The sequence below is a fragment of the Paroedura picta genome, chromosome 5 (genome assembly GCF_049243985.1).
Source record: "Paroedura picta isolate Pp20150507F chromosome 5, Ppicta_v3.0, whole genome shotgun sequence".
Lineage (NCBI taxonomy): Eukaryota > Metazoa > Chordata > Lepidosauria > Squamata > Gekkonidae > Paroedura > Paroedura picta.
Genome location: NC_135373.1, coordinates 18,082,409 through 18,144,188, shown reverse-complemented (window position 1 = coordinate 18,144,188; position 61,780 = coordinate 18,082,409). Strand labels below are relative to the sequence as shown.

Here is a 61,780-nt window from a genome sequence, read left to right as displayed (position 1 = left end):
GCGAAATTGGTCCTTGTGCGGAATTCCCCTAAGAATCAACAGCATTCCAGAGGTCACTGGCCAAGATCCACCAGGCCCCAGCCATGGCATCCAGTACCACCACCAGCCAGGACAATTACTCAGAGGAGGACCCAAAGTTACCGCAGTCTTCGGGAAATGGGAGATCTGCTATGAAGTGCATCTGGTGGCAGGTCTCCAGACAGGGTACAGAAACAATTCTGGTGAGTGATCCTATCCCCCCCCCATCCTAGTTCCAGTGATTGTGGGGAGCCCCCACCAAACACAGTGGTTTCCCCCATGCTCTATACATGCAGAGTTGATGACTTGCTATTAATTGACCTAGTGTGTATATCGTCAGAATGGAAAGAAATTGATTTATATGACATTTATGTCATACTAGCAAGAAAGCCCATTGCAACTAAGAATGCAAAGGGCACTAGGACCCAGGGGACACCGGCAGGCGCAGCTCTCTCCCTTTCTATGCCTGTCCTGCAGGAGAGGCCTCCTTAGCAGTTTGGGGCAGCTCTTTCAGTGTCTGTCTCGCAGCAGGGCTATGGAGGTAATAATGGCTTGTCTACGGTTTGGCAAGGCTGTCTCTGTGTGTGTCTCTCTCTCACACACGCTTGCTGAGGCGTCTGAGAGCAAAGTGGCTAGCATGCAGGGAAGGAGGGTGGGATCTTTAGGGGCAGGGCCAATCAGATTGGCCCTATTTCAACTTGGACAGCCGGACACTCTCCACCCACAAGGCTGTTTCACAAATATTAAGAGAAACAAAAATGGATGAGGATATGTAAACAATGAAAGCATGGAAGCTGGTGGAGGAAATATCATAGGTACTCTGCAGTAGTATTGATGAGGTGAAAGGGGAACAAATTAGATAGATTGTGAAATGTCAGCCTAATGTTTATAGATCTGTAAATGTAATATGTAGTCTTTTCTGATTAGGTAACCTTTACTTAAGAGCTAAACATGTATGCCCTCTGCCCTGCTGTGTTGAAGCCTTTGCAAATTTTAAAAAACTATCTCTCTTCAGTTGTTATTTCTGAAGGGTGACTCAATTTAGCCTAAAGGGGTGACCCTCAAGACACTTCCTAAACTTCTCCTCTTGCTTCTGCATTGAATTAACACTCATCCAATGGTACAGCTTAACAGAAGGCAGAATAGGAACTCTGTCATTTCCCCAGCATGGATTAACTTTACACACAATCAGATTTAGTCCACGCTTACTTGGAAGTCCACGTTTATTACTTGCTTACTTATTATCACAGCACTACAGCTTTAACATTTAAAAAACACCCTCTTTCTCACATCAAATCCATTTTCAACATATCTCAACTGAAAGGCTCATCAGGAGGCAGGCCTTGTTTAGTTTATTGCTGAGGGAAGATCCCAATTCGTGCTGCCTTTTCTCTTTTTTGAGGGGGAGTCCTCAGTGGCAGGCTGTGGACTGGCACCTGGATGGGGGATCACCTGAGAACACTGCAGGGGAAGGAAATGGCCATCTACCTGTTTCTGGCTTGCTTTAAAAGCGTCTTGTTGGGTTCACCATTGCAATTCAGTGGCACATTTCCACTGGCCCAAGATCTCGGCTTTATTTTGGTTTCCACAACACTTCCCGTTAATTTGTTACACATTTTTGTCATACCTTTCCTGTACCTGCAATCTGCATGCTACATGTGGTTTGACCATTCCTTGAAATTGCTTATGGACTTTGCCACTCTTTCCTCTTAAGTAAATATAATGTTAGTGATACTTTCCATTGTCATTTTTACACTGCTAGTATATCAAGTTGCCATATGTGCACTTTAATAAAAACAGAATAATTTTCAAATTCTTGTCTCTTTCTTTGAACAGGCTAAGAGGTAACTGCTTGCTCTGTGTTACTCTACCAGTCTGTATTCTGGCTTTACCCAACCCTTTGGGTAAAGATGCCTGTCACTTCCCTGTTCATTTCAATGTTATGTTGTTCTAATCTAAAACAAAGCAGCAGGCACTGCACAAATGGCTCAGGAAACAGAGGATCAGCCCTCCTTCCACTTGTTTATGATTCCTTGGAAAGTCTGGCCAATGCTTTCTCAAGGACCAATCGAAGTATCACTGAAGCGGCTTCTACCCTCTCGGAGAACACATGTCGTTGCTTGAGCTTATCGATTTCCTCTCTCAGCTGATCGATCTGCTTATATAGGTGATCAATGCACTTTGGGCATCCGGCCTGCCGCAGAACCTTTTGTTCCTATGAAGGAGAACATGAGGGTTAATAAGCTCACAAGTAAAAGAATGAGATTTCTATCACTCCGGAGCAAACACTGTTGCACCCAAAGGAGTCATGAAAATGAACTGGGAGCAACACCAGCCAACCCTGCTCAGTGTGGGAATACGATGTTATTCAGCATTGAGCCCTGGCAGGGGCTCATGGGAATTGTAGTCCATGGACATCTGGACAGCCACTGTTTAGCCACCCTTGCCAGAAAGGTAATCCACCCCAATCCACAATGGGAACAAACCCAAATCTGTTTGCTGTGACGCTTACCCAGAGTTTATTCTCCAGCATCTTGTTCAGCTCTTCCAGCAGCTTCTCCCTGTCCTTCTCCATCTTCTCCTTCAAGTATTCAATGTTTGCCTCGTAACTTCGCTTCTGATCCTCCAACTTCTGCTCCCGCTCAGCCTGCTTCTGCTTCTGGATCTCATTCTCCCGCTCTGCCGCCTCCGCCCTTGCCCTGGCATCTGGGCCAGAAAGAAAAAGACGAATTCATCCTTGGAAGGTATCGCATAAGCAGCTGAGTCCCTTTAACATGCATCTGGGTCAGAAGTTTAATATGTCTTGCTCCAAAGGCCACCTTGCGGTTGGATATCCTTCATGCATTTCCTCTCCTCTACAGCAAAAGCCTTCTCTCATTCAGTTTCTGAATTCCTTAGAAGTTTGGCAAAGATCTGTGCCTCTTACAGCTGCGAAGGCCCAGAAAAATTCAGAAAATAAAATTTATCCATGGTCATTTCTTTTTTCATATGGAGAGGTCTTCCACCACCCCCACCAATGAGTAAGAGCTTCAGCCATCCCAACCTAAAAAGCAACATCTCCGATGCAGTGTCAGCAGAATCCAGCCCATCTGCACACAACTGTGCCAGGCCCCTACCTTCTGCTTCCTTCTCTTTCTCTGTGAGGGCTTCATCACTTTGAAGGATGGCTCTACCCACAGCCTCCCGGTCCTTGAAGAACTGCTCCCCTTCGGCCTCTGCCTGAGTAGTGGAAAAGCAAAGGTCAAGATGGAGATTTTGCTGCCATCTTGGGTTACATTGGACTTGTACTGTTTTATGTGGGAGAGGGGTTAATTTTTTATATAAACCACTATGAGCCAGCTGGGTCCGGGAGTGGTGGTTAATAAATGATGATGATGTTATCCGTTCAGTCGTGTCCGTCCCTCGACGATTCCATAGGAAAGCTTCAGCCACACATCTCTGTCAATGACCACTTCTTTTAGTTCCTGTACGGTCATCCCTGTACTGGCTTTGATCGTGTTCAGCCAATGGATCCTTTGGCGACCACGTTTCCTTTTGCTGCTGATCATGCTGAGCATTAATTTTTCCAACGAGTTTGATCGCATGACATGTCAAAATTAAGGCCTATTATGCACGGCCGCTGAAACGGTGGCATGGAGAACGCATAGGAGGAAGAAGCGAAGCAAACTGCTTACACACGGGACGGAAAGCAACGGCGGCAAAACCCAGAGTATCCGATTATGCACGCGGCTAGTCCGGAGCCGCTTCTGGTTGCGCCCTGGTCCTGGGAAGCTCCACTTTCTTCTGCATTTCGCTAACGCGGCATTTTCGGTGGCATACGGTGACTCTGCGCCCAGTTGCCGCCTGCAGCGTGCATAATTGGTGATTTTAGCCGACGCCATTCCACCCCGAATGGGGACCTTCCACTCCATGCATAATGGGCCTAAGTGAGCTTTTGCCATAATATCCTCCCTTCAAATGACATAGTTGGTTTGCTCCTGTCTAAAACTATATTTTTGGAAACTTTGGCTGTCCATGGTTATTGCAGCATTCGTCTCCGACATTTGTCTTCAAAAGCATCTATTCTCCTCCTGTCTTCCCTCTTCAGGGTCCAGCTTTCGCATTCATAGGGGGTTATGGGGAAGACAATGGCGTTGACTAGCTGGTGCTTTGTATTAAGGCTGATATCCTTACTTTTCCATATTCTGTTCATGCTTAACATTCCAAAAATATGCAACCACTATACATTTTGTTGCACCTACAGTGCTCAGATGCGGTTCTTGATACATTACGTAGATACAAACGGTAAAACTGATATTTCAAGGCTGAAATTTGAGCTGCAAAACTTTAAAACTCAAGTTCAATTTTGAAGTATTCAGTGTTTTTAATTCAGCTGTGTTCCAACTTCAGTACACAACCCACCACATGTTCATGGGATTCTGGGCATATCCCATCCCTTATGAATCTTTCATATTTAAGCAATTTGATCCCATAGATTTATTTATTGGCTTGATATATAGCCCTCGTTTCACAAAGGGACTCAAGGTGGACTACACAGATCTGAGTTATAACAATTAACCTTTGCATTTGTTTGAACAGACAGTGGGTCAGGCCATGCTCCAATCCTGAAACCAAGCCTTCAGTCAAAGGCTCAGGACAAAAAATAAAATCACAGGTGTGACCCTTTCATGTCTGGGCCTACCAAAGTTTAATAGAAACCCAAAGCAAATATAAATCCTCACCATGACCCCTTTCCCTGATTCCTGGTGGTATCTCTCTATAACAGTCTTCAGATCATTGCAATAATCCTGATAGCCACCAGGGCGGGTGTAGAAGGCCTTGTTGATCCTGTCCTCCAGGTCCTGAGAGAGCCGCTTCAACAGAGCCTTGCAGCGTTTGGAGGATTCCAGTTTGTTCTGCTTGCAGTACGCCTTCTTCTTCTCATCTAGGACTTGCTGGCAGAGGGGGGAAAACAATTTATAAATGACTATGTGTATTTTGAGGTCAGGAGAACAAACCGTATGCCTGTAGTGTTTGTCGGGCACAGTAGAAACTGCAATAGGTCAGCTTTCTCAGAAAGCTTTCTTAGCTGGAGGGGAAAGCTCAAGAGACATCTTACCATCAGCTCAGCCTGGAACTGCTGCTGGTCATCCTTGAAGGCACGGGCCATGAAGACTTGAAGGGCCTCGTCCTCACATTTTGCATGGATCCCCAAGAGCTCCTGCAGAGTCTCCATGGGCAGCTTCAACTTCTGATCCATCAGCTCCATGTAGCGGCCAGTAGCTTCGAGCACAGCAGCTGAATTCTCCATTTGAGCCAGAGCTAGCACTGCATTCTCCATGCAAGGTACGCCCCCACTGCGGATCGTGTCTACATAGGTCGCCACCAAGGTTGCTAACACTGCCAAGAAGACAGCAAAAGAGATGGTTCTGGCATCACCCATATAGAGGTTAATTTAGCTGCTTTATGTTTGTGTTAATTTTATTTTTAGGCCGCCCTAACAGCAAGTTGGCTCACAGCAGTGTACACAAATATAAAATGTACAAAACAATAATAAAATTAATTTACATTTAAATAAATTATTACAAATTCAAACAGGCTAAAAGCAGCAATAATTATGTATTATGATCTTCCCAGAAATTCAAGAAGATCTGGGAGTGGTCAGTGTGAAATAGATGGGTGGAGCCGTAAATAGGTAGGCAGAGAAATGCTAACTTTGGCCCCAACCAAAAGCCTGGCAGAAGACCTCCGCCTTACAGGCCTTGTAGATAGTTGTTCACAGGATGAGGCAGGTAGTATAAAACCTCCCTAGGAAAAGAAAGCAGAGTAGGCCTCGATATTTGGGGGACAAGCAGGTGACCTCCGGGTCATTCATGAAGAACTGGGTTCTGGTGGGATCTAGGAAACATATAATGCGTATTTGGAGAAGGAGTGGGACAGAATAGGAGACAGAAAGATGTAGAGATAGAAATACACATTCCCGGTTCCTGTAAGTTTTACAAAAAGTGCCCTGAGCCTCAGGGGTGGGCAGTATATAAATACAATAAATAACTCTTGCAAGTGCCATGCTGTAGGAGGATTCGTCTTGTGGGTGGATCTTGTGACCAAAAGGACTGGAAGCTTTTTCTATTGTCCCTGAGCCACCATCAGTGCTGGTCAGAGAACTACTGAGCTACAAGGACTTACATCGCCCATTGACAATGTGCCCTCCTGGGATGGTCTTTGGATTCGATGTCTCATAGACGTGGTGGCAGAACTGCCTCACTTGCTGCACAAATTTGGCTTCCAGCTCGCTCTCCTCCATCTCCTCCAGCCGGTGGAGGTTCTTTTGATTGGTGGGGCGGTCAAAGAGGAAGCATTTTCGGGTGGGGAAGAAGAATTGGACGCATTTGCGGGGCAGGTTGAATGCCTGATTCTCACAGGAATTACCTAGGAGTAAGACAGAGATTGACACCTGGAGATGGGAGAATCTGGAAAGGCATCTAGCAGTGCAAAGACATTGGGACTGGTTTTTGGCAAATTGGTTATGGCATTTCCAATTTCATTAGAGAACGATTACACAAAATTGTTATATACTCACAGTGTACAAAACCAACACACAACCCGATAAGTAGCACTGATGCAGGAGAATTAATCCAACAGAGTGAAAAGGTTACCCCTTCTAACCCATGCTTATGTTTTAACTGACAACAAGCTTGGCAACTGAAAGTTGGCAGGTTAAGCAGAAGCCAGTCAGGTGACTAATCCTATCCTTTGGGCCCCAGTGTGGTACCATGATACCTAACAAAACCTTTTCCTTGTGCTCCCCCAATATTTCTGAGTGTGGCCAGTGGAGGCTTTTGTCCAGGAAGGTTTCTTATTCACCATGTGAGTTGCCTGGATATGCAGATTAAAAATAAATATTTGGCAGCTACTTCTCTCATAGCACAAAGACTGAAAGTAAATTGTGTGTGGATAAGAAAATATTTTGAAGGGAGATGTTCACTTTTAAATGCATCCTGTTAAACAGCTTCTGCCTGAAATATTGAACTGTTAGACCAGACCTCACTCTCTCATATTCTGTGGTTGGCTCCACCTCCTGTGGCAACCATTTTATTTACGGGATTTATAGTCTGCCTATCTTGGGGAACTTTTGTGCCTGGCTCACCCCTTATGGCAGCCATTTTATGACTGTACCCATCCCCCTAAGCCAAAACAAGCCCCCTTCCCAAGGCCGAAGTCAGAACATTTCTTGTGTAATCTCAAGGGGGGCAATAAATCTACATACTTACAGAAGCTACAGAACATAACTTCTTTATTGTAACTCAACCGCAACTAACATAGGAACTGAAAGCTAAGGAAAAAGCACATTCAGGGGGTGGAGTTTTCCTCCTAATCAGGTTTCAATTAACTCTTTGCTAGCCATCTTTCTACAATAGCTACGGACTTAAAAGCCACAGAGGCTGCAGTTGAGGAAAAAAAGGAATATTTGCAGCTGTACAGAGGCCCATGTTTCAGAAAGTGAATGTGTTGGGGTTACAATCTGGACAGAGCTGTTGAAAGACACTCTGCTAGGTCTCTAGAAACAAGAGAAAAGAGATGTTATTTGTGATTAAACAAGAAAAGGGTTCTAGGATGATCTCTTTGAATTAATGTCTGGGAAACTTACACAAAGTTATAATGAAACAGCAACTGCAGTTCCAAGCAGCATGTAAAGGGAAATGAAAGAGGAGTGATTACAAACCACCAAAACCTTTTCTTCACACATAAAAGTCAACCTGAGCTCTTCTCAGACAGGATGCAGTCAGAACATATAGAGAAAAGGCAGGAGCAAGAGGATGCTGTAGCTCAACTTTTGCCCTCTCCGTTGAGAGCAGCAGAAATATTTCAAAGCAGACCCTCCCACCAAAGGAAGTTTAGAACAATGCAGGAAGAAAGCCGGAAAGCAGGACAATTACCCCAGGAAACAAGCCTGTTTTTGAGACTCTCAGACTGCAGCAGATGCAGAACAAAGCGCAAAGATATTGGGACTGGTTTTTGGCAAACTGGTAATGGCATTTCCACTTTTAAATGCATCCTGTTAAACAGCTTCTGCCTGAAATTCTGAAATGTTAGGCCAGACCTCACTCCCTGATATTTTGTGGTTGGCTCCACCTCCTGTGGCAGCCATTTTATTTACAGGATTTATAGTCTGCCCTACCTTGGGGAACTTTTGTCCCTGGTTCACCCCTTATGGCAGCCATTTTGTGACTGTACCCATCACCCCAAGCCAGTACAAGCCCCCTTACTAAGGCTGAAGTCAAACATGGAGTGATTAGAGACCAAAAAATCCCTTTTCTTCATACAGATACATGAAACTAAGCTCGTTTCAGACAGGATGTCAGAACACACAGATAAAGGGCAGGAACAAGATGATGTCATAGCTCAACATTTGCTTTCTCCGTTGAGAGCAACAGAAATATTTCAAAGCAGACCCTCCCACCAAAGGAAGTTTAGAACAATGCAGGGAGAAAGCCGGAAAGCAGGACAAGCACCCCAGGAAACAAGCTTGTTTTTGAGACTCTCAGACTGCAGCAGATGCAGAACAAAGCGCCGGTGTACATGCGCACCTTGTTCCTCAACATCCCTGAGGAGATAGGATGCATTCTTTGCCTCTGAAGTGAACAGCTGGCCATTCAATAGCTTCAGCTGGAATCCATCATCCGTAATTTGTTGAACTGTGTAACGCAGCACACCTGGACAGTGTGTGTGTCTGGGGGGGAGGGTATAGGTGCTATCTCCTTGAATGGGACACCTCTCTGTGTCTTAACCTGGTTTCTGCCCTCTATAGCTCCTCCTCCTCTCCTCCCCCCCCCCTTGTCCTCTCACTCTCTCTCTACTTGGACTTCCCTGAAGACCCATGCCATTGCGGACTTCTTTGGTGAGCTAGCCAAAATGTATGCAAGTTCCTGTTGTGCCTATGGTCCCTGTCTGGTGTTTTTGGAGTTGCAGTTAATAAAGAGCTGAAGGTTTTCGAACTGCTGCCTCTGTGTCTACTGAACCCGCAGGCTTAATAAGTACCTTTCTTCAACTTCAAGGCATTCTCCAGGTATTCGTCCTCTGTGCAGGGCTGCCCGTTTAATACCAGCTGCAGCGAGAAATCTCTCACTGCCCAGATGAACGTTGGGAAGAAGCGGACGTACTCAGCAGAATCTTCCTCTGCCTCCAAGTTCTCAGTAGGTGATTTGGATTTGATGCGCTCTGTCAGTTCCGTCACGTAACTGTTGATCTGGCTCAGGAAGATACCAAACAACCTGGTTTTCATTAGAGGGGGGAGACCTGCCTCTTGGAAATGTGGCCCCACTTCTACTTCATATTTAGCTTTTGTTACCTGTCCTTGGCCTTTTCTCCATAGCTGCATCTAACTGCCTGTCCAGACATGAAAGGTGATACTGCTTTTGATAGATGTGTATTTTGGGAGGGCTGAGAGAAGCTGCCCATGATCAAATTCTCTCTTTTACCCCGTTAACTGGATCAGAGTCTGACCTTCCACAGAGTCATGGTTTTCTAATCATCAGTTAACCAACCTTGGCCAGGGGAAGCTGATTCTCCTGGAAGCCACCCATAAGGCATCTTGAATATTTAGATCTTGAAATGTATATAAATGTATGCAAATATGCACTCCGCCACCTAATATGGCTTGCCTGTATATCGGTTGTTTATCCACAAGACACAGCTGTTCTGCCACACTTATGGTTGAGACACAGCAACCAACATTTGACCTAACAGGCATTTTCCAGACAATGCCACCTAGGGAGGCTTACACCAGGCTCCTTCCCCCAAAATCCTAAGATAGGAATTTTATGAGCAATATTGGAGTTTAAATCAGAACTTTTAATTAAATTGGACTGTATATTGTATTTTAAAATGATGTGATTTTATTTCGGTTGTGACCCAACTTGGGTCTGCTGAGAAGTGTCAGAGTAAAAGATTAAATAATAAATAAACACATCCCATAAGAATAAAGGAGGAAGTACAACACTGTGGATTACAAAAGCTTGTAAGAGACTGTAAGATAAACTGTGCATACTTTCCAAAGCAAAGCAAAACACAAACCAGCCCTCCTTTCTTCTTCAGCAAAAACAATGTCCCTTCCCTAATTTTCTAGACTGTGTCCCTAAGCCAGGCTTTCTCAGTCAGTGTCTCATGAAACCCGGGGTTTCTTGATAGCCCTGGAAGTGTATCCTGAATGGAAGAGAGTTAGGGCAATTCTGCACATTGAAAAAAATACTGTTATGCCAGCACAATGGTGTAATGCTAAAAAATAATGTGCCTCCATCCATTCTTCACCTTTTGGCTCTCTTGCTTTCCTCTGCTGCCTTCTTGCACTTCTTAGCACTTCGCATGACTCCTTGAAATATCAGAAGAGAGCCACACACTTTACCCACGACTCTCTTCCCCCTGTCAATCAAGCCAGGCAGCCAATCACCTTTCTCCATGTTTTAAAGGGCACGCAAAGCCAGCTATTTTTTTTAAAGTAAAACCTCTCCATTGAGAAGCCTAGGCATCTAATCATAGACACAAAGTGCTTTTTTTTTAACGCCACCCTTTTGCAATCATGAGCCTTGAATCTTTTAAAAATAAATCTCAAGCCCAATTCTTTTTTTTTTTTTGGGGGGGTGGACTTTAGAGAGGCATGGTTCATGTGTTATCTGGTGAGGAAATTTTATTATTTTTATTTAATGCCTATTCATTGCTCCAGGCAGTTTGCTTTTAAAAAATATAAAAAAATATAAAAAACTCTGTCATCATGAGAAGGGACAGGGAGGCAGGTACGAGGGCGAGCACTGGAGGTAGAGATAGCGCTACTTCAGCTCCACACATTTCCTTGGTGTGTGGCTTGCTAGTCACTCTCCTCTCGCTCGTGCTACAGAGTTTGGGAAATCCACGTTATGCTATTCCCCAACTAGCTTTAAAATGGAGGACGTACCTACCCGTTTACTGCTGGGACTCTGGATGTTTATGACGTCATGAGAAACGTCAAAAATATGAGGTCTGCAAAAGGTAATCATTTCAGTATATTTTTCGGGTGTGGAATGGTATATATACACACACACACATACATATACACACATACACATATATATATACATACATACACACACATGTATACACACAAAGAGCCTCTTGTGGCGCAGAGTGGTAAGACAGCAGACATGCTGTCTTACAGCTCTGCCCATGAGGCTGGGAGTTCAATCCCAGCAGCCGGCTCAGGGTTGACTCCTTCCGAAGTCAGTAAAATGAGGACCCAGCTTGCTGGGGGGTACACGATATTGACTGGGGAAGGCACTGGTAAACCACCGCGTATTGAATCTGCCAAGAAAACACTAGAGGGCATCATCCCAAGGGTCAAACATGACCCGGTGCTTGCACAGGGGATACCTTTACACACACATATATATACATATATATATAATAAAAATTTACTGAATATATATATAACATTTGCTAAATTTTTTAAATATATATGTAAAAAAATTATATATATATATGAACCTGGCGTGGGTGGCAAGGGTGGGTGGGAAGGCTCTGGGTGGGCATATCCACCATCGCACCACTTCAGAGGACTCTCGAAGCCTGAAGGACATTTCAGGGGTTTCTCACCGGTACAAAAGTTGAGAAACGCTGCCCTACACAATCAAACAGCAGGGCCTCTGGTGGCCTACTTCTAATGCTAAACCAGGAAGCAAAACCATAAGAAGATCTGCTTGCGGCTGTGCATTCAGAAGGATACTGCAGCTGGTCCATGGCGTGCTGGTCAATGATGCCCATGCTGTTGTAGACCAGAGTACTGCTGAGGAGGACGGCCAGAGCAAAGATCCAGGAGTCATTCTGTGGATCACCCTGCGAATGGAAGAGCAGAGAACGGCGGAGTTCAGACTCAGTTCCTACCTCCCAACGTACCAGGCATTTGTTAAGCGTGGGTTCAGATGTCCAATTTAGCCAACCTTTAGGCAGCCTCTGCTCTTTCCTAACTGGATCTTTTCATTGTGTTACATCCTTCAGGAGGAAGAACTCCTTCCCCAAAGCACTGCAACTGGATAAATCCATGTGGAAGATCCCTGTGCCACTGATCGGCAGGAAAGCCGGAAGACCACCGCTGGTTATGCAGCCGTAAAGAATACAGCCTGTAACTATGAATTCTAGACTTAAAGAAATCAGCGTGGTGTAGTGGGTAAGAGCAGCGGCTTCTAACCAGGTGAGCTGGGTTTGATTTCCCGCTCCTCCACATGCAACCAGCAGGATGACCTTGGGTCATTCACAGTCCCTATAGAGCTATTCTCACAGAGCAGTTCTGACAGAGCTCTCTCAGACCCAACTACCTCCAGTGTGGCAGCCAGCACCGCCACTCCATGATACAGCAGGAGTGTCACCACTGTGTGCACATGCGTGCTGCCACATGCACATGCACATGCGCAAGCGTGCGCACATGCCGCCGCTCCTGCTGCAGGGGTTGCGGAATGGTGGTTGAGACTCATTGCTTTAGAATCACAAGGATTGTTTTTTCTAAAGCCTCCTGAAGCTCACCTGTATTCAATGGAACAGAAATACCCTTGAAGGTTACAAAAGGTTACGCAACAGCCACATTCCAGTTCCTTGCACAGCCTCTGTATTACCCTGTAGCAATGTGGGGGGTTTTATCAGTTCACTTGTATTTTGAGAATGTGCCTGGCAGTGGTGATTCCTACACATCACCCTAACTTCCTTTTCAACTGCATTCTGATTCAGTTCTCCGCAGTCCCTTCTCTACTTCAAAGTGAGCTCTGAATCACAAAATTGTATGCATTTGTTTGTGTCCTTTAAGGTGCCCACTGGCCTCCTGTTGAAACACCTCTGGGAATGTTCAACAGGTGCAGCATGCCGCATCGACAAAAGTTCAACAGGTGCAGCATCCCGCCCATCCAAAGATGTCCAAATCACCTTTTCCACATCACCAAGCCCCTCTGTATCCAGGAGCACCAGTGTCTGGTCCGGTCTGCCAGGGTAGGGAAGGCACCACATCCAGATTCCCTTGGTGTTGGCTTGTACCGTGGAGCCCAGAGGGAAACCTGTGCATGAAAATATTGACACTTTATGGGCAAAGAAACAGGTGCAAATGATTGGGCCAAGGCAGCCTCTCCTCCAGCATGCCAGAAAGTGTTCCTGTAAGGGGATGTAGTTATACATTTGCTATAGATGTACTTAAGCCTTAAGGCATAAAAAAGTGTTTTATATTTTTTCATATTGCATACTGATTAGAGCCAGTGTCCCAAATAACTATTTATTGCAGCCTTTCTCAGACTTTACCATTGAGAAATCCCTGAAACATTCTTCAGACTTCAAGAAACCCCAGAAGTTGCCCAATCATGCAGAATATGGTTGGGAAGCAGAGATGTGGACACGCTGTGGACACACCTATCAGGGGAATGCCATTGACATAGCGGATTAAATAAAAGGGTAAGGCCACTTGGGGAGGAGTTAGGGTGGGCCCTGTCTAGGATAAAAACTCAGAGGGCCCAATCATGAGCCACGAAGCGGCTCCTGCTTGGGCCCTCCGAGTGTCCATCCAGGCCCAAGCAGCCAATAGGGAGGCAAGCAGTGCGCCTTCCTATTGGCCCCTCACCAGGACAGACCAAAATTCCATTCACCCAGCCTAGTCTGGCTGCCAGTCTGCTCCTGACCACCAAAGGGAGAGGAGGTAAGCAGGGCTGCCAAGGGGGATGAGAACAGAGCCTGCGCCAGCCCTTTTTGCCCCAAGCCTGTCCTAACTATCATGTCCAACTGCAAATTGCCTCAGAACGCTGACAGAGCTGGCTGGAGGCTGCAGAGTGCTCCCCCTACCCCCTTTAGGCCTGCTGCAAAGGAACCTCTGACAGGCCCTGACTGAGTGGAAGGAGGCCTTTCCAAGAGAAACGCAGGGGAGCCTGATGGCCTTCCTTTTGAGGGGGCGGACTTTCCCCTTCTGCCAAACAGTTGCCTGACAGGGAGGCCACAGAAAAGCCCCTTCTCACTGCTCTGCCCGGAGGTTAGACACAGCCAAGCCATGTGTCTTTCTTCTTTGCAACTCTGCAGATTTGAGGCCACTGCACAGCGTTTTTCTGCAGAGGAAACTGGTTCTTTTGTCTCCTGTTTCATCTGCACAACAACCCTGTGCAGTAGGCCTGAAGTCTTTCAACAACAACCTGTGTGGGAAGCCTTAAATGTTTCTTCTCTACCACAACCCTGTCCAAACTAGCCCTTTTCTGCCTGGGGAGCTGATCTTTATACTCTGCAGGTGAGCTGTAATTCCAGGAGCTCTCCAGGCCACACCTGTAGGTTGGCTACCCCTGGGTTGGAAATATTCCTGGAGGTTTGGAGGTGGGACTTCAAAATCATACAATGCCTCAAAGTCCAGCCTTCAAATGAGCCATTTTTGCCTGCAGTTGGTAGGGAGTGGTGCAGGGGTATCCCTCCTGGCCTATGGGTTATGGCCAGCCCTTACCAGCAACTGTTTGTATTCTGGTGCGCAGACAGGCAGACCAGCATCAGTCCTGTGAGTCTGGAAAGTGCAGGAAGATCTAAATAAATATTTACACCCTGAAACTGTAAATAGATAACAAGTAAATGTCTGGAGACACATAGTAACTCAAATGACTTATTGGCCTGGCAAATAACCTTGGACTGGCAAATAAAAACAGTATAAAAAACCTTACTAAGGTCAAGACTGCTGTGCACAGAGAGTCTTCCTCTTAGGGTTGCCAGCTTCCCTGTGAGGCTCGCTACCCCACCTCCCTCATGGGGAGTCTGCTATGGGGAGAGAAGGGGAAGACGACTGGAAAATGCTTTGAGACACCTGAGGCCTGCTGGGTCACTGCGGCCCATTCTCAGTTCTCTCAGATCTCTCACAACCCCACATACCTCACAGGTTGACTATTGTGGAGAGACGAATGGAAAAGGTGTTTGTAAACCGCTTTGACACTCCTTTGGCTAGTAGGGTACAAAAATCCGTTCTTCTAAGGAGCAACCATGAAAGAAGCATGTGAGCACATAACATTTTACCAACAGTGAAAACATGGGAGACAGAAGGAACAGGGTGGACACCTGTGTACTGTGACTACCCCATGTGTATTAGGGCAGAGGGGCATTTCGGTGAATGTGGTCTAATTCACACAAGAAGGGAAATGACGCAGAACTGGGAGGAATTGGTTGCCATGTAATCTTCCCCTAAGAAGAGTCTCCAGTCTGATTTTCCCTTCGCATATCTGAGGACATGGCTCTGGAAAGCTAATCTGTAAACACTATGCCAAAATTCCCAAAGGTCAGTCCTCTTCCACACTCAACAAACATTTCACACCACAGGTTCTTGACACCCATATCTCCACACCCATGCCCTCATTTGCCACCACACCACCACAACCTCCCACACAACACACACATTCAACCCCATGCCCTTACAGACTGGACAACTCCTCCCCTTCCTCTTCCCACTGCCAAGCTCTAGCGCCCGTTGTTTTCTTGGATACAACGGGCTTTGCCCCTAGTTTATAACTGATTTGGATGAGGGATTAGAGGGGATAATTATTACATTTGCAGACGATACTAAACTGGGAGGAGTAGCAAACACAACAGAAGCCGAAGCAGAGTACAGGAAGATCTTGATAGGCTCGAGAAGTGGGCTAAACTGAATAAAATGAAGATCAATAGGTACAAATGTAAAGTTCTGCATTTAGGTAGGAAAAACCAAAATAACCAGTATAAGATGGGGGAGACTTGTCTTGGCAGTAGCATGTGCGAAAAGGATCTAGGAATCTTAGTAGACCATACATTGAACATGAGTCAGAGAAGTGACTCGGTGGCTAAAAAGGCAAATGGGATTTTGGGTATGGTGTCCAGATCATGGGAGGTGATGGTACTGCTTTACTCTGCTCTGCTTCAGCTTCATTGGAGTACTCTGTTCAGTTTCAGGCAGCCCAGTTGAAGAGGGATGTAGATGAACTGGAGCGTGTCCAGAGGAGGGCAACAAAGATGGTGAGGGGTTTGGAGACCAAGACGTATGAAGAAAGATTGGGGGAGCTTGGTGTGTTTGGCCTGGAGAGGAGACGACTGAGAGGGGATTTGATAACCATCTTCAAGTATTTAAAAGGCTGCCATGTAGAGGATGGAGCAGATTTGTTCTCGCTTGCCCAAGAGGGACAGACCAGATCCAATGGGATGAAATTAATTCAAAAGAAATTCCGTCTAAACATCTGGAAGAAGTTCCTGACAGTTAGAGCAGTTTCTCAGTGGAACAGGCTTCCTTGGGAGGTGGTGGGTTCTCCATCTTTGTAAATTTTTAAACAGAGGCTGGAGAGCCAGCTGATGGAGAGGCTGATTCTGTGAAGGGGGTGGCAGGTTACGGTGCATGAGCTATAGGGTTGTGAGTGTCCTGCTTAGTTCAAGGGCTTGGACTAGATGACCCATGAGGTCCCTTCCAACTCTTTTATTCTATAATTCTATGAGTCCCTCCCCTTCCCACACCCTCCAGCATTGGCCGTTTTGGGAGACTTGACATGAGCATATATGTTTATATTAACCAATAAATGTTTAACATATACACACACACACACACATGTATATGTGTGTGTGTGTGTGTGTATATATACATACATACACACATACACACATACACACACACAGTGGGAGGAGCGTGTCTGGGGTGTCCAAATATGGGGAGAGGAAGGGAAGGTGATATTAACTGCTTAGAGACATCTGAGGCCTGTGGGTTGATTGTGGGTCATTTCCATTTCTCTGAAACCTCTCACAGCCCCACATCCCTCACATGTTGTCTATTGTGGGGAGATGAAGGGAAAATGTGTTTGTAAACCACTCTGAGACTCCTTTTGGTAGTAAACAGCAGAGTATAAAATCCAGCTATTCTTCTTCTAAGGGGCAACAGTGAAAGAAGCAGGTGGGCATATAACATTATATCAACAGTAAAAAAATGGAGACAGAAGGAGCAGGTTGGACACCTGTTTACTGAGACGACCCCATGTACATTAGGGCAGGGGGGACATTTCGGTGTCTGGAGGCTAATTCACACAAGAAGGGAAATGAGGTTGAATGCAGAACTGGGAGAAATTGCTTGCCATGTAATCTCCCCCTAAGAAGAGTCTCCAGTCTGATTTTCCTTTCACATATCTGAAGACATGGCTCTGGAAACCTCATCTGTAACCACTATGCCACAATTCCCAAAAGTCAGTCCCACACTCAACGAACATTCCAAACCACAGGTTCTTGACACCCATCTCTCCACACCCACTCCCTCATTTGTCACCACACTCCCACAACCCCCCACACAACCCACATATTCAACCTCATGCCCATACAGGCTGGACAAGCCTTCCCTTTCTCTTCCCAATGCCAAGATCTCTCTATCTTAATCACTCTCTTCCTTTCTACCTCCCTCTCTCTTTGCTATCCCACCCCCTCCCAAAGCGCCCGTTTTATCAGCAACAACATGCTTTAATTCTAGTGTATATATATCTTCCATTCATTCAGGCAACCCTTCCAGGGCTTCATGAAACATTGGGAGAGAAAGTCTGCTTTAGTGTATTAATACTTGCAATCTTGGAATTGTATAGTATGCAAGACTACCCCCTCCGCCGGAACTCTTCCGTTACACGCTTGCTCGCTTGGTACTATTTAAGGGGAGAGAGTCCTGAACACACAGTCAAGGGCCACAGGCCTGCCTATTCTGCTGAACTGAGGGATTTTATCATTGAATTTCTCCCATCCTCCCGTGATGCAGTCCTGAGTTGAGTGAACTGACGTCCCTCTTTCTCTCACCTGAGTTCTTGCCAGCTAGCTTGTTCATGAGGTAGGACTTGCCCGTTCGGTACAGCCCCACAATGGCCACCACCACCACCGGCTGGTGGATTCCCGAGAGCAGCTTTAGGGCTTCCGGATGGACAAAAAATGTCTTGTCCCTGTTCTCGATAAGGCACACAGGATCCGGCATGTGGATTTCGGAGGCCATAGCTCACAGCCTGGATGACCTGTCATGGGGCAGGAGAAAAGAGGAACAGAAGCCCTTACCAAGCAGGTACGTTTCACATGCCTGACTTCTGAAGTAGAACCCTGGAGATGCTCCGGTTTTTCAACAGCAGAACATTTTTACAAAGAACTTATCATAGTCTTCTGAAGAAATGTGTTCAGTAAGATTATTATTATTATTGCCTGCCATTCCCTAGTAGGCTCAAGGTGGGAGAAAATCAGATCAAGGTATTCAATATAATACATTACAAAAATAAAGCAATAGATAATTAATCTAATTTAGGTTTTAATTTAGGTCACCCCAAGGGTCTGACATGACCCGGAGCTTGCACAGGGGATACCTTTACCTTTACCTTTACCTTATTGAGAAGAAAAGTACCATACGCTCCGTAGCAAAGATGCTTCTCGTCCGCAGTATTAACTCGGTGCGAGGCAAGCCAATGAGTGGCATTCTTGAAAACGGTTAAGAAATGTTTATATGAGTGCGTGAAAGGGGGAGTGAAGGGCGTGGTCTGAGGGGGTGGGCTCTCCTCCTCTGGAAATTTCTATGCAGAGGCTGGATAGCCGTCAGACAGAGGAGGACGCTCTCTAAGTAAGCCCAGCCTGAGCCATCTGCACCACCTGAAACCGCGTACGTGGTGGATGACAGGCTATTCCAGACCCAGAAGGTAAGGATTGCCATGAGTGCCACTGCAGCTTGAACAAACCAGGCGGAGGTAGATCTGGGGCAACTGAAGCCTAAACCAATAAGGGTGCTCCTGGGGATGTGTCAAACCAGGAACGGTGGAGGTTGAGCAGCCTAGAGCAGGGGTAGTCAACCTGTGGTCCTCCAGATGTTCATGGACTACAAATCAGGCTGGGGCTCATGGGAATTGTAGTCCATGAACATCTGGAGGACCACAGGTTGACTACTCCTGGGAACTTCCACTCAAAGAGAACTCCTGCTCAGCCAGCATTTTCTGGAGGTCATGGGCATGGGATGAAGCCTATGAACCAACAGAATTCCAGAGGTCCACCACAACCGCTCAGGACAATTATTCAGACGGAGAACCAAAGTTACCGCAGTCTTCGGGAAACGGGAGACCTGCAGTGAAGCACATCTGGTGGCAGGTCTCCAGACAGGGTACAGACATAATTCTATCCCTCCCCCACCCTAGTTCCAGTGATTTCGGGGAGCCCCTACCAAAAGCAAAGGTTTTCCCCATGCTCTATGCAGTATGCATGCAGAGTTGAGGACTTGCTATTAATTGACCAAGCACTGCACATCGTCAGAATGGAAAGAATCCTTAACACGCCCGCGGCGCCGCGGACTAAATAATTAGTTAAGGGCTTGGTGGGAGGGCTTTGTCCATGATGAGGAAGCAGCCTGATTGGCCCCTTCCTCCGGACAGACCATTGGCCCGGCCGATTCTCGCCCTGCTGACAAGGAAGCAACTGCGAGCCGCGCAGAGCGCGGCTCGCAATTGCTCCCTTGATGGTGGCCTGACGCGTCGCGAGGCACGAAGCGCCTCCCACGCGTCAGGCTGCCGGCAAGGGATCTCCCGGCAGCCGCGCTCCGCGCAACTGCCGGGGGATCCCTGGTCTAGCGCCCGCTGTATTTAGATTACAGCGGACTTGATTACTAGTTGATTTATAAGACATATACAAGTATTATATTGTTGTTGCTGCCTGCCGTTCCCCAGTAGGGTCGAGGAGGGTTAAATTAGATTAAAGCATGCAATAAAATACATTATAACAATAAAGCAAAAGTTAATTAATCCAATTTAGGTTTAAGAATTAATAGGATAAAAGGCATCTGTTCATGTCATTAGATAGGATTGGCACCATGGGCTGTGGGTTCAAATCCCTGCATAGCAGTTTTGAAATGGGAGCCCAGACCAGCCTCATCTTAACCCAGAGCAGCATCAAGGGGAGCCCAAAACCGGCAGCCCCTTCTTGGGATTAATTTCTCCCCACAGCACTTCCCAGGAACTGCGGAGGAGCTCATGATCCTTCCACCGTTGCCCTGGGATTTAGTCCATTCCCTTCTGGCATAACCTACCCCACAGGGCTGTTGTGAAGGTTAAAACGGTGGAAAGGAGATCCCCTGGAAGAGACGCAGGAATTGCAGAAGGCATTAATACTGAATGCATTTTAACAACAAGCGCATACTACGCACAAAGCAGGCTGGTTCTTTTTAACCACCTGTAGCCCAACTGGAGGAGGCTCGTCGGGGCTGCAAGTTCCCCGTAACTCGCCCCCGGTCCCGATCCACGTGGGAGTTCAAAGAGCTGCTTGCACGTTCGAAGCGGGCGGCTTTCCTCCGAAAAAGGGATCGGGTCCCTTTCTCTGCAGCCACGCGTGGAGGTCTTACCTTCTCCCTGCGGGGGAAACGGGAGCGGCGGCGTCTGTCGGGCCCCTCGGTCTCCGCCGCCTGCCTGGCCGCCTCCCCCCCCCGCGCCCTCCCTCGGCCTGCTTATAGCGAAAGCGCGCGCTGCGCCCTCTCCTTCCCTTCCCTTCCCGTTAGTCGCCGCCGTTTCCCAAAGGAGTTCCCCCACGAGGAGGGGCTTCTTGGAAGGGCCGGAGCTCACCTCGGCCGAGCCAAAGGCGGAGGGCGGGTCTGTGCGTTGGACGAATCAAGCCGGCCGTCAAGAGGGCTGCGAGGCGAAGGCGAAGCGAGAGCAGAAGACTCATGGGGCGGCCCTGGGTTGCCAACCCCCAGGAATCTCCCGGCATCATCTCCGCTCCCCCAAACACAAAATGTCGAGGAGAAAAGGGCAAAGCACCTCCGGACTGAAATGCTGAAGCAAGCAGTAATATACCAGCCGTGGGCTTTTAAGTACAAGTATTGAGAAGAAGAAAAAAGAAGAGCCTCTTGTGGCACAGAGTGGTAAGGCAGCAGACATGCAGTCTAAAGCTCTGCCCATGAGGCTGGGAGTTAAATCCCAGCAGCCGGCTCCAGGTTGACTCAGCCTTCCATCCTTCCTAGGTCTGTAAAATGAGTGCCCAGATTGCTGGGGGGTAAACGGTAATGACTGGGGAAGGCACTGGCAAACCACCCCGTATTGAGACTGCCAAGAAAACGCTGGAGGGATTTGACACATCCCCGTGCTCCTGGGGATGTGTCAAACCAGGAACGGTGGAAGTTGAGAAGCCTAGAGCAGGGGTAGTCAACCTGTGGTCCTCCAGATGTTCATGGACTACAAGTCCCATGAGCCCCCTGCCAGCGTTTTCTGGCAGGGGCTCATGGGAATTGTAGTCCATGAACATCTGGAGGACCACAGGTTGACTACTCCTGGGAACTTCCAGCCAAAGAGAACTGGCTGGGGAAGCTCCTGCTCAGCCAGCAGTTTCTGGAGGTCATGGCATGGGATGAAGCCTATGAACCAACAGAATTCCAGAGGTCCACCACAACGGCTCAGGACAATTCCTCAGAGGGAGAACCAAAGTTACCGCAGTCTTCGGGAAATGGGAGCCCTGCAGTGAAGCACATCTGGTGGCAGGTCTCCAGACAGGGTACAGATGTAATTCTATCCCTCCCCCATCCTAGTTCCAGTGATTTTGGGGAGCCCCTACCAAAAGCAAAGGTTTTCCCCATGCTCTATGAAGTATGCATGCAGAGTTGAGGACTCGCTATTAATTGACCTAGCATTGCACATCGTCAGAATGGAAAGAATTGATTTATAAGACATATACAAGTATTATTATAGTTGTTGCTGCCTGCCGTTCCCCAGTAGGGTCGAGGGGGGGGGGTAAATTAGATTAAAGCATGCAATAGAATACATTATAACAATAAAGCAAAAGTTAATTAATCCAATTCAAGTTTAAGAATTAATAGGATAAAGGTGTCTCTTCATGTCACTAGATAGGACTGGCATCATGGGCTGTGGGTTCAAATCCCTGCATAGCAGTTTTGAAATGGGAGCCCAGACCAGCCTCATCTTAACCCAGAGCAGCATCAAGGGGAGCCCAAAACCGGCAGCCCCTTCTTGGGATTAATTTCTCCCCACAGCACTTCCCAAGAACTGCAGAGGAGCTCATGATCCTTCCACCGTTGCCCTGGGATTTAGCCCATTCCCTTCTGGCATAACCTACCTCACAGGACTGTTGTGAAGGTTAAAACGGTGGAAAGAAGACCCCCTGGACGAGACGCAGGAATTGCAGAATGCACCAATACAGAATGCATTTTAACAACATGCACACAAAATAGGCTGCTTGTTTTTTGGATGTTTTTCATTTGAACAACCTTTACTCCAACTTGAGGAGGCTCGACGGGGCTGAAGGTTCCCCCCCAACTTGGCCCAGGTCCCGATCCACGTGGGAGCGACCGGCCTGGGAGCCCAAAGAGCTGCTCACACGTTCGAAGCGGGCGGCTTTCCTCCGGTAAAGGGATCGGGTCCCTTTCTCTGCAGCTGCACGAGGAGCCACGCGTGGAGGTCTTACCTTCTCCCTGCGGGGGAAACGGGAGCGGCGGCGTCTGTCGGGTGCCTCGGTCTCCGCCGCCTGTCTGGCCGCCTCTCTCCCCCGCGCTCTCCCTCTGCCTACTTATAGCGGGCGCAATTGCGAAAGCGTGCGCTGCGCCCTCTCCTTCCCTTCCCGTTAGTCGCCGCCGTTTCCCAAAGGAGTTCCCCCCACGAGGAGGGGTTTCTTGGAAGGGCCGGAGCCGAGCCAAAGGCGGAAGGCGGGTCTGCGTGTTGGACGAATCAAGCTGGCCGGCGAGAGGGTCGCAAGGCGAAGGCGTCCCTTAGGAGGCGAAGCGAGAGCAGAAGACTCCCGCGCGGGCCTGGGGATCTCCCGGCATCATCTCCGCTCCCCCAAACGGGAAATGTCGAGGAGAAAAGGGCAAAGGACTGAAATGCTGAAAGCAAGCAGTAGTATACCAGCCGTGGTGATATAGATTATATAGATTTGTGGAACACAATTGAGAACACAAATACAGATTTGTGGAACACACTTTAGCCACACTCTGTCTATGGTTTATTTTTAGGTCAGGCAGAATGTATCTTGCTGTTGCACTATGTGTATAGTTATTTCTTTGTCTCTCAAAGTAACCTTGAGTTTGTCAAAAGCAGATAGCTCCTGAATGTAGCATCCCTCCATATAAAAGGTAAAGGTAAAGGTATCCCCTGTGCAAGCACCGAGTCATGTCTGACCCTTGGGGTGACACCCTCTAGAGTTTTCATGGCAGACTCAATACGGGGTGGTTTGCCAATGCCTTCCCCAGTCATTACCGTTTACCCCCCAGCAAGCTGGGTACTCATTTTACCGACCTCAGAAGGATGGAAGGCTGAGTCAACCTTGAGCCGGCTGCTGGGATTGAACTCCCAGCCTCATGGGCAAAGCTTTCAAACAGCATGTCACTGCCTTACCACTCTGCGCCACAAGAGGCTCTATCCCTCCATATAAAGGAATGTATTCTTTGAAACAAAGAGCGAGAAAATTGTAATAAGATATATAGCCATCCGTGATAGGTCAGATTGTACGCCCTTCGTCGTCGACCTGATTGGTCAAAGGGACAGTGAGGGAGTGAGCGTCAGGATACCTCATGATGACATCTCAAGGTCTTAAAAATGAGCTGCACCGATGCAGACTTCAGAGAATGCACCAATTAGCTTTCTCTCCATGCTTGCAAACATGTATCCTAAATAAATCCTCTTGATGCTTAGCTGTCTTTGTTGTGGTCTTGTAAATTTTACACTGCATGATCCATAACACTGGGCTTTTAACTGGGGTTGCCAACCTCCAGGTGGAGCCTGGGTATCTCCTGGCAGCATCTTCCGTGGAGGAGAAAAGCGCAAAACCCCTCCGGACCGCAAGGCTGAAGCAGGTAGTAATCGACCAGCTGTGCCCTTTGAAGCACAAGTGTCCCCACAAGGGAAGCACCGTCTCCTCTTTAGTAAAGGGGTTACAATAAGGCAGCAGAAATGCTGTCTGAAGCTGTCTGCCCATGAGGCTGGGAGTTCAATCCCAGCAGCCGGCTCAGGGTTGACTCAGCCTTCCATCCTTCCGAGGTCGGTAAAATGAGTGCCCAGCTTGCTGGGGGGTAAACGGTAATGACTGGGGAAGGCACTGGCAAACCACTCCGTATTGAGTCTGCCATGAAAACGCTGGAGGGCGTCACCCCAAGGGTCAGACATGACTCGGTGCTTGCACAGAGGATACCGTTATCGACTTTCAGCGTTCCAACAGAAGCACCATCCCCTCTGTAGCAAAGGGGTTAAAATAAGCTCAGCCGCAGTATTATCTCCTTGCACATATTTACACTTGGTAATTCTGCTCGAGACAAACAGATTAGTGGCGCCCTTGAAAAGGGTGAAGAAATGCTTGTATGAGTGTCGTAAAAGGGTGTTGTCTGAGGCAGTGGGTTCTCCTCCTTTGGAAGTTTCTAAGCAGAGGCTGGATAGCTGTCAGATAGAGGAGGACCCTCCCCAAGTAAGCCCAGCCGGAGCCATCTGCACCACCCGAAAGAGGGTACGTGGTGGGTGACAGGCTATTCCAGACCCAGAAGGTAGGGATTGCCAAGCAGTGCCACTGCAGCTTGAACAAATCAGGGGGAGGCTGGTCAGGGGCAACTCAACCCTAAACCCCATAAGGGTGCTCCTGGGGATGCATCAGAGCAGGAATGGTGGTGGGTGAGCGGCCTGTGTGTGGGCTGTAAGTGCACAGGGTGTTTCCTGGCAGAATGTCCCAAGACAACGTCCACCCTGAGAGAACTGGCTGGGGAAGCTCCTGCTCAGCCAGTGGTTTCTGCAGTACATAAGCATGGGATGGAGCCTAAGGCCCATTCCGCACGACTTAAATGTAGCAGAAGTCTTACCTTTGGTAAACATTATTAATTCAATGTTCCGCATGATGTTGCACACAATCTGCAACACTCCTGCAACAGTCCCACAAGAATTGCTTCATTGTAGCGCTTTTCAGGGAATCGGGAAAAGTGGATTCCCCCTGACAAAAACACTACACTTCTGAGCACAAGCTGCAACACATCAGCGAAAAACATGTACATTCTCAATGTAGCGGTAGAAAGAATGTCCCTCCCCCGCTCTCGCCCCCGAACTTCCGGAGAAGCGATCGCCATTTTTCCCCCCTTAGACCGGCGAAAGCAACAAACGAGCGAGGCTTCTCCAGCTAAAGTCCCTCCACAGAATTGATTAACAGTGAAACAAGGCTCCCTTCTGCAAGTGTCTTTAAAGTTCCCAAGCACAATACAGCCCCTTGTTCAACACTGCTCGTAATTTCGGCCTCAAATCGCGCCCAAGGGGGGGGGGTTTACTTGAGGAGCATGTAAACGATTAAGCACCAGCCCCTATGCCAGCAAAAAAGGTCTTTCTGAAACAATGATTGAACAAATATTTGTTGCAACTGGTGTGTTTCCATTTTTTAAAAACAGTTCTTAAAAGGAAAAGGGGCTTTTCAGGAGCGTGAACACAACAGCCCCTTGGCTGTTCCGTTTGATTGACGGCCAGGGGCGGGAAGAAGCACAGAAAAATATCGCTTCCTTTGTTGCGATTCCAGTGATACCGGAAACCTGTGGGGAATGAATAGACTGCTACCGGGACTTCAATTTTCCACTAGAATTGAAGGTATGCGGATTGATGAAATTCCACTATTAAATATAGTGTTTCTGCATATTGCAAACATTTGGCAAAATTGGTCCTTGTGCGGAATTCCCCTAAGAATCAACAGCATTCCAGAGGTCACTGGCCAAGATCCACTAGGCCCCAGCCATGGCATCCAGTACCACCACCAGCCAGGACAATTACTTAGAGTAGGACCCAAAGTTACCGCAGTCTTCAGGAAATGGGAGACCTGCTATGAAGTGCATCTGGTGGCAGGTCTCCAGACAGGGTACAGACACAATTCTGGTGAGTGATCCTATCCCCCCCATCCTAGTTCCAGTGATTGTGGGGAGCCCCCATCAAACTCAGTAGTTTCCCCCATGCTCTATACATGCAGAGTTGATGACTTGCTATTAATTGACCTAGTGTGTATATCGTCAGAATGTAAAGAAATTGATTTATATGACATTTATGTCATACTAGCAAGAAAGCCCATTGCAACTAAGAATGAAAAGGGCACTAGGACCCAGGGGACACCAGCAGGCGCAGCTCTCTCCCTTTCTATGCCTGTCCTGCAGGAGAGGCCTCCTTAGCAGTTTGGGGCAGCTCTTTCAGTGTCTGTCTCGCAGCAGGGCTATGGAGGTAATAATGGCTTATCTACGGTTTGGCAAGGCTGTCTCTGTGTGTCTCTCTCTCTCACACACGCTTGCTGAGGCGTCTGAGAGCAAAGTGGCTAGCATGCAGGGAAGGAGGGTGGGATCTTTAGGGGCAGGGCCAATCAGATTGGCCCTATTTCAACTTGGACAGCCGGACACTCTCCACCCACAAGGCTGTTTCACAAATATTAAGAGAAACAAAAATGGATGAGGATATGTAAACAATGAAAGCATGGAAGCTGGTGGAGGAAATATCATAGGTACTCTGCAGTAGTATTGATGAGGTGAAAGGGGAACAAATTAGATAGATTGTGAAATGTCAGCCTAATGTTTATAGATCTGTAAATGTAATATGTAGTCTTTTCTGATTAAGTAACCTTTACTTAAGAGCCTCTTGTGGCGCAGAGTGGTAAGGCAGCCGTCTGAAAGCTTTGCCCATGAGGCTGGGAGTTCGATCCCAGCAGCCGGCTCAAGGTTGACTCAGCCTTCCATCCTTCCAAGGTCGGTAGAATGAGTACCCAGGTTGCTGGGGGGTAAACGGTAATGACTGGGGAAGGCACTGGCAAACCACCCCGTATTGAGTCTGCCATGAAAACGCTGGAGGGCGTCACCCCAAGGGTCAGACATGACTCAGTGCTTGCACAGGGGATACCTTTACCTTTACCTTTAACCTTTACTTAAGAGCTAAATATGTATGCCCTCTGCCCTGCTGTGTTGAAGCCTTTGCAAATTTTAAAAAACTCTCTCTCTTCAGTTGTTATTTCTGAAGGGTGACTCAATTTAGTCTAAAGGGGTGACCCTCAAGACACTTCCTAAACTTCTCCCCTTGCTTCTGCATTGAATTAACACTCATCCAATGGTACAGCTTAACAGAAGGCAGAATAGGAACTCTGTCATTTCCCCAGCATGGATTAACTTTACACACAATCAGATTTAGTCCACGATTACTTGGAAGTCCACGTTTATTACTTGCTTACTTATTATCACAGCACTACAGCTTTAATATTTAAAAAACACCCTCTTTCTCACACCAAATCCATTTTCAACATATCCCAACTGAAAGCCTCATCAGGAGGCAGGCCTTGTTTAGTTTATTGCTGAGGGAAGATCCCAATTCGTGCTGCCTTTTCTCTTTTTTGAGGGGGAGTCCTCAGTGGCAGGCTGTGGACTGGCACCTGGATGGGGGATCACCTGAGAACACTGCAGGGGAAGGAAATGGCCATCCACCTGTTTCTTGCTTGCTTTAAAAGCATCTTGTTGGGTTCGCCATTGCAATTCGGTGGCACATTTCCACTGGCCCAAGATCTCAGCTTTATTTTGGCTTCCACAGCACTCTCCCTTAAATTTCTTACACCTTTGACATATTCTGGTCATACCTTTTCTGTACCTGCAACCTGTATGCTACATGTGGCTTGACCATTCGTTGTAATTGGTTATGGACTTTGCCATTCCTTCTTCTTAAGTAAATATAATGTGTTAGTGATCCCAATGTTGTCATTTTTGCACTGCTAGTGGCTATATGTGCACCTTAATAAAAACAGAATAATTTTACAAACTTTTGTCTGTTTTTTTGAACAAGCTAAGAGGAAACTGAATGTCAAATTGTTCTGGGTGACACAGCAATGATAAGCTTGAGTCGAGCATAGAAAAGCAAGGACATAAGCCTGATTAGCAAATGTAGATTAGTTCAGCCTGAACTCTGGTGCTGGAGAAGGCTTCTGTGGGTTCCATGGACAGCAAAAGTCACAAACAAGGAAATGCTAGAATGCATAAAGCCTGATACATCACTGGAAGGCAAAATCACGAAACTCCGGCTCACTTGCTTTGGCCATATCACGCAATCCAACACAATGGAGACAGCAATTATGCTAGGACTGGTCAGTGGGAAAAGGGAACCAGGCCCACAAAGAACACAGTCGTGAGAGATGATCAAAATGGCCAGTGTGATTCAGCTAAAAGAAACGGCGCATGATCAAAAAATGTCGCGACACTTAACCCCTGGAATCGTCAAGATGTGGACGCAACTCAATGGCTAACTAACATCATCACCAAAAACAATGCATTACCAGTAACACTGCAATAGGGTGCCATGATTGACTCCAGAGCTTTCTGAGGGATGGCCCAGCCTGTTGGCCAACAGCAGCAACAAACAATGTGCACTCTTGTTTGCCTTCCCCATTTCTGCCCTGGTTCAGCAGCATTCTTTCCCAGCAGCAGTGCCCAGCGGGAAAGAACTCCCGGAAGGGCACTGGCATAACTCACAGGCATCGTGCAGAGGTGGTGCACAACCAAAATGGCGCCTAGTCTAACCCCGTCCAGGAAGTTAGATTCAAGTGGGGGTTCATGTTGGGCTGAAGCAGCAAAACAACTTTTGAGGCCAGTGGCACCTTCACTGTAGCTAAAGAGGTGTATGTGTACTCAAAAGCTCATACCTGGAATAAACCTGTTGGTCTTAACGGTGCTAGTGGCCTGAAACTTTTTTCTGGAGAACCTCTTGTAGGATTGTTACAAGAATGTCTTCTTGAAGCTGCTTCCTGCCTCCTTCACCATTTGGCTTTTTAAACAGCGCTTGATTGAAAAGCAGACAAAACCAACCACTCACAATCTGTCCCCTCTTGTTCCACGGCAGAGCTTTCCTGACACTTCCCCTACAGCAGTTTGAGCACTCAAAATAGAAACAAATGTAAGAACTGGCCAAGTAAGAACTGGCCAGGTATTGCAGGGCTTGCAGAGCAGTGAATGCTGAGGGCTCTTAGCTGGGAAGTCCAAATTTCTCGGATATTTCTAAGAGGAGCCCCAGCCGCTCTGCATGGGAAGAACGTAAGAGCAGGACCGGCATCAGCATACCCTAAGAAGGGGCAGTGGGACCCACTGCTGCTGACCTCCCCATGGAAAGGGGAGGGAAGGGGTAGGAAGGGGAGCGGCCTTGGGTGAGCGTGTCCACAGCTCTGCTTCCCAACCATATTCTGCACAATTGGGCCATTTTTGGGGTTTCTCGAAGCACAAAGAATGTCTCAGGGGTTTCTCAACAGTGAAGAAGCTGAGAAAGGCTGCCATAACCAATAACACTGAATTAATAATACTCTGTGAATACTGAAAAATACTCTGTGAATACTGTTTTAAAAAACCAACTAAGCCAAGCAAAGCTTGAACAAACTGCAATCTAGTCTGCCTAGAGGGGTAGCTTTGTCTTGGCTGTGGCAATTTAGCACCATAGTAATTGTGATTACAGAAGAGCTGGCTACAATCAAAACCTCACTGCTTCTTGGAAACAACAGCCAGGTGCGAGTTCTGCATTCTCTTCAACTAGGCACTACTGCCATGCAAACTACCTTGAAGCGAACCATAATTAAACCAAGGTGATGGTTTGTAGAAAGAGGCCAAAATCTCACATTTGGAGAATAAACGGGACCCTGATAGAACAAGTAAAACACTACAGATATCTGGGAGTTATAATTCAGGCCACACAAACTAGAACTGCACGTATAAATTATATCTCATCAAACACGCAGAAAAGCTCAAGTGCAATTCAGACATTTTTCTGGCAAAAAGATGGAAGATGCATACGAGCGGCCATAAACATCTTCAAGGCCCATGGACAACTGACTTTTGGGGGCCCAATAAGCATCTCTGGTAACCTGTCTAACTTACAGAAGGTCCAGTCTAAATTTTTGAGAACTGTTCTCCAATTGTCAAATAACATTTCCAATATCGCAATTAGGATAACTGGAATGGTTAATGTTCATACTAGGCTCTGGGTGGCAACCTTTATGTTTTGGCTAAAACTGATATTTCAGCAGAGGGGTCTTATTAGCCTCCTACTGACAGATTCATTTGTTGTGCCCTGGTTAAATGCACGGTTAGAGAAGCTGGGCTCCTATGGTCTGTCCTATCAACTTGTTCTGAGCCTGGGACATGACAAGGCGAAAGAATTAATAAGGAGCAGGGTAATAGATGTAGAAAGACAGCACGATATTAATAAGATCTTGGACCCACTTTTATGGAAAAGACCTTCTTAACAAGACTGTCCTGATGCCATATCTAACTGATCTTCTAAATTCTGAACAAAGAAGAACTTTTACTCTTCTCCGTTATAATGCTCTTCCTTCCGCTTTTCTGGAAGGAAAGTTCAAGGGGCTACCGATAGAAGCACGTGTCTATGACGAAGATCAGACAGAGAAAGCAGAACATGTCCTATTTGAGTGTAGACTCTATCGTCACCTCCGTACAGATTCACTGGCCTCGTTGCTCGCAGAATGCCCCAGAGGTCTGAGGAAACAGTGTCAAGCTACTGCTGTAAGACACAAATAAAGATCTAACACTATTGCTAAATTTGCTTGGGCAGCTATACAAATAAGGCAGAGCTGGACCAACCCTATCCCCTAATACTTTTATATTGGATCCATATAGAATCATAGAATCATAGAGTTGGAAGGGGCCATACAGGCCATCTAGTCCAACCCCCTGCTCAACGCAGGATCAGCCCTAAGCATCCTAAAGCATCCAAGAAAAGTGTGTATCCAGCCTTTGCTTGAAGACTGCCAGTGGGGGGAGCCATATACAATTGTTCTTAGTTTTTATCCATTCATAATTGATTTTATATCTGTAATCTTATGTTTTCTACTGGCTTGTCTATGACCGTAAATAAAATTGATTGATTGAACTAGGCATGAAGCATCCCTCATTATGTTTAAGGGTCTTAAGCATTTCTATTAGTACCCAGAAGCTGACCTGATGTCTATTAGACCAGCAGTGTGAAGTCTACAACGGAATTAGCAGCCCAGCTTGTTTTTGCAACGCTAGCTTTGCTTGTCTTAATTGTACACATCACAAATTAAGGGATGCAACCAAGAGGTTAAAATGGGAAAGCGCAGGAGTACCAAACCACAGTTGGTTGCACCTGCCTATTGCGTATGCGCTAGGGCAGTGGTCCCCAACCACCGGTCCGGAGACTGGTACTGGGCCGTAGATCAGTCGGTACCAGGCCGCAGCTCCTCCTCGTCCTCCTCCCCGGCTGCTGCCTGGGTGGCTGCCCTGCCACTCTGCCGCCGGCTCACCTTTGGTGCTCTCCAGAGGCCACCATGGTTGGAGCTCCCCCTCGGCGTGGCACTGCACAGCTGCTGCTGGCAGCGCCCCCCAGCGGACGGCAGGAAGGGGCACCAGCAGGAAAGCAAGTGGAGCAGGGGCTCAGGCGGCAGCATCCCTCGGCAAAAGGCTACCCCCCCCTCGGGCCTCAGTAAAATTGTCAAGCGTTGACCGGTCCCTGGTGATAAAAAGGTTGGGGACCACTGTGCTAGGGGGCACATTTGGGTTAGCTTCTGTGTAATGTGTGAAGCAGACATAGCAATATCGGCAGCACTGATTCCATAATCTTACCACTACCCATGTTGCTGCTATTACCCTTGCTTGTCAGTGGCCTATTGATTCTCGCATTGTGGTTTTCTAAAACAAAGCAACAAGCACTGCACACATGGCAACTGAGGATCAGCCCCTCCTCCCACTTGTTTACTAATGCTTGTGACGACGATGTCACCGAACAAGTCCATTAATCAGCACTGGAAGTACCGATGAAAATATATTTGAAGCAGCATTTAGCATACTGGTGATCCAATCCTGTCTCCTGATATTTTCACTTTCTTTTCTCAGGAGAAAAATCTCCTCCTCTAGTTGAGCAGCATGATCCTGGAATCCGGCCTCCAGCAGAGCCTTTTGCTCCTATGAAGGAGAACATCATCAGGGTTAACAAGCTCACAAGCAAAAGAAATGAGATCTTTCTCACTCTGGAGCAAACAGGGTTGCCAAATCTTCCTTGGGAAATTCGCGGAGTTGACAGCTTGGCCATTTCCTATAACTGCTGTGGTTTTCTGTGCAGGCACAGGTGAAACTGCATGTCTGCAGGTCACACATGGAGAAGGGTTTCCAAGCTTTTCAGAATAAATGTCACGATTTTGGAGTGCTCCCTCCACGGCACCTGTAAGGGATCCCTTCTTGCACCCAAAGGAGCCATGTAGATGAACTGGGAGCGACACCAGCCAACCCAGTTCAGTGGGGATACGATATTATACAGCAGGGGTGACCAACCGGTGGCTCTCCAGATGTCCACGGACCACAACTTCCATAAACCCCTACCAGCACTAGCAGGGGCTCATGGGAATTGTAGTCCATGGACACCTGGACAGCCACCGTTTGGCCACCCTTGCCATAATCCACCCAAGCCTTTTGCAAAGTAAACAAACCCAAATGGGCTTGCTGTGACGCTTACCTGGAGTTTACTCTCTATCATCTTGTTCTGTTCTTCCAGCAGCTTCTCCCTGTCCTTCTCCATCTTCTCCTTCAAGTATTCAATGTTTGCCTCAAGACTTCGCTTCTGATCCTCCAACTTCTGCTCCCACTCAGCCTGCTGCTGCCTCTGGATCTCATTCTCCCGCTCTGCCGCCTCCGCCCTCGTCCTGGCACCTGGACCAGAAAGAAAAAGCCGAATTCATCCTAGGTAGTTATTACATAAGCAGCTGAGTCCCTTTGTGAGTCTGGATCAGATGTTTGATGTGTCTTGTTCCACCGCCACCAATGAGCAAGAAGAGCTTCGACCACCCCCACCCTAAAAGCAACATCTCTGATGCAGTGTCAGCAGGATCCAGCCCATCTGCACACCTGTCCCAGGCCCTTACCTTCTGCTTCCTTCTCTTTCTCTGTGAGGGCTATGTCACTTTGAAGGATGGCTTTACCCACAACCTCCTGGTCCTTGAAGAACTGCTCCACTTCAGCCTCTGCCTGAGTAGTGGAAAAGCAAATGTCAAGATGGAGATTTTGCTGCCATCTTGGGTTGTCTTGGACTTCTGTTTTTTTATGTGGGGGAAGGATGTTTAAGATTTATATGCAAATCGTTACCAGCCGGCTGGGTCTGGGAGTGGCGGTTAATAAATATGAATATAAATAAAATAAATGAACCAACAGAGTCTATGCAGAGATTCAGGCTAATCAAACATTGCTGGCTAGCTGAAATATGCCTCCTATGCTAACAAATGGAGGTTTCAAAATCAAAGGGGCTCGTGTGATATGCGATTTTTCCGTCCAAGTCATGTAAGGGCAGTGAGCTCACAATGACCACTTCAGAAGCACCAGAACTCTGGATGTTTCAAATTAAGAAGCCACAAAGGCCTGCAAATTAGATCAGAACAGTGGTTCTGGGGAAGAACAAATCATTTTCCTCACCAGGGGTGGTCAGACTGTGGCTCTCCATGCTGGCAGGGGCTCATGGGAATTGTAGCCCATGGACACCTGGCAAGCCTCAGTTTGGCCAGGCCTGAGATATACTGATGTTGGCAACATGGCTCTGGTCTTATTTTAAACCTCAGCACCTTTTCTGTCATTTTAATTTAGGGTGGCCACCCCAAAACATTTTACAAACAGGAGCTTTCTGTTAAGTTGAGGGAATCAACAAGTCAAAAAAGTGCCTACGTAAAGACTGCTATTGCACCTACTTGGAAGATGTTAATTGATGGTGCATATAAAAAAAAACACAGAATAGCAACTAAGAGCTGGAGTCTGAGGGCAGCATTCTAAGGTAGCTACTTGTAAGGGAAATTTGTAACCTCTCAGATCAAATCCATGATGTTAGCTCTGGTCCTAAATGTGCCGTATCGTCTTAGGCATGCTCTCAAGAGGATGAGGAGAAAAAGAGCTGGTTCTTATATGCTGCTTTTCTCTCCCTGAAGGAGTCTCAAAGCGGCTTACAGTCACCTTCCCTTTCCTCTCCCCACAACAGACACCCTGTGGGGTGGGTGAGGCTGAGAGAGCCCTGATATTCCTGCTTGGTCAGAACAGCTTTATCAGTGTAGTGATGAGCCCAAGGTCACCCAGCTGACTGCATGTGGAGGAAGAGCGGGGAATCAAACCCGGCTCGCCAGATTAGAAGCTGCGACTGCTAACCACTATACCAAGCTGGCTCTCTACCTCCTTCCCCAGCTATATTTTTACATATATTTTTACATATTGATTGAGTTACAGGGAAAGCAAACCCTGTAAGCTTTAATTTTCTGTTCCTACAGACAATTAACTGTGTTGTTTTGTTTCAGGCTGACATCTGTACACAACTCTTGGTTGCCCTCCAAAACGTTGGTACAGCGTAAGATGCTGCACGTGCCTGAAACACGAGACAAGAGAATGGCATGATGCCTTCAGCTAACTGAACAATGCCTATTATTAATTGGCTGGTTAGATAATGACCTAATTTGGGTGTGTTATTCTGACTGTGTAAGAATCCTGTGTGAAGGAGCATTGGGGGTATTTGACCTGGGGCCAGAACCCTGATGCCTCCTATTAATTGGATTATATCAGCTGCAACTATCACAATGGTATCTTGGAAGAAGTCTCTGGCCTGGATGTGGATAATTTGGATCCCTATCCCACAACAGGTGTAAACAAACACAGGGTTCCTAATGCAGATATCAATATGCCTGGATCACCCAGGAATTGGAGGCTAAATTAACATTATGCCTTCCAGTTTGCTGTTGCGTGGATCAATACTTGCCAGTAGGGTAATATCCTCACTTTTCTAGAAGCACAAAGTTCCCAAAAAATGCAACCACTATACACTTCGTTGCGCCTACAGTGCTCAAATGAAATTCTTCATACATTACTTAGATTTAAAAAAATGATGGTTCACGGCTAAAATTTGTGCCGCAAAACTTTAAAACTCAAGCACAACTCGGTGTTTTTAATTCAGCTGTGTTCCAACTTGATTACACAACCAACCAAATCTTCATGGGATTCTGTGCATATCCCATCCCTTATGACTCTTTCATATTGAAGCAATTTGATCCCATAGATTTATTTATTGGCATGATGATTTATAGTCCTGCTTTCTCACTGGGACTCAAGGTGGATTACACAGATCTGAGTCAACAGAATCAACCTTTGCATTTGCTTGAGCAGACAGTGGTCAGGCCATGCGCTAATCCTGAAACAAAATCTTCACTCAAAGGCTCAGTGCAAAAAATAAAATCCCAGGTGTTACCCCTTTCACGTGTGAGCCTACCAAAGTTTAAAAGAAACCCAACACACTCCAAGCAAATATAAATCCTCACCATGATCCCTTTCCCTGATTCCTGCTGGTATCTCTCTCTAACAGTCTTCAGATCATTGCAATAATCCTGATATCCACCCGGGCGGGAGTAGAAGGCCTTGTTGATCCTGTCCTCCAGTTCCTGAGAGAGCCGCTTCAACAGAGCCTTGCAGCGTTTGGAGGATTCCAGTTTGTTCTGACAGCAGTATGCCTCCTTCTTCTCATCTAGGACTTGCTGGCAAAGGGGGGGAATAATTTAGAAATGACTATATGTGTTTTGAGGTCAGGAGAACAAACCGTATGCGTGTAGTGTTTGTTCGGCACAGTTCAAACTGCAAGAGGTGGACTTTCTCAGAAAGCTTTCTTAGCTGGAGGTGAAAGCTCAAGAGACATCTTACCATCAGCTCAGCCTGGAACTGCTGCTGGTCATCCTTGAAGGCATGGGCCATAAAGACTTGAAGGGCCTCGTCCTCACATTTTGCATGGATCCCCAAGAGCTCCTGCAGAGTCTCTGGGGGCAGCTTCAACTTCTGGTCCATCAGCTCCACGTAGCGGCCGGTGGCTTCATCCACGGCAGCTGAATTCTCCATTTGAGCCAGAGCTAACACTGTGTTCTCCATGCAGGGCACGTCCCCATTGTGGATCATGTCCACGTAGGTCTCCACCAAGTTTGCTAGCACTGCCACGAAGACAAATAGAGATGGTTGTGATGTGACCCATATAGGGGTAAATTTAGCTGCTTTAGGTTTGTTAGATTTTTAGGCCTCCCTCACAGCAAGCTGGCTCAGGGCAGTGTACACAGATATAAAATATACAATAGCAATAATACAATTTAAATAAACAATAACAAGCTAAAACCAGCAATTATTATGTATTATGATCCTCCCAGAAATTCAAGATGATTTGGGAGTGATCAATGTGAAATAGATGGACCAATGAATGGGTGGAGCTGTAAACAGGGAGGCAGAGAGATGTTAACTTTGGCCACAACCAAAAGCCTGGCGGAAGAGCTCCGTCTTATAGGCCCTGTGGATAGTTGTTCACAGGACCAGACAGGAAGTATAAAACCTCCCTAGGAAAAGAGAGTAGAATAGGCCTCAATATTTGGGGGACAAGCAGGTGACCTCTGGGTCATTCATGAAGAACTGGGTTGTGGTGGGATCTAAGAAACACATAATACATATTTCGAGAGGGGGTGGGACAGAGAACCACTGAGCTACAAGGACTTACATCGCCCATTGACAACGTGCCCTCCTGGGATGGTCTTTGGATTCGATGTCTTATAGACGTGGTGGCAGAACTGCCTCACTTGCTGCACAAATTCGGCTTCCAGTTCACTCTCCTCCATCTCCTCCAGCCGATGTAGGTTCTTTCGATTGGTGGGGCGGTCAAAGGTGAAGCATTTTCGAGTGGGGAAGAAAAGTCGGATGCATTCGCAGGGCCGGTTGAACGCCTGATCCTCACGGGAATTACCTAGGAATAAGAGAGAGATTGATACCTGGAGATGGGAGTGCAAATACCTGGAGTGCAAAGACACTGGGACTGGTTTTTGGCAAGAAGGGATGCAACTGATAATGGCATTGCCAATTTCATTAGAGAAAGAACGGTAGATAACTTTTGCCCTCTCCACTGAGAGCAGCAGAAATATTTCAAAGCAGACCAATGGGAATTTAGAGCAATGCAGGGAGAAAGCCGGAAAGCAGGACAAGCACCCCAAGAAACAAGCTTGTTTTTGAGACTCTCAAACTGCAGCAGATGCAAAGCAAGAGCGTACATGCACAGCTTGTTCCTCAACATCCCTGAGGAGATCGGATGCATTCTTTGCCTCTGAAGTGAACAGCTGGATATTCAATAGCTTCAGCTGGAATCCATCATCCGTAATTTGTTGAACTGAGCAACGCAGCACGCCTGGACAGTGTGTGTGTCTGGGGGGAAGGGTATAGGTGCTATCTCCTTGAATGGGACACCTCTCTATGTCTTAACCTGGTTTCTGCCCTCCATAGCTCATCCTCCCCCCCCCCTTGTCCTCTCACTCTCTCTACGTGGACTTCCATGAAGACCCATGCCTCTGCAGGCTTCTTTGGTGAGCTAGCCAAACTGTATGCAAGTTCCTGCTGTACCTATGTTCCCTCTTTGGTGTTCTTGGAGTTAATAAAGAGCTGAAGGTTTTCGAACTGCTGCCTCTGTGTCTACCGAACCCGCAGGCTTAATAAGTACCTTTCTTCAACTTCAAGGCATTCTCCAGGTATTCGTCCTCCGTGCAGGGCTGCCCGTTCAATTCCAGCTGCAGAGAGAAATCTCTCACAGCCCAGATGAATGTTGGGAAGAAGCGGACGTACTCGGCAGAATCTTCCAGCGCCCCCGAGTTCTCAGTAGGTGACGATTTGGATTTGATGTGCTCTGTCAGTTCCGTCACATAACTGTTGACCTGGCTCAGGAAGATGCCAAACAACCTGTGGCCATTCCTCACAGCGTTAAATGTTGCTGAAGTCATACCGTTGTGTAATGCTATTTTTTTAACATTACGCACAACGTCATACACAATCCACAGCACTCCTGCAACACTCCTGCAAAAATCGCTTCGTTGTATCGCTTTTCAGGGAATCCACAAAAGTGTTATTCCACAAAAGTGGATTCCCCCTAAAAACACCACTTGACTCCTGAGAACAACCTGCAACACATCCGAAAAAGACATGTGCATTCCCAATGTAGTGGTAACAAGAAGCTCGCTCCTGAGCTTCCGGCATCGCAATTGCCATTTTTTTTCCCCTTAAACTGGCAAAAGCAATGAATAAGCAAGGCTTTTTCGGCTGAAATCCCTCCACAAGCAATTCAGAAGTGCTTAACAGTAAAACAAAGTTCCCTTCCGCAATTGCCTTTAAAGTTTCCGAGCACAATACAGCCCCCTGTTTGACACTGCCTGTAATTTCGGCCACAAATTGCACCTATGGGGGGGGATTTTTTTTTTTTTTACTTTAAGAGCATGTACACGATTAAGCGCCAGCTCCTACGCCAGCAAAAAGGTCTTTCTGATACATTGAATGAACAAATATGCATTGCTACTGGTGGTTTCGGGTTTTTAAAAAACAGTTTTTAAAGGGAAGCACGAACACAACAGTTCATTGGCTGTTCTGTTTGACTGACGGCAAGGGGCAGGAAGAAGCGCGGAAAAATATCGCCTCCTTTGTTACGATTCCAGCGAGACCAGAAACTTGTGCGTTATGGAAACAGCGCTAGTGGGAGAGCCTTTTTTCCGATAGAAACAGCTGCTTGTGTTACCAAGACCTGCCGCTATTAATTGCAGCGCTTTTCGATAGCGCTCAGATTCAGCTACATTGGTGGTTGTGCGGAATGGTCCCTAGTTTTCATTACGGGGCGGGGGGGGGGAGACCCACCTCTTGGAAATGTGCCTCCACTTCTACCTCATAATTAGCTTTTGTTACTGGGCAAGAACTGTCCTTGGCCTTCTCTCCATAGCTGCATGTAACTGCCTGTCCAGACATGAAAGGTGATACTGCTTTTGATAGATGTGTATTTTGGGAGGGCTGAGAGAAGCTGCCCATGATCAAATTCTCTCTTTTACACTGTTATCAACATTATCAGAGCCTGACCTTCCACAGAGTCATGGTTTTCTAATGATCAGTTAACCAACCTTGGCCAGGGGAAGCTGACTCTCCTGGAAGCCATCCATTAAGATTTTTGAATATTGATATCTTGAAATGTATATAAATGTAAATCTGTCATTTCTCTTCAAGACACAAATGTTCTGCCAGGCTCATGGTTGAGGCCTAACAACCAACATCTGACCTTATAGGCCTTATAGGAAATCTGCCAGACAATGCCCGCTAGGGAGGCTTATTCCATGCTCCTTCCCCCAAAATCTCAAGATAGGAATTTTTTGGGCAATATTGGAGTTTATATCAGAACTTTTAAATAAATTGGAATGTATATTGTATTTTAGAATGATGTGATTTTATTTAGGTCGTAACCCACCCTGGGTCTGCTGAAAGGTGGCTGAATAAAAGATTAAATAATAAATAAACACATCCCATAAGAATAAAAGAGAAACTGCAACTCTGTGGATTACAAAAGCTTGTAAGAGGCTGTAAGAGAAACTGCACATACTTTCCAAATCAAAGCAAAACACAAACCAACTCTCTTTTCTTCTTAAGCAAAAAAATATGTCCCTTCCCTCATTCTATTGACCGTGTCCCCAAGCCAGGCTTCCTCAATCAGTGTCTCGTGAAACCCTGCGGTTTCTTGATAGCCCTGGAAGGGGTTCCTGAATGGGAGAAAGTTAATTTGTATTTATATATATATTTAAAATTTGCTAAACATTTATCAGGTGATATGACCATTTGTTGTCAACCTGCACTCTCCCCCTCCCAAAATGGCCAATGCTGGGCCTGGAGGGGGTGGGAAGGGGAGGGACGCTGGGTGGGCGTGTCCACAGCTCTGCTTCCCTACCATATCCTGCACGATTGCACCACTTCTGGGGTTTCTGGAAGCTTGAAGAATGTTTCAGGGGTTTTTCACCAGTAAAAAAGTTGAGAAATGCTGCCCTACACAATCAAACAGCAGGGCCTCTGGTGGCCTACGTCTAATGCTAAACCAGGAAGCAAAACCATAAGAAGATCTGCTTGCAGCTGTGCATTCAGAAGGATACTGCAGCTGGTCCATGGCATGCTGGTCGATGGTGCCGATGCTGTTGTAGACCAGAGTACTGCTGAGGAGGACGGCCAGAACAAAGATCCAGGAGTCATTCTGCGGATCACGCTGCGAACAGAAGAGCAGAGAACGGCGGAGTTCAGACTCAGTTTCTACCTCCCAATGTACCAGACCTTTGTAAAGCGTGGGTTCAGATGTCCAATTTAGCCAACCTTTAGGCAGCCTCTGCTCTTTCCTAATTGAATTTGACTTTTGTGTTTCATCCTACAGGAGGAAGAACTCCTTCCCCAAAGCACTGCAACTGGATAAATCCATGTGGAAGATCCCTGTGCCACTGATCGGCAGGAAAGCTGGAAGACCACCGCTGGTTATGCAGCCGTAAACAGCCTGTGACTATGAATTCTATTTTTAAAGGGAGACAGCGTAGTGTAGTGGCTAAGAGTGGCAGCTTCTAACCTGTCGATCCAGGTTTGATTCCCTGCTCCTCCACATGCAACCAGCTGGGTGACCTTGGGCCATTCACAGTCCCTATAGAGCTGTTCTCACACAGCAGTCCTGACAGAGCTCTCTCAGCCCCACCTCCCTCACAGGGTGCCTGCTGTGGGGACAGGAAGGGAAAGCAACTGTAAGCCACTTTGAGACTCCTTCAGGCAGTGCCAAGTGGGGTGAAAAAACCAACTCTTCTTCTTCTAAAGCCTCCCAAAGCTCACCTTGATTTGACGGAACAGAACTACCCTTGCAGGTTATGCAAGAAGGTTATGCAACAGCCACAGTTATGTCAGTGTTTAATGCCTTCTGGTTCCTTGCACAGCCTCTGTTTTACCTTGTAGCTATGTGGAGTTTTTGTCACGTTACTTGCATTTTGAAGCAGTGTTTGAGAATGTGCCTGGCTGTGGTGGTTCTTACACATCACCCCAACTCAGTTCTCTGCAGTCCCTTCTCTGCTTCAAACTAAGTTCTGAATCATAAAAGTGTATGCGTTCTTTTGTGTCCTTTAAGGTGCCCACTGGCCTCCTATTATGGCCTCTTACAGGTAGGGGTCATAGGCTGCCAAGCCTGTTCCATAGAGAAACACATCTGGGATTCATGGCAGTCAGCTGGAAACTTAGGAGCACCAGCTTCTTTGGGAATGTTGTGCTTTCAATAACAAAAGTTCAACAGGTGCAGCATCCTGCCCATCCAGAGATGTCCAAATCACCTTTTCCACATCACCAAGTCCCTCTGTATCCAGAAGCACCAGGGTCTGGTCCGGTCTGCCAGGGTGGGGAACACACCACATCCAGATTCCCTTGGTGTTGGCTTGCACCGTGGAGCCCAGAGGGAAACCTGTGCATGAAAATATTGACACTTTATGGGCAAAGAAACAGGTGCAAATGATTGGGCCAAGGTAGCCTCTCCTTCAGCAGGCCAGAAAGTGAAATTCCAAAGGTGTTTCTTCCTCTTGGAAGGGGATGTAGTTATATATTTGCTATGGATCTGCTTAAGGCACAAAAAAGATTGTTTTATATTTTGTGGGCTTTTAAGATACAGAAGGACCAAATTACATACTGATTAGAGCCAGTACCCCAAGTGATATTTAGTGCAGCCTTTCTCAACTTTCGTACCATTGAGAAAGCCCTGAAACATTCTTCAGACTTCAAGAAACCCCAGAACTGGCCCTTTCATGCAGAATATGGTCAGGAAGCACAGCTGTGGACCCAAGACCGGTCCCCTTCCCACCCCCTCCAGGCTTGGCATTGGCCATTTTGGGAAAGTCCCAATAAATATTGAATTTTCTCCCATCCTCCCCCGATGCAGCCCTGAGTTGAATGAACAGACGTCCCTCTTTCTCTCACCTGACTTCTTGCCAGCTAGCTTGTTCATGAGGTAGGACTTGCCCGTTCGGTACAGCCCCACAATGGCCACCACCACCACCGGCTGGTGGATTCCCGAGAGCAGCTGAAGGGCTTCCGGATGGACAAAAAACTTCTTGTCCCTGTTCTCGATAAGGCACACAGGATTCGGCATGTGGATTTTGGAGGCCATAGCTGGATGACCTGTCATCAGGGCAGGAGAAAAGAGGAACAGCAGCCCTTACCAAGCGGGTACGTTTCACATGCCTGTCTTCTGAAGTAGAACCCTGGAGATGCTCCGGTTTTGCAACTGCAGAACAGTTTTACTATTAGCTTATCACAGTCTTCTGAAGAAAACATCAATGATTAAAGAATAGGAGAGCAAGTAGCTACCAGCCACAAGGGTCAGGAACCAGGAATCAGCAAGCACCTTTAGGAATCCAGGAAATTAAATACCAAGTGGAATGTTTTATGTATTTATGCATTTAAGGAGTTTCAGCCTTCACGGGACACTCTTTGCACACTGATTATTGGGAGATCCTGCTAGGCAACAGCAGCTGAGTAACTTTTTGCTTTCCTCTCTGCATATAGCTATGTAAGGCCTCCTTGAGGGTCAACTTGTTGTAGTGGTTAGGAGTGCAGACTTCTAATCTGGCGAGCTGGGTTTGATTCCACGCTCCTTCTCCACATGCATCCAGCTGGGTAACCCTGGGCTTGCCAGAGCACTGATAAAGCTGTTCTGACTGAGCAATAAGATCAGGTCTCCCTCAGCCTCACCTCCCTCAAAGGGTGTCTGCTGTTGGGAGAGGAAGGGGAAGCAATTTTGAGACCCCTTCGGGTAGAGAAAAGCGGCATATAAGAACCAACTACTCCTCTTCCTCTTCTTCTTGGGGTGCCCACATGTGTTAGCCCGAAAGCTGTTTTTCTTAAATAAATAGTATGCCACAGAACTCCCATCCATCCATCGGTCCATCCATCCACCCACCTACCCACCCATCCATCAACCCATCCATCGGTCCATTGGTCCGTCCGTCCGTCCATCCATCCAATCAGTCCCCCTCGAATTCAGGTGTAGTTCACAAAACCATAGGAGATGAACAGCTTTCTGAGGAAGAGCGCTTGCACTGGAAAGCTCACGCCTTGAATAAATCTTTGTTGGTCTTAAAGGTGCCACTGGACTTTGTTTTTGTTGTGCAACTTCAGACCAACACGGCTACCAACTTAGATCTGACACAGTTATCACCTAACCAGAATAAAAAATTACACTTAACCCATACAGTCTGCTCATTAGCTATTTAGAAATCCCATGGTATTTGCTACAAGGCCAGCTCGAATCTTTGTTGCAGCCAAAGCAAAGGTGGCAACCCTTTATGTCACAAATGGATCCGTAACAGAAAGAAAATACCTTAATTTATCATGATCAGAAGAAAATGCCCCTAGAATAATTTTATTTAGAAATTTCCTCCTTGGATCTGTGTAAAGTGGACATTCTATTAGATCAGGAGTAGTCAATCTGCAGCCCTCCAGATGTCCATGAACTACAATTCGCTGGCAGGGGGCTCCTGGGAATTGTAGTCCATGGACATCTGGAGGGCCGCAGTTTGACTACCTCTGCATTAGATAGTGTGGGAGATCTTCAACTACTACACAGATACAGAGATGTTGTAAAAGAGGAATTTGAGCACATCTCCCAGTCAGAAAAGTGCATTGACTGAAATCACAGCTTGCTTACATTTATATTAACCAGATAAACTGAAAAACCACTGGGAACGGCTTTCCTTTTCATTATTACTGCTATATTTTATTTATAATTTTTTATGTATTAATTACATTTTATACCAATACTCCCAGCACAGCCTTCCTTGGGGACTTGCTTCTGAAGACTGTCAGAAGGAGGCAGGCAGGCTGGAAACATGTTCAGTATTAATAATAATAATAATAACAACAACAACAACATTCCGTTCCCTAGTAGGTTCAGGGTGGGAGAAAGTCAGATTAAACTATTCAATATAATAGATCACAACTATAAAGCAACAGTTAATTCATCTAATTTAGGTTTTAATAAGTTAAAAGCCTTCTCTTCATGTCACTAGATAGGACTGGTACCATGGGCTGTAGGTTCAAATCCCTGCATACTAATTTTGAAACGGGAGCCCAGACGAGCATCATCTCAACCCAAAGCATCAGGGGGAGCCCAAACCTGGCAGCCTCTTCTTGTAATTAATTTTTCTCCACAGCACTTTCCAGGAACTGCAGAAGAGCTTATGATATTGCACCGTTGCCCGGGATTTAGTCCATTCCCTTCTGGCATAACCTACCTCACAGGGCTATTGTGAAGGTTCAAACGGTGGGAAGGGAACCCCCTCGACGAGACGCAGGAATTGGAGAATGCACTAATACTAAATGCATTTTAACACTCATTTGAAGCGGGCTTCGTTTCCCGGCGCCTTAAAGCGTCTCTCTTCCGGAAAAGGGATCGGGTCCCTTTCTCTGCAGCTGCACGAGGAGCCACGCGTGGAGGTCTTACCTTCTCCCTGCGGGGGAAACGGGAGCGGCAGCGTCTGTCGGGCGCCTCGGTCTCCGCCGCCTGCCTGGCCGCCTCTCTCCCGCTCGCTCTCCCTCGGCCTGCTTATAGCGGGCGCGAAAGCGAAAGCGAAAGCGACCGCTCCAAAATCTCTGCTCCATCCCTCGGCGTTAGTCGCGGCCGCTCCCCGGCAAGGAGTTCCCCCACGAGGAGGGGTTTCTTGGAAAGGCCGGAGGTGACCTTGGCCGAGCCAAAGGACGGGGGCGAGGACGGGGGCGGGGGCCGGCGAGCGGGCTGCAAGGCGAAGGCTCCCCGTAGAAGGCGAAGGGAGAGCGGGAGAGTCACGGCGGGGGCCTGGGGATTTCCTGGCCTCGTCTCCGCTCTCCCGAAGGAGGAATGTCAGCCCCTCCGGACGGCAGTGCTGAAGCAAGCGGCAATCGAGCAGCCGCGCCCTTCTAAGGCCTGAGCCGCGGCGTTGGCACAACACAAGCACCGGCCCCTCCGCAGCAAAGAGGTTAAAACGGGCTCGCCCGCAGGATTAGCCCGTTGCGCGTATTCACACTCGGTAACTCTTGAAAAGTTTTTTTTTGTGAAAGGGCGTCTTCTGAGGCGGTGGGTTCTCCTCCTTTGGAAGTTTTAAAGCAGAGGCTGGAAAGCGTCAGACAGAAATCCTGATTCTGGGAATTTAGGCAGATTGCAGTGGGTGGGCAGAAGGGATTGTGTCAGTGCTTGGCTCTTGTGGCCTTTTCTTGCATGCCCAGGGAAATGCCAATGGCCACTTTGGGGTCAGGAGGCAAGTTTCTTTCAGGCCAGACTGGCTAGGGGTTCTGGGTGGGTTTTTTTTTTGGGGGGGGAGAATCATCTGGGCATGAACTGGGGTAGCCAATAAAATCAGAGTCGAGTAACACCTTTAAGACCAACAAAGATTTATTCAAGGCGTGAGCTTTCGAGTGCAAGCACTCTTCCTCAGACTTGCTTGCACTGGAAAGCCTTGATTATATCTTTGTTGGTCTTAAAGTTTCCACTGGACTCTGATTCTGTTGTGCTACTTGACACCAACACGGCTACCCGTTTGAATCTGTTGGTAGCCAGATAGTTGTGAACTTCCTGTATTGGACCAGATGTTCCTGGTGGTTCCTTCTAATTCTATGGTTCTATGATTGACTGATTGGTCTGGGTCCCTCCTCCTGTTTATAATGTCGGAAAAGAAGAAGTGTGCAAAGGATATTTCCCACAGCCAGCTTAGCTAAACAGCCTCGCATCGAAGATCTTTTACTTTGGAAAGATATATCATAACCTTCTCCTTCAATAGCAGTCCTTACACTTTCCATTGGGACCAGCCTAGCAAACGACAGCTGAAGAAGTTTGTGAGCTAGACAAAATGCCTGAAGTGCCTTCAAATGACATGTGCCCTTTAATAGCACAGCAAGCTGATATCAGCTTCATCTACCCACGCAGAGGATGTTATGAACGGGAATCCCCTAAGTAGCAAATGGACTTTGATTTGGAATTACTTGGGGACCATTGCATACTTGTGGGAGAGACTATAGTGTCTCTTTCATCCATTGTATTGTCTCTTGTCCAAATTAGATACTTTCATCTCTAATTTTAACTCTCACCTGATGCTGCCATTTCTCCTCAGGCTTCTGAATCAGGAAAAGACTGCCCTTTGTAAGCCCAAAAAGTCAACCTTAGAAGATCCAAAAGATACAAGGCTGCCTTTCAAATAAGGGAATTGCGGGCTATGTGTGTAGCTAGCAGACATTGGAATTGAGAACGTTGGTCAAACAGATCTCAAAGTGACCATTCGCTGAGCCAGTGGCTGAGGATGGAACCTCCTTTCATCAACCTCAGAGTGTTGAATCCCTCCCAAGCTCTCGCTTTGGTTCTAGAATTTTGGTAACTTTTACTGACTCTACAATGCTACAGAGGAGGCACCCTTTTTCAACAACCATGGGCATAACTCAGTGATGAACCACCGTGTCCCTTAATTGCAGCAAATTGTTTAAAAAATAATCTCCCCTAGAAGGCCTCCTTGTTGGGAAAATCTAATTCCACCAAAGTTGTACCTGGTCCATCTCTGTGCCTGTTGGTTATGGATGACATTCAATTGATTGTAAATCCTTTTTGCTTCAGTGTTCTTTCGTAAATGCAAAAGTAACGCCTCGTTCTTCAAGGACGTGAACGTTGGCTGCTGAGTTGGGAAATCCTATTCCTTTCTCTAGCAAATCTAAACCATGCGTAAGAGCTCTTATAGATGGTGGTCCTTCCACACAAGAAAGAAGTGACGCATATTCTTTAATTACGTCCCTGCATATCTCTATGGATGCATCTAGTTTTCAGATGCTAAATCCCAAGTAATCTGTGGCTGTTTATGCATTACAAGCATCAGAACCACCAACTGGTCTTCCAACAGAACAGTTATACAGCAGACTTCCATTAACATGCCAGCATTAGGGGTGAATAACCCGGTCTCTGCAACTGATGACTGCCATATGGAAGTCTCTTTTTGGACTCTAACAAGGCTCTTGTACAACAAAAATACAGTCCAGTAGCACCTTTAAGACCAACAAAGATTTATTCAAGGCATGAGCTTTCAAGTGCAAGCACTCTTCCTCAGACTAAATAAACAACCATCATAACTGCGGAGATATAAGGCAAAAGCAGATTATGGTTGTTCATCTAGTCTGAGGAAGAGTACATGCACTCGAAAGCTCACACCTTTAATAAATCTTTGTTGGTCTTAAAGGTGCTACCGGACTCTATTTTTGTTGTGCAATTTCAGACCAACACTGCTACCCACTTGAATCTAAGGCTCTTAAACGATTGATTGAAATCAACTGTCATTGAAAATCCCCCCTCAGTGGTCAAGTTCTTGACCTGGAACATTGCTGGTTTGAAAAATGAACCTTATAATTCAGATTTTTTACAGTTTATAAAAGGATTTTAAATTTTCCTATTACAGGAAACATACTATCCAGGGGAAATACATCTAGGCTGAATCTGCATGGATCTTTTATTCCAATCCCAGGTTGATTCAGTCCCTGCCATCTCCATTGAATGTGATTTCCATTTTGATTTTGTGTGATTTAAATTTTCCCTCTGCAACAAGCATGATTGATCTGGAGTGACCCTACCTTTATCCTGCAATATCCTAGAGTGGATATAACCCTCAATATTTGAAAAATCGGAATGAGAAAGCATGAGGAGCTCTGCCTGTTCCGAATTTGCTGCTGCTGACCTCCATGGTAGAGAAGCCCTGATTGGCCAAGGCTGCCCAGGCTGTAAGCTTGTCTTAAAGGGGAAGCTCTAATTTTCCTCAGCAGAAGCTCCCAGAAGCCTTAACTTCTCATTAGAGATTTGCCTCTAGGTTTTTTTCTCCCTTCTCTGCTGTCACCAATCCTCTCCCCCCCACTTCAAGAAAAGAAAGAGGCATCCTTAAATGGCTATAAATTTTATTAATCCAAGTCATCACTCAGGTCTAACTTTTCTCCTGTCCACACAGCTAAAGGGGGCACTTACCATTTTGCCTGCCTATCATCCAATTGCTCTTCATCTTCAATTATCAAATTTAGGCTTAATCATAATTAATATTTATATATTCCCGTGTTCAGATGAAACCAACCTGACTTTACAGTCCTCTCTCTTTTAAGAATGTGGTAAACAGCTAAAGTTGAGAACCTGTGTTCAGTTTGATAACCAGATTTGGTGGAAATCATTGTCTTCTGGAAGGCTCCATCAAGCAAGCTCCCTGATTGGGTCTGGGAGACCACCTGGTGCCTGATGGTCAAACCTTGAATTAAGCTATAGGCAGAAGGGAAGCCAGGCTAACTGTATGTTCTGCCTGGGCTATCACTCAGTGTTATGTTTCATCAGCATAGTGCAGTGGTTAAGAGTGGTAGCTTCTACTCTGGCGAGCTGGATTCCCCGCCTCCATTGTAATGACACTGGGTGACAGTCAGGAAAGTTTACCAAAAAAAGGCATACAACAAACAGTGCAGTAAACAACAGCCTTTATTCCCACATTAAAGCATTCTCCCAGACAATCCCATTTTACACATTCTGTCATTTACAGTAGTGTGGTAGGCTTCCTAACCTCCCCAGGCAAGCCATTCCACTAAGTAGGAGTCACAACACAGAACGCTGATCTAACCCATTGGCTGAGCGGGACCTTCGGCAGAGAAATTCTGGAAATGGGTGGCACAGCGTGGTGCATACTGGGGCCAGCAGCCCTTTAAATACAAAGGTTCTAAGCCAGGAAGAATGTCCTAGGTGATCATTTCTGGAACTTGCACCCAGGAACAGTAAGCAATGGAGTGACTGCAGAACAGGTGTGATACATGTACCTTTTCTTCTTTTTGATAATAACTGAGCTGCAGCATTCTGTACCAGTTGGAGTTTCCAGGGTTGTTTGTTTAAACATTTTTATGCTACACTCCGCAAGGGCTCACGATGGCAGACGACAATTAAAAAACATTAAAATTATTGAAAACAAATTATATTAAAAACCCAGGAGCTCCCTGCCTTCTCTCCATTTGGAGAGAGGGAGAATGAAGTATTATGATGTTTCTTGTGTGGCACACAGATGCTGTCTGTGCAGGGAAGCCAGTTGTTGATGTTCTTAGGGCCTGAACCATAGGCCTGAGTCTTACAGGGTCTGTGGAATTGTTTTAAGTTCCACAGGGCCCTGATCTCACTCGGGAAAGTAACCAAGCTGGTGCCAGGGTAGAGAAAGCTCTGGCTCTAGTTGAGGTCAGTTTAGCTTCTCTGGGGCCAGGGATCTTGAGTAGATTTTGTGTCTACGTGCGTGAGTGTAGCTTCCTCTGGGTTGTCTTTGAGGACCGAACCACATACAGTGAGTGATAGTAGTCTAGCCTTGGTTACTGTGGCATGGCTCCATAGATCAGCCTGGCCAAGAAAGGGAGTCATCTTTTGAGCTATATGAAGACAGCAGAAAGCAAATTTTGCCAATGATCTAACTTGTTTCTCAGCAGTAGTGGTGTGCCCTGGTTTTCTGAGTGCGTCAGGAAGTACCAGTAGATCCCCCATCAAATGGGGGGAGCAGAGCACCTTTCAAGACTTTAGTCTTCCCAAGAAGCGTCACCTCTGTCTTATCAGAATTTCATTTCAAGCTGGTTCACCTTTAACCCCATCAGTCAAGCACCGGCTTCGGCCTACTACAGCAGCACTCAATCACAACCCCAGGTTATAATTTCCTTAAATGGGGAGGTGGTCCTAGTTTCCGCAGTAGCGGCCACTCCCTAGATTGCACCTTACAGTTACTTCCAGAGGAATTTTGCCACAACGGCACACTTTAAAAAGGCACAGATGTTATATTACATTTCAAGGCTCAAAGGCCTGTGGTTGAATCCACCCCTCCCAAAGGTCTACTGATTAGTTCGATTTCTTGCCTCCAGTCATTCCTCAACATGAACACAACATTCTAAACAAAATGGCGGGTGTGGCAGCGATGAGCAGGATAGCAAAGCGTCAAGGACCGAAGACCAGTGTCTCTTTCCACTGGATTAGCGTTTTAGCGCTCTACTAAAAATGCCCGGAAGTAGAAGTGAAGCAAAATCCAATATTCCAGCATACCAAGGCCGCTTCTTCATCTTTTCACATTGGTCTCTCAGATGGTTGATCTGTTCATTTAGCTCATTGGCGTGTTTCTGGAATCCCGCCTCCAGCAACATCTGTTGCTCCTAAGCGGGAGACAGAGAGAGCATTGGAGGTACTAGATCTCAAGCAAAAAGAGTGAAGTTTGAATGGGGCTGTGCTCAAGAGCTACCCCAGTGAAGTCCCGGAGAGGTAGCAGGAAGGGATTCTCCCCAAGAGGGGAAAGCCGTGCCACAAAGCTAACTTTCTGATCATAGGCCTTCTCACTACCTTGAGTGAGTGAGTGTGTGGGCCTAACCTCCGGAGGGGCCCTCCCTCACTGAAGGAATACCACAGCCTCTTCATCTCCATAAATAAGCTTACCAAGGGGACTGCATTACAAAGAGGACCTGTGGACTGAATCACCAACCCCACTGAAGATACGAAGTGAGTAACATTCCTGTTGTACCAGATTTTCTCAACTTTTTACCATCGAGAAACCTCTGAAACTTTCTTCAAGCCCTGAGAAACCCCAGTAGTGGCACAATTATGCAGAATACGGTTGGGAACCATAGGTGTGTACATGTCCACCTGGAACTCCTCCCCTTCCCACCCCTTCCAGGCCCATCATTGGCCACTTTGGGGGAGGGGGACATGGTCATATTTGTCATGAACCTCGATTCATGCCAGCTAAGTTTCGCTTTCTTGCAAACCTTTTGGTCTCTCACCAGCCGACCCAATCCAAGGCCGTAAAACAATAAATCTGTCTGCTAGCTTCTAGCCTCCCTTCCATTTCCCAGTGGGAGTGGTTCCGTTGCTGATGTATCAATTTTACTATAAGTGTCTTTGCGGAGACAACTCAAGTCTCAACAATGTGCCAACTGCTTAGATAAGATTCCAGGCCATCTGGTCACCTGGGAATCAACCCACCTTTGCTGCCCTCTCGCACTCCCGCCAAAATGCCTATGTGCCCCTCCCTTATGTGATGGACCCTATATCTGCCCTGGGTTTCCTATTGTACTTTGTTATTATCAAGAAGATCTTGGTTTGCCTTAGCGTTCTGTGGATGTTTAATAAAGCTCTCTTTGGATTTACAACTGGCTGTTAGATCTCGGATGTGCCTTTATCACGGACTCTGCAGGCTAGGCTCAGCCTGATTCCTGACACATATATGGTCATATCACCTGATAAATGCTTAGCAGATTTTAAAAATGTATTAAAATTAATTAACTCCCACCCATTCCAAGGCCATCAAGAAACCCAGGATGAGAAAGCCTGTAGTGTACTAACAACTTGGAAATGCTGGTGAGAGGCCAGCTAGGCCTCCCCACAATAATTTCAACAGGGCAGCAGGGCCAGCCTGTTGTCTGTTGTTTTGTCCTCAGTGACTGTCATTGCCTAGTGGTCTGGTAGAAGAAGACTGGGAAATGAATATTATTTTCTGCTCAAGTAACGTATTCACAGCATGGTAACTACTCGCCGAGGTTTCCAAGCCAAAGGGTTCGCAGAAAGACACAGAGCTATACTCTCACACGCTCCCCGTGGTCAGGAGTAACCAAACAAATACGGGATCTGGGCTTGAAACCAGGAGGAGGTGCTACCCCTACCAGCTCCCTGGAGTACGACCCATGCAAATTAGGAGACACCAGAGGTGAGCCACCTACAGAATTTTTGGCCGACAGAAACACAACCATCCATGATGCTTACCCGGAGTTTACTCTCCATCATCTTGTTCTGCTCTTCCAGCAGCTTCTCCCTGTCGCTCTCCATCTTCTCCTTCAGGTATTGAATATTTGCCTCGTGACTCCGCCTCTGATCCTCCATTTTCTGCTCCAGCTCAGCCTGCTGCTGCCTCTGGATCTCAGACTCTCGCTCTGCCGCCTCTGCCCTCGCCCTGGCATCTGGACCAGGCAGAAGAACAAACCTTTAACAGGAGTCACACAGAGTCAGATTCCAAATGGCGATTACCAGAGGTTGGCTTTGACCCACTCTGGCTATGAATACAGTCTGAGGCTTTCTCGCACTGATGTTTTGACCTAGCAAGAGAATTTCTCAGTTGGGGAATGTCGATCTGATAGCTGCTTCGGGTGCTGCCAATGGGACTTGAATGGTGAATTCCTCCTGAATGAGGGAGAGGGCCTTGGGGCATTCCTGCCCTGAATGCAACCATCTCCAATGCAGCTTCCGCTAAATCCAGCCTTTCTGCATACAACCTTACCTTCTGCTTCCTTCTCTTTCTCCGTGAGGGCTTCGTCACTTTGAAGGATGGCTCTACCCACATCCTCCTTGTCCTTGAAGAACTGCTGCAGGACAACATCTGCCTGGGTGAAGGAGAAGCAACAATCAACATGGTCTATTCACGGATGCAGGTCATAAAGCACAATTATAGGCCTCCAGGCCCGTAGTCTAACATTTTTTTATTGGGGGGGAGACAAATGAGTACATGGGTGACCACCAAGGAAAATTAACTTAAGCCTATACAGGGTGGAACATAATTATAAAAATAGTAGTATTTATCAAATTTAAAACCTAAGGCTTTTATAGCCTCACCTGTAGTACCCTCTGGATGAAGGTTGGCTCCTGACTCTGACTCTTCCTGGACCGTGAAAGGGCTCACCTTAACCAGAGCCTCTTCTGGAAATATTAGAGGCCTCAAGTAGATTTATCTGGCCTTCTGGTCCACAGAACTGACTACAGATCCCTACTGTCCTGATCTTTTTTGTAAAGGAGCCAACTAGCTATAACAATTATTGTAATCTTTGTATATTTTATATATGCTGGTTTTATTTGATGGCTGACCATTGATAATGGTGATGCTGAAATTTATCTGGTCAGTAGAGGCATTAGTTTGTCCGTATGTGTTGAAATTATCTAAATTATGCTAAAAGCCTTGAGATTTCAACTTGATAAAAATAGTGGTATTATTTTTTTATAATTGTGTTCTACCCTGTATAGGCTTAGGTTCATTTTCCTTGATGTTGAACAAAGGTTTGGGTCAGGATATTTTCTCCTTTTTGTACATGGGTGATCAGCCATGATTATTTATTTTCTCTGTTTTACTTAACATGATTTTACACACACACACACACACACACACACACACACACACACACACACACACACCTCTTGCAGGGATTTTTTTAGAACAGGATTCAGGATTCTTCAGACCTGCTAACTAGTCAATTGTATAGAGAATTCACCTCTGGAAGATTTATGAGAGGTTTCATACCTTTTTACCTCAACGCCTTCCTTTTTCACACAAGGAATTTACATTTGAAAGTTGGATAGATTTCACACCAACCCCAAGTGCTGATTGGAGGGGCTTGATGTCTGATTGATGGGCCCAGCCCCTTTTTTCATCATTATGAGTATGGATCTGATATATATAGTTTTTAATGGGAGGGGGAGTAAATCCATGCAGTCTACTACTCTATGGATTCAGGTGGTTACCCATGGTGGTCTGAAGCTACAGAACTAAGTTTTAATATGTGGTTAAACTTTGTTATTCTTAAAGGTACCACTGGACTCAAACTTTGTTCCACTGTCAGCCCTTCTCAACCAGGGTTTAATGAAACCATGAGGTTTCCTGATGGCCCTAGAAGGGTTTGCCAAATGAGTGGGAGTTAATTAATTTTAATATAGATATTTAATTTGTTAAACATTTATCAGGTGATATGAACATGTATGGTCATATCAAACTACCCCCCTCCCCAAATGGCCAATGATAGGCCTGGAGGGGATGGGGAGGGGAGGGCCCCCAAATGGGCATTACACAGCAATGCTTCTCAACCATATTCTGCACAATCACACCACTTCTGGGGTTTCTCAAAGCTTTTAGGATGTTTCATGGGTTTCTCTCCTTTCTCTAAAAATTGAGAAAGGCTGCACTAAATTATAGGTTCTTCTTAAAATTAAGAAACTGTATACGTGTTCAGATTAACACAGTGCAGAAGCGGCATTACTTCACACAGTAAAAATGTATTAAAGCAAATAGTTGTAGTATTTTGGAATAATATATATCTGGACATTACACAACTCTGTATTTTTCTTTAGTGTTGTAATGTTATTTGGAGTTCCTTTCTAATTGAGCCTTACTTATGTAAAAAGGGTTACCTAAAAAGATAGGTAACATTATTTATCCATCCATTACAAATTTGTACAATAATTGTAAATCTTAGTGGTTAGATATAGAGTAGCTAAAACGTGTGATTCAGGAGAGGGTTCCCTTCCTGGCATCCCTGTTCTGTTTTTTTTGGTAACCTTTAGCTCTTTGGCATTTCACTGATTTGGTTTGGCAGATGCCTTTCAGTTTGATCATTTTGATTTACAGCCCCCGTCTTTCCTCACCATGACTCCTTTCCCAGGTTCCTGGTGGTATTTCATTCCTACAGCCTTCAGGTCGTTGAAATAATCCGGATAGCCACCAGGGCGGGAGTAGAAGGCCTTGTTGATCCTGTCCTCCAGTTCCTCAGAGAGCTGCGTCAATAGAGCCTTGCAGCGTTTGGAGGATTCCACTTCGTTCTTATGGCAGTACGCCTCCTTCTTTTGACCCAGACTTTGCTAACAAGTATTGCAAAAAAAACATTTACAAATAAGTGTGTTTTTAGGTCAGGAGAAAGAACTTTGGGTGTGGGTGTGGCTCACAGTAATTGTAGCCCATGGACATCTGAAGAGTTTGACCACCTCTGCTTTAAAAGAAGAGTTGGTTTTCATACCCCGCTTTTCACTGCCTGGAGTCTCAAAGTGACTTACAATCTCCTCCCCTTCCTCTCCCTACAACAGGCCCCATGTGAGGTAGGTGCGACTGAGAGAGTCCTGGTGTCACTTCTCTGTAAGAGTAGCACTATCAGGGCTGTGACTGGCCCAAGGTCAGCCAGGTGGCTGCATGAGGAAGAGCAGGGAATCAACACAGCACGCCAAATTAGAAGCTGCTGCTCTTAACCACTACACCATGCTGGTTCTTTTGCCATTCACCCAGCCATCATCTGGTGGACTTTGTGGTATTCAGAAGATATACATTGAGGGTGGATGGTCTACCTTCTCCCAGAAGTCACAGATTACCAGGATGCAGGATGCAGTCAAGTGCCAAGGGAGCTCCTAGCACCCTTGTTCACATCCCCATGAGGAAATGTTACAGCTGGGACTTGAAGGTGTATGTTAGGAAAATGAACAGAGGCAAGAATACACGTAGTGGTGGAAATTCCATAGACATCCTACCATCAGCTCAACTTGGAACTGCTGCTGGTCATCCTTGAAGGCACGGGCCATGAAGACCTGTAGGGCCTCATCTTCACATTTTGCATGGATCCCCAAGAGCTCCTGCAGAGTCTCCGTGGGCAGCTGCAGCTTCTGGTCCATCAGCTCCACGTAGCGGCTGGTGGCTTCGAGCACGGCGGCCGAATTTTCAATCTGAGCCAGAGCCAGCACTACGTTCTCCATGCAGGGCACGCCCCCACTGCGGATCGTGTCCACATAGGTCTCCACCAAGTTTGCTAGTACTGCCAAGAAAATAAAGATGGTTGTGGCGTCAGCCATATAGGAGTATATTTAGCTGCTTTGGCTCATGGTGGCCCACAGGAGGTTGTACTTTCACTGGAGCGTGTCCAGAGGAGGGCAACAAAGATGGTGAGGGGTTTGGAGGCCAAGACGTATGAAAAAAGGTTGGGGGAGCTTGGTCTGTTTAGCCTGGAGAGGAGACGACTGAGAGGGGATCTGATAACTATCTTCAATTATTTAAAAGGGTGCCATGTAGAGAGGATGGAGCAGAGTTGTTCTCTCTTGCCCCAGAGGGACGGACCAGAACCAATGGGATGAAATTAAGTCAAAAGAAATTCCGTCTTCCGTCGGTTTTTGGGCTGCGGACCGCAGGTTGGGGACCACTGGACTAGATGACCCATGAGGTCCTTTCCAATTCTATGATGCTGTGATTCCGTGTAAGAATTCCCAAGGAAAATATAGCAGAGTGGGCCTTGAGAAGTTGGGGAACAAGTGCTGGATCTCTGCTCCACTGTGCCTGGTCAGGTCACTGAGGAGGATCTGGGACAAGTTGTGATCTACACTCAAGGAGGCTCATAGCCTTTATTTGGAGTGGGGAGCAAGAGACAGAAAAAGAAGTCCTAGAGAGAGATATACCGGACATAATAAAACTTGATCCCATGCTGTAGGTTGAGGTTCAAGGCGGAACTTATGAACAGAAAGACTGAAAGCTTTTTAAGGAACATCCATGAGCTATCATGGGCAGTTGCAAACCAACTGATGGAATACCTGGAAGAAGCTTTGGTCCTAGACCCATCCCAGTCAGGTTTCTGGCCTGGCCATGGGGTAGAGACAGGGCTAGTCGCCCTGACGGACAACCTCCATTGCCAGTTGGACCGAGGCGGGTCGGCACTGCTGATATTACTAGACCGCTCACAGCGTTCGGACACAGTCGATCATGAGCTTCTAGCTCACCGCCTCATCGATGCCGGAATACAAGGGACAGCCCTTCAATGGCTGATCTCCTTCCTCCAGAATCGCGGACAGAGGGTTGCAATAGGAGAGAAAACATCAGATCGCTGGCAACTTACTTGTGGAGTCCCACAAGTAGTGGTCCTCTCTCCTATCCTATTCACCATCTTCACGCGCCCTCTCACACAACTGGTATGGAAGTTTGGGCTGAGTTGCCATCAATATGCAGATGACACCCAGCTCTTCCTCCTGATGGATGGGCACCCTGACTCTCCCCGAGAAGCATTAGCCAGCTACCTGGAAGCAGTGACAAGATGGCTCAGAGTCTTCTGAAGCTCAGTCCTTCAAAGACGGAGGTCCTGTGGCTGGGTAGGAAGGGCCCATGCGAGGAAGCGTGTTTGCCTGCCCTGGATGGTGTGCAGCTCTCTATGGCTCACTCCGCCAGGAATCTAGGCGTGATTCTGGACACTTCCCTCACAATGGAAGCCCAGATCACAAAGGTAGTGGGGCTGGCATTCTACCATCTCCACCAAGCCAAGCCACTAGCGCCCTACCTGGCCCCGGAACACCTAGCCACAGTGATCCATGCGACGGTCACCTCTAGACTGGACTTTTGTAACTCGCTCTACACAGGCCTGCCCTTAGCCTTGACCCGGAAACTACAGCTGGTTCAAAATGCAGCAGCCAGGATCCTAACTGCAACAACGTGGAGGTCCCACATCCGGCCCATTCTCCACCAATTGCAATGGCTACCAGATGACTTCCAGATCAGACTAAAGGTTCTGGTAATTACCTTCAAGGCCATACACGGTCAGGGCCCAGTGTACCTGAGAGATTGCATCCCCGCCTATGCCCCCAAAAGAGCTCTGCGCTCCACCGCCACCAACCAGCTAAGGATCCCTGGCCCTAAAGAAGTCCGCCTGGTCTCAACCAGGGCCAGAGCATTCTCTGTTCTGGCCCCCACCTGGTGGAACGAGCTCCCGGAGGAGATCAGGGCCCTGACGGAGCTTAAACAGTTCCGCAGGGCCTGCAAAAAGGAGCTCTTCCGCCAGGCATTTGGTTGAGACCAGACGCAATCAACAGCGACTGAAGCACCCCTGTTCCCCTCCCTGCCCCCCCCCCTCAGAATGCCACCAATATGCTCTGGACCTGTTTGCATTGTTGCACTGTTGTATTGTTTATATTGTTTATAGTGTTATATTGTTATATGGTTACAACTATTAGTTATTATTATTGTAAGATTATTCACATGTTTATAGACTGTTTTATGTATAGTTCTTTGTTCTTATGTAAATCGCCCTGAGCCTCCAGGGAGGGCGGTATATAAATGAATGAATGAATGAATGAATGAATGAATGAATGAATGAATGAATGAATGAATGAATGAATGAATGAATGAATGAATGAATGAATGAATGAATGAATGAATGAATAACCCAGGGAGAAGAGGAGAAAGAGGAAGAAGAAGAGTTGGGTTTTATACTCTGCTTTTCACTATCCAAAGGAATCCCAAAGTGGCTTACAATTGCCTTCTCTTCCTCTCCCCACAACATTCACCCTGTGAGGTAGGCAGGGCTGAGAGTGCTCTGATGGGACTGCTCCATCAGAACAGCACTATCAGTGCTGTAATGAGCCCAAGGTCACCCAGCTGGCTGCCTGTGGAGAAGCGAGGAATCAAACCCAGCTCGCCAGACTGGAAGCCACTGCTCTTAACTCCCACACCAAGCCGGCTCTCTATTGAACTACTGAGCTAAAGGACTTACATCGCCCATTGACAACGTGCCCTCCTGGGATGGTCTTTGGCTTGGATGTCTTATAGACGTGGCGGCAGAACTGGATCGCTTGCTCCACAAATTCGGCTTCCAGCTCACTCTCCTCCATCTCCTCCAGCCGGTGGAGGTTCTTTCGATTGGTGGGGCGGTCAAAGATGAAACATTTTCGGGTGGGGAAGAACAGCCGGATGCATTCGCGGGGCAGGTTGAAGAGCTGAACCTCACGAGAAATGCCTAGAGGGAATAAGAGGGGGATCAGGAGGTGGAGAGTCTGGGACCACATCTACTAGCATGAAGACTTTTTAACTCAGCAAGAGGAAGGGAATCAGTTGAAGATCTGTGATTCACCCACAAATGAGATGAATGCCGTCAGAAAGATTTGTTGCTAATATTTTATACCTAATTTTGCACCCTAATTACACCTAATTTTGCACAAAATTTGCCTAATTTTGCACTCTACTTCTTTTAGTGTGACCATACTTTCTTACATTTATTGGATTTCAATTTTCTATTGCTGCGGTCCATTGCCTTCGAACGTCTGCTGCCAGACAGAACAGTATCAAAGTGTTAAAATCCACAAAGAAATACCTTATTGCTACTACGGCTGCTCCTCCCCTCCCTCTTTTTCTTGGGGTTAAGCAGCTAGAAGACCAGATTTGGCGAATGCTATACTAGTCTCCAGCACACATTTGTGGTCAGTACCTTTCCTTAACTTCAAGGCATTTTCGAGGTATTGGTCCTCAGTGCAGGGCTGCCCATTCAGCTCCAGCTGCAGAGAGAAATCTCTCACTGCCCAGATGAACGTTGGGAAGAAGCGGACGTACTCAGCAGAATCTTCCAGCTCTGCCTCCTCCTCAGACGAAGATTTGGCTTTGATGCGCTCAGTCAGTTCTGTCACGTAACTGTTGGTCTGGCTTAGGAAAATCTCAACAAGAGCAGCTGTCTTTTGTTTTTTTCTATAAATATTTGCACATTATTGCCAGATAAATATATGAAATTGGAACCCAGCACAGCTTGCCTACATATTTTCTCCATTAACTCATTAACATGTTTGTGTGTGTCAGGAGGCAGGGAGAATACAACCTTGGGCTCCACAAGAATTGCCCCAAAGACCCTTCCTGACAGTATAAAACAGTGGTCCCCAACCTTTCTGAGGCTGGGGACCGGCGGGGCAACTGCCCCGCCCGCACATTGCGCATGCGCAGGCTGTGCCCACGCATGCGCCATGCGCAGCCAAAATCGCACATGCGCGCATGCTCAAAAGTGCAGCTCATGCACGATTTCTCCCGCGCATGCGCAGTGCGCAGCACGGCCCTGATTCCCTCTCCCCGCCCTCCCGCAGTAAGAAGCTTCCCGGGCCGCAAGCTTGTGGCCTGGGAAGTTTTTTACTGTGGGGGGGCGGGGAGAGGGAGCCGGGGCCCTGCGCCATGGCCTTCACGGCCCGGCACCGGCCCACGGGCCACAGGTTCGGGATCACTGGTATAAAAGACGGGATATTTTCCCCCTTCAAACATCTTTAAAAGATTCACAGAATTACTGCAAGTTTCCTTTCAGCTTGTCTCCTTCCCATCTCTACAATGGACCTCGGGTCTTCCTAAATGGAATACCTTTATGGAAATTCATGTTTCACTACAGTAGCTGAGACCCAAGTTGAACAGGGTTCCCATCCCCTTAAGAGCCCTGAGGCAACAGCGATGGCAAAACTGAGCCCCTGCCAAATATTTTCCTGATGCATAGTAAGGTACAGAAGAATGAACTTTGAGTCCAGCAGCATCTTTAAGACCAACAAAGTTGAATTCAAGTTATAAGCATTCATGTTCGCGCGCACTTCTTGCCTAAAAGTATAATCTTCGGAACACTGAAATCAATTTTCGACATTCCCTTTCAAAAGAAAATCTTTCAAAACTGGAAGAATAGTTGGTTTTTATGCCCTGCTTTTCCCTGCCTGGAGGCGTCTCAAAGCAGCTTCTAATTGCCTTCCCTTCCTCTCTCCACAACAGACACCACCCTGTAAGGTAGATGGGGCTGAGAGAGTTCTGACAGGACTGCTCAGTCAGAACAGCACCATCAGGGCTGTGATGAGCCCAAGGTCACCCAGTCAGCTGCATGTGGAGGAACAGGGAATCAAGCCCTGCTCGCCAGATTAAAAGCTGCCACTCTTAACCACCACAGAACACTGGCTAGGTCAGGGGTAGTCAAACTGCGGCCCTCCAGATGTCCATGGACTACAATTCCCAGGAGCCCCTGCCAGCGTTCGCTGACAGGGGCTCCTGGGAATTGTAGTCCATGGACATCTGGAGGGCCGCAGTTTGACTACCCCTGGGCTAGGTAGTAATGTAAGTGATTTCTCACATAACAGTAGTTCTCAGGTACAAAACAAACTAGCAACAAGCATTAAGGAATCCCAAGAGTAAACTCTATCAGTTATTGCAGTCGGGTTTATGGCCTGTCTACTGCTGCTGTCTATAAATGGTAATCCTACACAGCTAAATAGTCTGGACTGACTTTGAACACAAGAGACTCCTGGGAAGCAACATAAGAAGCAACATATCAGCCTTCAGAAGGATACTGGAGCTGGTCCATAGCGTGTTGGTCAATGGTGCCTATGCTATTGTAAACCAGGGTGCTACTGAGGAGGACGGCCAGAGCAAAGATCCAGGAGTCATTCTGGGCATCCCCCTAATAACAAACAAATGGAAAATATTTAAGTTTACAATTTTTATTCAGGATTATGGAAGGATGGGTCCAAAAGAGGAAGTGACAGACCACTACTGTCACCTACAGGTCCCAAATCATAAATAAGCCACAGCCCAACTTAGAGAACAGAACTTCCCTCTCTGTGGGCTAAGGTTGTCAACCTCCAGGTAAGACCTGGATATCTCCTGGAATTACAACTAATTAGTGAAATAGAGCAGATGACAGAGATCAGAAGAAAACAGCCACGTTGGAGGGTAGATTCTGTGTTGGAAGGTAGACTCCCTCCCCCCTGCAAATTCCACCCACCCCCTTCCACCTTTACATCCAAATCTCCAAGAATTTCTCAACCTGGAGTTGGCAATCCTACCCAGAACTCTAGTAATATTCCTTCATTTTGCTACCAGATGGCTCCTAAACCATGTTTCTTGTCTCTCACAAAGGATATCCTAGGAGAGATTTGAGGCTAGAAAACAGATTGTGCAACAATCCCAAACCTGAATTCTATCCCTGACGCATAACCTCGTTTCAGCCATGTGTTCCCATTGTCTACGACAGCCCCAGGGGTGGCCAAACAGCGGCTCTCCAGATGTCTATGGACTACAATTCCCATGAGCCCCCACCAGGTGGGAGCCACCCCTGGCTAGAATATTACATAGCCTTTTAAAATAACTCCTCACACCATTTACCTTTCTACTGTGTGGAAGGAAGGAAATAAAATTTATTGTCATTTGATCCCTATAAATAATCCTTATGTAAGGAGCTGTAAAACTGTATAACCAACTGTAAAAATTAGTAAAATTAAAATATCATGAATTAGTACAGAATTGTTATACATGAATATTAAGAACAAATATCAAAAATCTGTAACAAATAAAATGGGACAGGGGTGGTGGGAGGAGTTGGTAACCATCACATATCTGATTGGCCATCTGTCCAACGAACAGCCAATCGGGTACGCTGTCTCACACATGGCCGCATCCC

The 61,780-nt window shown here is 46.8% G+C and overlaps 3 protein-coding genes and 1 long non-coding RNA gene across 9 annotated transcripts in view; 1 reads left to right on the top strand and 3 right to left on the bottom strand.

The window, feature by feature from the left end:
• Window positions 1-1,223: 1,223 nt before the first annotated feature.
• Window positions 1,224-44,396, bottom strand: LOC143837197 (guanylate-binding protein 1-like). Of its 6 annotated transcripts, none has more exons than XM_077336778.1 (11): window positions 44,292-44,396; window positions 17,800-18,008; window positions 12,937-13,064; window positions 11,750-11,859; window positions 9,037-9,236; window positions 6,184-6,426; window positions 5,117-5,397; window positions 4,740-4,952; window positions 3,135-3,237; window positions 2,531-2,724; window positions 1,224-2,233 (listed from the first exon to the last, which is right to left on the bottom strand). In XM_077336778.1, the coding sequence occupies exons 2-11, from the start codon at window positions 17,987-17,989 to the stop codon at window positions 2,042-2,044; spliced, it is 1,854 nt and encodes a 617-aa protein (XP_077192893.1). In that variant the 5' UTR covers window positions 17,990-18,008; window positions 44,292-44,396; the 3' UTR covers window positions 1,224-2,041. The 6 variants fall into 6 exon arrangements, with proteins under 6 accessions (XP_077192893.1, XP_077192890.1, XP_077192894.1 ...); XM_077336775.1 differs by lacking the exon at window positions 44,292-44,396 and adding an exon at window positions 22,429-22,796; XM_077336779.1 differs by lacking the exon at window positions 44,292-44,396 and adding an exon at window positions 22,081-22,404.
• On the top strand, window positions 11,825-14,683 carry LOC143837201 (uncharacterized). The gene is made up of 2 exons (XR_013230933.1): window positions 11,825-12,214; window positions 12,821-14,683. It is a non-coding gene; the product is annotated as an uncharacterized LOC143837201 (long non-coding RNA).
• Window positions 27,133-44,410, bottom strand: LOC143837198 (guanylate-binding protein 3-like). The gene is made up of 11 exons (XM_077336781.1): window positions 44,292-44,410; window positions 41,768-41,968; window positions 41,131-41,258; window positions 39,931-40,040; window positions 37,482-37,684; window positions 36,495-36,737; window positions 35,663-35,943; window positions 35,287-35,499; window positions 32,869-32,971; window positions 32,463-32,656; window positions 27,133-31,915 (listed from the first exon to the last, which is right to left on the bottom strand). The coding sequence occupies exons 2-11, from the start codon at window positions 41,955-41,957 to the stop codon at window positions 31,730-31,732; spliced, it is 1,851 nt and encodes a 616-aa protein (XP_077192896.1). The 5' UTR covers window positions 41,958-41,968; window positions 44,292-44,410; the 3' UTR covers window positions 27,133-31,729.
• Window positions 44,411-48,284: 3,874 nt separating this feature from the next.
• Window positions 48,285-61,780, bottom strand: part of LOC143837199 (guanylate-binding protein 3-like) — a 17,672-nt gene continuing 4,176 nt past the window's right edge. Inside the window, exons 4-11 of the mRNA XM_077336782.1 lie at window positions 60,672-60,781; window positions 58,805-59,004; window positions 58,094-58,336; window positions 55,101-55,381; window positions 54,231-54,443; window positions 52,102-52,204; window positions 51,591-51,784; window positions 48,285-49,990 (exon numbers count right to left, since the gene is read on the bottom strand). Coding sequence (XP_077192897.1) covers window positions 49,814-49,990; window positions 51,591-51,784; window positions 52,102-52,204; window positions 54,231-54,443; window positions 55,101-55,381; window positions 58,094-58,336; window positions 58,805-59,004; window positions 60,672-60,781 — 1,521 coding nt within the window. The 3' untranslated portion in view covers window positions 48,285-49,813. The remainder of the gene's footprint in view (window positions 49,991-51,590; window positions 51,785-52,101; window positions 52,205-54,230; window positions 54,444-55,100; window positions 55,382-58,093; window positions 58,337-58,804; window positions 59,005-60,671; window positions 60,782-61,780) is intronic.

Bases quoted from the DNA above. Each gene is read 5' to 3' on its own strand.
- LOC143837198 (XM_077336781.1), bottom strand. From the start codon at position 41,957: ATGGCCTCCAAAATCCACATGCCGAATCCTGTGTGCCTTATCGAGAAC. The intron at 40,041-41,130 runs GTGATTTGGACA...TTCTGTTCGCAG, and splicing joins GACTTGGTGATGTGGAAAAG to CGTGATCCGCAGAATGACTC. The intron at 37,685-39,930 runs GTATCCTTCTGA...CCAGGTCAACAG, and splicing joins CATGCCATGGACCAGCTGCA to TTATGTGACGGAACTGACAG.
- LOC143837197 (XM_077336778.1), bottom strand. From the start codon at position 17,989: ATGGCCTCCGAAATCCACATGCCGGATCCTGTGTGCCTTATCGAGAAC. The intron at 13,065-17,799 runs GTGAGAGAAAGA...TTTCATGCACAG, and splicing joins GCTAGCTGGCAAGAACTCAG to GTTTCCCTCTGGGCTCCACG. The intron at 2,725-3,134 runs GTAGGGGCCTGG...TTTCTGGCCCAG, and splicing joins GAAAGAGAAGGAAGCAGAAG to ATGCCAGGGCAAGGGCGGAG.